Source organism: Rhipicephalus sanguineus, chromosome 10, assembly GCF_013339695.2.
Source record: "Rhipicephalus sanguineus isolate Rsan-2018 chromosome 10, BIME_Rsan_1.4, whole genome shotgun sequence".
Lineage (NCBI taxonomy): Eukaryota > Metazoa > Arthropoda > Arachnida > Ixodida > Ixodidae > Rhipicephalus > Rhipicephalus sanguineus.
The window spans coordinates 113,042,215-113,114,303 of record NC_051185.1 but is presented as its reverse complement, the minus strand read 5'-3'; the positions used below and the strand labels follow the sequence as shown (position 1 = coordinate 113,114,303).

At 47.2% G+C, this 72,089-nt stretch overlaps 1 protein-coding gene across 1 annotated transcript; it reads left to right on the top strand.

Annotated features, from left to right (window-relative positions):
- Nucleotides 1–15,699: 15,699 nt before the first annotated feature.
- LOC119406667 (glycoprotein-N-acetylgalactosamine 3-beta-galactosyltransferase 1-like) lies at nt 15,700–50,331 on the top strand (the record flags this gene model as incomplete). The annotated part of the gene is made up of 5 exons (XM_037673397.1): nt 15,700–15,964; nt 17,574–17,913; nt 34,054–34,408; nt 49,459–49,551; nt 50,293–50,331. Coding segments are annotated over exons 1-5 (1,092 nt in total), but the record flags the coding sequence as incomplete, so codon positions are not given.
- Between the last annotated feature and the right edge of the window lie 21,758 nt (nt 50,332–72,089).

The following is a 72,089-nucleotide window of genomic DNA, read 5'->3' as shown; positions in this document are numbered from 1 at the left end:
CAAGAAATCGAAAGCAAGAAATCGAAGAAGAAAAAGAAAGCAAGAAATCGAAGATAAATAAACACCGGAGAAAGAAATAGAGAGAGAGAGAAATAGGAGGTGAGGGTGAGGAGGCGGGGAACGCCACGAGCTTCGCTGCTACTTCAGTCTTTGGACCACTAGTGCAGAGCTGCCCTACTTTTAACAGCGAAGCTGTTCTTAGTCGAGGCTTTCATGTCCGGGGTTGTGGTAGCCGTGATCACGTGGCCTCGCAGTGTGGCGAGAGCGAGGTTCGGTAGGAAGGGGAGGGCTGCATGTGGTGCGTGAGGCGAGAGCTTGCTGCTAGAGGCAAGGGTGAAGCGGAGGTTGTCGAAGGGTGAACCTTCGAGAAACACGCCAAGATGAGGCGACGGTGAGGTGCAGTGGAGTGTAAAATAGCGTGTCAGTGTCATTGTTCAGGAATTTGCGCTTTCAAGATGGCGAACATTTCTCATTTTCCCGATGGAGAAGTCGCCCGACGTGAGCGTCAGCGAGAGCTGACGCGAGAACGGGCGTGTCGTCGCCGAGCCAACCGCGATGTTGCCAACGCGATGTTGCCAACGAAGGGATGACTTGAAAAACATGGAAGTATGATATAGGCCGACGAAGGACCGGCATATGATTCGCTGTTTCGACAGTGATCCGCGAAGTGGAGCTGGCTGGATTTTTTTTTTTCCTATTGTTTTCGGCAACCATGCTCGGACTTGGACAAAACGGACTTCTTTAAGCGTTGAGCGACAGTTGCCACTGCAAAGCGCGGATAACCTACATCTAAAAGACGCGTAACTTGTGCGTTAAATGTGGCACTAACATTGTGCTCACATGACTTGGTGAGGGAAGGCTTGAGGCATGACATGGCAATGCCGTTTTAGAGTGCAGATCTTAGGCACCCTTTCCTGCCTTGAGCTGCGTCGCTGTCGTTGGCTGGCATCGGCGTAACCGATAGAGCGAACAAGGACGAAAGAGAGCGAACGCGGAGCCTGTCGATATCACGAGCCACTGACCTCTAACCTTCCTCCGTCACGCACGCTGGCCCTTCGGTCGGAGCTCGTGCGCATGCAGGGCTGGCACGTGCTCTGCGGCTGGTTTCGCTTGTCGTAACGGGGCATGTCGGCGTTTAAGTGTAAGTGCTCCAGAGCCGCAGAACGGCGCTGTCGTCGCGCCGCAAACTTGAGCTTGGGTTCCCTATAGGCTTCCCAGGCAACGCTTAGCGGCGCTGCTGCTCTTGACAGGCAGCGCCATCTCTGGCAGAAAAAGAGAAACTGGGGTGTCAGCAGCGCGCGTTTTCCCTTCTCTCCACCGCGTTGCCGCTCGCTTCCGTGCACGTGCAGAGCTCTCGCGGTGCACTTGCGGCGCCTCACAATGTACCGCTTGCAGTGCGGCTTCAAAAGGATTTTCAAGCTTGACTGGCACTTCCGAAAAGCGAACTTGATAAAATGAGAAAGGCTCGTCAATCACGTTAACGGAGAAGAGCAGACGATCGACGACAACGACGCCCGACTCAAAGCGAAATGCATTTCCCAAGTCGCGATTACACTGTGTAGGACGTATACCTCGAGGTAAGTCTCATTCTGTCATGTTAAAGATGAATAATGGTCCACATGCACTCCGAAATGAAGCCGTACACGCTATCGATGTTCTGCGGTGTGGACTACGAATCATATAATTGTTGTTTTGATATGGCATGCTGACAGTAACAGCCGTGTACTTTCGTGAACAAACGTTTGCGGCGTGCGAAAAAAACATTATACGGCCATGGCACTGCTTCCTGAGAAGGTTAGAGTCAAGTCCTCCGTGCCGCTGGAGAATCACCCGCCGATTAAAACGCGAGGCAGCTAGCTGAGCTTTAACCACTGTGAAGCAAGATGAACTGCTCGCCTCGTTTTTTCGGCTCTCGCGTCATGCTTGAAGTCTCTTTTTATGATATCGACTTGACAGGCGTATAAAACCTGCTGCGTGAACGCGGCTAGAAAATCGCACAGTCAGAAGGTGGTTACTTCAAGGTTGCTATTGCAAAGCATGTATTAAGTGCCAGTTATATTTAGCGGCTTAAATATATATCACCCTAATAAAGTGACAAAAACAAAGGAAACCTGCAGAACGATGTCAAAGCTTGCTGAAAATGCACAGACGTCCGTTCCGGCGTGATAAAGCAGCCTTCCCGACGCGTGGAATGCAGGCGCCGAACTTCTGACAATGTGCCGAGTTCAGTTGAATTCAACCAACCGCGCAACGCTAACGGTATAACGCGAATGTGAACGTTCAACAACGACGGGTAGGCCTCACGAACACGGATAATCAAAAAAACACAAAGTTGCTTCACCTGCAACCGTAACTGGACTTTAACAATGCGAGAAGACAGCGAGTAATCATTACTGTAGTCGCTGCGTGCGTGCGCCGCGTTACTTACCGATTCAGGTAGTCGGAACGAACGAAGGCGATGAACTCAGACAGCCAAAATAGAAGGCGAGACAGCGCTGTCAGCTATTCACGCTTGCCGCCTTTATTTCTTGTGCGACACGCCCGGGAACCGATACAGTTTAACACGTGAATCGTGTGCCTTGGTGTTGTCTGCACTGTTGTGGCTGGCCACTAAACCGCAATACTTCCGACCACGCTTGCGCTTCCGCGGGGTCGCTTCTGCCATCGCGGAAATGCGCAGCTTCGCACAGCAAGCCTCTCGGTTCAACGTACCCAGCTGACGGCCCCCCAATTACCCGCACCGAGAGAAGAACGCGTGCGCACGTGCGCTACCGCTACCGTGAAAGGGGCTGAGTCGGCCGCGCCTAAAGCCCGAACCGCACGTACGCTCCCAAACGCGCACGGGGCGCGCGTCAGCGCGCGCAGCCCGGGCCTCTCCGGCGAGTTATGGCGGTTTCCACCCACACACTACGCGCGAAGGCGCACGCGAAGCGCGCGCTTCCTCATACGTGCAAGACATCGTTTCGTACAAAATTACTGATAGTTCATCAGAATACTTACAAAACCTCCTTCTGTTACCTTTTTTTATTGTTAGATGCATGCAAAAGTAAATAAGAACTAAAATTTTTCATATGATGTGTGTCATCATCCGTCGGTCAAGCCGGTGCTGGTAACAGCCATGCCACAGTTGGGCTCTGTTATGCAGGTTCTTTTTCTGTTTACGATAGCTCTCTATGCCGTGAGCGTCGGAGAGCTTTATTGAGGACAAAGCCGTTGGTTTATCGAACAACACACAAAACTTTTAATAAACCACTAGAGCAAAAAAACAATCTAAAGCCAAACACTCAACAAAAGGTTCACTGCACGCGGTAACACACTCTTAATAACAAACAAAAGGCATGTTCAAAGACAAACTGTACAGTCTACTTCTGACGCGGCTGAGCAGAGAAGCGTGGAATAAAACCAGTTCAGTCTCACCAAATCGCCGAGGCTTGACGGATGGAGTTGACGCGGGCTGGCTGGTGACGAAGAGGTAACGGTGGCTGCTGGCCGACGCACTGAGATGCCAGGGCAACCTGGCCAGGCAATTCGATGCACAGCTCGGGTCCGTAGCCCAACTGCTGCTGCTACGTTGCCTGCCGGCACTGGAGTCCGAAGGCCTTGGGGTGGAGTCCGCGTACCATGGCTATGGTGTCCTCGCTCGGGAACACGACGGCAGGAGGCTCCGGCCGGTTGAAGTCCTGGAGGCTCGGGTCCGAAACCCGACGGCCTGTCTTCAGCGCCCGGTCCGGTTCCAACCTTCCGCTTGTCTGGTTCCCTTCGAACTCCCCACGGAACCCTCTGAGGCGAGGCTTTTTCTGCCCTCGGGCACACTTGTCCACTCCTCATTGGAGACTGCTGGACCTCGGTGTTAGCAAGTAATTGGCCCCTGACCTGATCCGTGTTGGTTTCTGATTGGGCCACTTGTACGTCGAATCCTTGCGCCTCGCGCCCTCGGGAAGGTTTTCATCGTCGTCGTCTTCCTTTCGGCACTGTGCTCATCTACGCGCTCGCACGCCTTGTCGTCTTTCTCTTTATGATGCACACTTTTCAAAGGCGCACAATTCAAACGCGCACTCCACTCATCACAGGCTCCAAGCGCTTCCAAGCGCGCGCCGTCTCAAGGTCGATATCAGTCGCCGCAAACACTCGCGTACCGCGCGCGTTTTGCCGCGCTTGCTTCGTCTGCGCATGCGCGGCCTCCGGAGCGCGTACAGCCAACGTACAGCGCGCGCTCGGCCAGCGTACGTGTGGTTCGGGCTTAAGGTTCAGAGCTTTCCGACAGAGCCGCAGCGCGGCTGGCGCGGCGCTGTCGTCGCGCCGCAAACTTGAGCTTGGGTTCCCTATATATAGCGCTTGCTCTTGGCGTGCCGTGCCGCCGCTCAGGCGGCGGTACACCCTCGGCGCGTGCTCTAGTTTGATGGAGACCACTAGAGGGCCGCGCCTATGTATAGCGCTCGCTCTTGGCGCGCTTCCTTTCTCTTTCGCCGGATATCACTCAGTGTGCTTCGATACTGCTACTCAGCTTCCACCGTGAACATCGAGGAAGCCAAGGTAGCGGCGCCGAGGGCTCGCAATGTGGCTGCAGCGCGGGAAGTGTGGTGTAAAAATACAATCACACCACACTTCCCGTGTCACGTTCTTGTATGATGATCGAGCGGATGTACCGAGGTTTCACGGTTTACCGAATTTAACCTCTGGAGCAAGCTCCTTCATCATCATTCACTTCGTGGATATGGCGGCAATTTTTTGTGCCTTCTTTCTTTTCCGCCGTTGTATGCCTTTGCAGTTGTTAGTCGGCGTTTGCAGTGTCCTGATTTCTCTGTTGTGTCCGTGTTTGCACGCCCAGTCTTTTAGCATGAATACGTACCACCAAACTAGCTCAGCTCTCTGTTATTCTAAACTTGAAACTTGTTTCGCATGTGAATGTTCGAGATGTGCCTGTTTTTCTTGCGATTTGTTAGGCATAGTGTATCCCAACCGACATAAAATAACACAACCCTGTTTTGTTCGCTGGAGGCGTTCGAATTGGCATTTCAGGTGTCCTTCCACGAATTCTCGGATGGCGTTGTGAACCACAAGTCGTAGAAAGAGACGTCTTTTTCCTCGCGGCACGGTTCAAGTGCCTGCCGAGAAGCGAAGCCTTGCTAGCGAATGAGAAAGCGATGGGAACGGGGCCCAGTTATGCTATCGCGTCCTACTTTTGAAGGCGAAGGTCAAGCGTCCTATAAAGTGTCTTCTTGCTTTCTTTATTTTTTTTTTGCTGGCCGTGGGAATGGACTCGACTCTTATGGTGAATTCCATTGGCGGATTTGGAGTGGCCGACGAACTCTACGCCGTAGCACTCCACTCCGTGGAGAGCATCCGAAGGAAATCTGCCAATGGAACACAAGCGCCCTCGCCAGAGCAAACGGTAGGGGGCGCTAGCGCACATCTGCTTCGCAAGAGCCCAGCATTCCTCGCGGTTCGCCCAGTTTTCGCCTTCACGGGCGCCAGCGGAGAGAACGGGCGCGGTCGGACAGCGCATTTCATCGCACACGCGGTACGCCACGCTCTGCGCACGCGCAGGGAGCTTGCGACTTCCGGTCCAATCCGCCGCTTTTCGCGGAGTAGAGAGAGCTGCTCCATGGAGCCGATCTGACGCCGGAGCTGCTCCAGATCTGCCAATGACACATGCAGGGAGCACTCTCAATCTGCCAATGGAACAGACTTGCTCCGAATGGAGCAGAAAAACTGCTACCGGAAGTGCTCCGAATCTGCCAATGGAATTCACCATTATAAACCTGATGCTTCCGAGGGCACTCCTGTGCCCGAACCTTCTCGGAGTGCCAAAGAGTGGCGCCACCTTGCCGGCTTGTTTTCCACCGAGGATCAGTGGCAGACCGCCAACCTGGAGGCCGTTATATGCATAGGCGTGCGCACAAGGGGGGCAGAGGAAGGGGGTGGGGGCGCTCCTAGCCCTCAGAAGGGATGCGCCTATTATGATCCCCACTCTGTCGGACCCGTCACGCCATTTTTGATGCGTAGGGTTATGGCTGCGCATGCTTTATGACAATAATGGCGTCCTAGGACCCTTGATGGTGAATTCAACAATGAAAAGTTTACTTCCTATTATTATTCCCGGAAAGGCGGGGCCTTTGGCAGGCTGTTGTGAGAAGCACGCCATCACTTCATTTTCATTTTTGCATACAGGGATCTTGTTTTGTTTTTTTCGGACTCGACAAATGGGGGCGAGGGGGCGGGGGTGTTGGCGCTTCGGTGAGACTTGAAATACCGAATTGAATATCGAGTATGTAATAATTATCGTAATGGTCTTCCTATAGTGTCAAAACAAGAAGCCCCAGCAGCTTTGACTAAGCTTTTTTTTTTTAATTACACCATCTCCCGCTAAAGGGGACCATGAGGCGATGCGAAGCGGCGTTTCGGCATGTCGAGCCCGCATTTCAGAGGGTGAGTGGAGAGGGACAGAGGGAGAGAGGGGTATGGGAGAGGGGGAGAGGAGATGTGCGGAGAGGGTTTTGCATGCGCAGTAAGGGTGGTCACACCGCTCACCACCGGTTTTAACTCCGCCATAAGATGCTTCGCATCTAATAAATAATAACGGTGCATGTCATTCGGCTGCAGCGCACAATGAAAATACTTTGGCAATGAACTTACTACAGATTGTCATGAAGAAAAATTAAGTACTTGACCGGTTCCAGAGGTGAGCACTCCACACGTGCTGTAACGACACGTCTGACAGTGTCAGGTCGTCTTCCTCGTAGTCGTGCGCTGCGCACAGGGGGGTAAGGGCAGTCGGTCGCCCCCTTTAATCAGCTGAGGGAGGGAGGGAGGGGTCGCCAAATCGGCGCCATACTGTACCACTACTGAGTGGCACCTGTCCCATCATTGTTCAGTGTGAATGGTTATGACCATGGAGGTTTTTGACGGCAATGGCTGCCGAGGACCACTCTTGTTGGATTCCGAGAACTCCTTGTATACCTCCCACCTTTATACCCGCTGTAAGCCGAGGTCCAAAGGCGGGACATTGTGAAAACGAAGTCGGGACCTCATTTTTATTTTTGCATTCATTGTGAAGATGTTTTTGCTGTGGGCCTCCACCAACGAGGGGTAGGTGGGCGCGGCGGTGGGAAGCCTGCACCCGCCTATCTTCTCCCTTATGCAATGTGATTATATATGCTCGCACAGAGCTTTTTCCTTTTCCAAGCTTGTACGCGTTGTTCAGGTGACGTACATGATGGCTATTTTATTGTCTCTTTTCATAAGACCCGAAAGTACAACATATGCGGCAGAAGAGAGCTGCGAAATAAAGCTTAATCAAAAAGGAACCGTTGTCGTCACATGGGCGTCGGGAGACAAGGCCGATACGGAGCACGATCGTATTGCAAACGTAATTCGTGTTTTTCGCCGACTGCAGTAAAACACGTCGCCTCTTTCCGGGAACGCAGCAACTATGGAATTTTCGTCGAGTTTTATTCATTTCAATTTATTTCATAGCTACTACACTAGAGGTAAAAACAAAAAATAACGTCTCCTATGCTCTCTTGGCTTAATGGTTTGCAGCATTCACCAGTCTGTGCAATGAACGCTAGTATGCAGTAACCGCGAAGTTCAACGTAGCCTAGCCGGTATGTGTTAGGTATCTTTATCATAGGAATTAAGAAAGTCTAGCATTCGTAACTCGTTACTTGACCGGCATATTCGATTTTGTCCAAATCTTGACCCTGTCCAAACTGCACATTTGACCGTTGACGAATATCCGAGGAAATTCGAATATGCATTCTTCGAATCGGATCTGACTCGAATAAGTAAAATGTTTGATTCATATTCGACGGAAGTTTCGCACGCCGCTGATAAAAATTGAAAGCAGCAAATCTACAGTGGAAGCTCGTTAGAGTCAACCTTCATAGACGTGAGAGTCATTCGTATGTGGTCCGTGCGAATAGAAAATGTTCTCATATCCCTCTTCTAGTAAGGAATGTTTTAGGGTATTTTAGAAATGGAAGACCTCTCTATGTCTCGTCTGCAAAGAAAGCAAAACTGCAAGTTGATTCAGCACTACAGGGTGATCTAAGCACGACGACGCGAGCAAGTCAGCTCATTCATTCTGTGGCCGGAGATCTATACAAAGCAAACTTCTGGAATCATATTCGAGGCAAACGCTGAAACATTTTGCATGAGATTTGACTGTTTGTAGGCGTTAAATGTGCGCAAACGGACAAAACAGCTGTGGTGGCGGGAAAATTGCCGATGTTTCTGATTATTTGTTTGTTTTTTCAAGGCAATCGGATCGCCAGAAATTCTGCGAGAAATACAATGTAGCGTCGCGGCAGACGCGGCAAAAAAAGGGGGAGCTACGAGGTAGAATGCCGTGCTCTTTGTATACCGGGACGCGTCAGCCGTAACCGCTTCTGTCTCTTGCCTTCGCCCGCGTCCCAATAAAGCAGCGAAGACGGCACGATCTCGTCAGCTGCCGTCACGTCTCACTACTCAACAGCAGTGCTTCGATCAGGCCTACGGAGAGCAACTGACCAGTTTGCTCTGCGCTTGAAACGGAAACACCTTGGCAGAGCATCTAACCGATAGGCTTAGCTTTGACAAAAATAGATGAATACACAGAGATATATTTTGGTCAAGTTAACGTCAGAGGAAGCGTAGTGTGAGCCAGTGTGTAGTTTGCAAGATATTATGCTTGAAAAAAAAAACACAATGTGAAATGTTTAAAAAAACAAGAGGTCAATACGTTACAAGTGAGTAAAATATGCAGGGAAAAACTCTGAATTAACGAGATCAGCAAATTTTAAAAAGTTCAAGAGCGTTATCGAGCCTTGTTCAAGGCTCAATGTTCAAGAGCCTTAACTAAATAATGAAGGAAACGTAATGGGCTCCCTGTTTAACAAATGAAACCTAAAAACTACACACATGAAGAATGCGAGAAACACAGCTTTTTTCACTAAGAAGTCGAGGTTCTAGGTGCCTTTCTTCACCAACGTCATGTTCATTTTTGTAGATGTCTGAGTCGGCATGTTAGAATAATAAATATGGTCATACCCCTCTGAGGTTCACGTTGGCTGTTTAAACATGGCGGCACTAACATGGGGTTCAAGTCCAAACGCAAGCGCATGGTTAGATTACGTTGGCTCAGGTGGAGAAAATTTAGTACCCCATAATGAGATGGTGATTTCCTACGAAAGGCGGCAAAAGACATCTTCCGAAAAGTAATTATGATGCCAACACGTCGTGTCTTTGCAGGCACAGCAACCAAGCATAGCTCACGTGGTATGGGGATGGACGGGCAGTCCATTCCTTCAGCCAGCGTCCAAGCGACGACAAGCAGCACCCAAAATAGGGCAGCTCCACACATGGCTTTCTTGGGCACGACACTGGCCTCAGCGAAGCCCGCTTAGTCGGTTGCATTCTTATGAGGTAAGGGAACAAGCGGTAATTGCCGCGGCTGATCAAACATTCCTCATAGCGACCCGACCCAATAATCATACGAAGGGCTGCTGCTACTCCGTAATCACTAACATTGCAGCCGAAGCGACTATTGGTGTAGGTCGTATTGTCATCACTTGTGGACGAAGAAAAGAAAAATAATTTCCCCTGTGGTCTGATAATTTGCGACTAATCGTAATTCTATAGTTTGTCGAAGGAGCTACTAAAAATGTTGTAATTTCTAATTCAATGTGGCAATGAGCAATAAATTTAATCGTCCTTATTTATTTACACGAAAGGCTATACCCGAAAACAAACATTGCAGGAACGCACATACAGGAGTACCCCATCAGCGTCATCGGACTATGTTCAAAGCAGAAGGAGGGCCTCTGCCCATGGTGCAGAACCTACCGCTTCCTGCCTGATTGAATTTCATGGATGTATTTTTAGTGCATTGAGAATATTGAAATTTTCGAATACGAGCCAGAAGATGAATAAGGTAGAAAACGGCCTTCGAACTTCGAATCGAATATCGTATATGGCATCATATTCATCGTCATAATCATCATCGCCTGCAGGACGAAGGCCTCTCCCAGGGATCTCCAACCCACCTTGCCATGAGCAACTTCATGCCTGTCAATTTCTTAATTTCTCGCTCCGCCGCATTCTATCGTCTCCTATACCTTGGGTGCATCTTTAAAAAGTTGCAAAATTGAGAAGTAGCAATAGTTTTCGTTGCTCTTCTGAAACAAATGAAACAAATTGTGAGTCACTAGGTTGCAGCACGTTGACAATACTAATGGTAGTGCAATCCCTAAAAATTATACACAACACTCCTGAAGTGCTGTAACAACACGCATGAGAGTGATAAAGACTCTGTCTCGTATGAAATGTGATACCTGCACATTCCCATTTTTTTTTATTTCCAAGATCTAAATATTCATTAGGTAACATACTTGATGATTATATTATTGTATCTGTTCATAAAATGCGAAAGCAGAACACTTACGTATGAAAGACCCGCACAATATTCTTGGTAAAATATAAACCACCCCGGTCGCCTCGCTGCGCTGAATAGGGTTTAACCAAGCGCGATGGTCGCGCGCACATCATGCATATTCCTCAGTGAATAAAGTGAAACATAGTCATTTCCAGGCAACGCAGCATAAATGTGGACTGAGTGGCATTACTATAAAAGTAACCCCGGAGTACAAAGTATCCTAACGGCTACATATTGGCGATGTTTTACTTGAAAAATAAGAATACATAGCAATCGTAAATCGCCAATTCTTCGAACATTCAAATTTGTCCGAATATTCGCTTCCGCACCCGCATATTCGACCTTGACCGGATAATAGGGAATATCTGATTATGTGTTTTTTTTAATCATAAATCCCTCGATTTAGAAAATCATTTTATTCGTGTTCAATTTTTTTAATATTTCCACACCTCTATTGCTTTTATTTCATCACTCCAGCTAATTTCCTGCCGTCATCGCTCAGAGTGCTGTCCTTCGGTACCGATTCTCTATGTTACTGCCGTCCAGCTGAGGCTGACGAATGTGGACCTGGTGCGTCTACGGTGTCTGGTAGATATGGCACACCACAAAACCGGAATAATATATGGCTGAGTATTAAGCTCGTGCGTGTTAGCAATATTTTAAATAACTTATGTATCGCCCTAAGACGACTCGAAGGCGAAAGCCGTCTTCTTCTTCTTCTTCTTCTTCTCAGTCCATGTATTAATCCTCCCCGCACCCGACCGAAAGCTTCCTGCATCTTACCTGGTTTTGCAATGCCTCCATGATCGGCACACCTTTGAGTGAGCGACAATGTCATATGATGAGACGTCATTTGACGACACGTGATGTCACATGAGGTGATGTCATAGTGACGCAATGACGATGTCATACGGTGACGTCATCACGTGATGATGATTTTTTGCGTCCCTTGTATTGGCGCCAACGCCGCCGCCGACGCGCGACGCCAACGGTCAATTTTCGCGTTTGATGAGGCATCTAAGGCTTTCGTCTTAATAGAAGATTAACTCGTCTGCATGCAGGCGGATCTTCTGCTGGTCGGTTTCCCGTGACCTTAAGCACGTTGTCTTAAAAAAGAGGAATTATAGTTCTTCTAAGTCAGACCCTTGAGGTAATATAAACGTCACTTAAATATCTGATGGCTCTAAGTGCTTAAGTCAGACGTATTTGAATAATACGGTCTATAGCGCAGCGCTGTATGTGGCATGGCTCACGGGCCGCAGGCATGTGACCTGGTCTTTCGCGAAGCGCGCGCCTTCTTGTTCGCCTGTTGGCGCGGTGCTCTGAAAAGATGACAATGTCTTCCACATAATATGAAAGGGGGAGGTTAATTGCCTGCATATTTCGCAAGGCTAGACCTGCCTGCCCCCAACAGCATTTTGCTCCTCCTCCCAAGAGTCTTGATGGATGCACATTGGGACAAGTTAAGTTTTCGAAGGAAAAGACTCGCATCTATATTCTCAAGAACAGTATTTGCATATTTAGTTAGCCATCGTACATGAACGAGTTCGGCTGCAGTGGGTATCAGCTAATGTATTTGAAGGCATCGTAATAATTAATTACTTACTGTCATATCATTTGCTCCGCAAGTGAATCTTAATGGTTTCAATTGCCAATTTTACGTCATTTTGAGAAAGCTCATTACCGGGGAGTTGAAGCTCTGATATATTTTCGTGAATGCATGCCTGTTCTTCGCTTCAGTCCCCTAGTGTGCGTATGCCCTAGTTGTAGTACTCATCATCGCCTTCATTAGAATGAAACGAGGAAGAAGCAGAAGAGTGAATTGCGAGCTCAGACACCTGTACTGCCCTTGGACCACTTCGCTTCACGAAGACAAAAAAGGCGGCTGGCAGTCCATAGATCCTTGCATCCCGACTAGGGCAACCTCACGTAAGTGCTTATACACTCATGCAGCGGTCATACGAAGCGCACGCGCTGTATTTCGCACGCCTCCATATTTGTGCGAAATGTGTCCATCGTGAGAGCGTGTTTTTATTACTGAGTTCTCTTGCGAATTAGGGCATTGAACTGGTAAGCAAACCAGGAGGGTTTGTCGATTATAAATGGCACTAAACGACGCCAGGAAATAGTATTCCCGAGGCGCCTCATGTGCTTCTGTTCCTACCGTTTCTTCTTTTGTCCTAGCGCCACTTGCGCGACGTAGCTGTGAGCACATCACCATTTTCTAGATGACACGATTCACATGCGCATGCATTCAAGGGCTGTTCTGCATACGACTATTTTGGTGTCATTCTAAACCGGCCAAACATCGACATCCTTACAAGGCGTACTGAAGCAGGATATCTTGCTTGTGGCGAACTAATGCAGGACCCAAGTGGCCTCATAGCTGATGCCGAGGGCATAGTTGTCTTGTCCGGCTCTTGTATCCCATTCTCTTCACATAACGTAAACAGCACCTTACAGACACAAAATAATGTCAGAATATACACGATTTTATTTTCGATTCATGGGCGCCGCCATCTTGGACTGATAAGCGATTGTTCTCCCTGTTTTCTATGTCGCAATATGAAATGATCATGTTCATGAAACGTTGAATGTACCAGCCCAAGCGTTTTCGTGCGTGCTAGTTCACCGAAGCACTGTTTGTTTATTTGATACGGATACAAAACTGCAACGTTATCAGTCCAAGATGGCGGCGCTTGAGCGTGTCCGGAAAATGGTGTATAGCAACACCCAGCAGGTTTTCATCAGATGAACATGTCATCTCTCGGTCGTGCTGTGGTAGTGGCCGGACGCTGAAAACAGCGAAGGCGTGACTGTTTAAAGCACGCTCTGATTTACATATCTTGTGAAATAGGGATAGGCTAGCAATGCGACGGTGACAGGAGAGATGGGACAGATTTGTTTCTGTCTTTAATGAAGATATGCATATATTGTACGAGTATGATGTGTGCATGAACCTATTGGCGCGATTCCGCACCATCTCTAGTGCACCTGTAAGAAAAGTTTGATTAGGGTCCCAGATTGCGGACGTGTATTCAAGATTCGGACGTTTTAGGGACTCGTACGCAATGAGTTTCATAGGAGGAGGGGACTTTCGTAGATGACGTCTGAGGAAGTCTATGGTTTTGATACTGTATAACATGATGTTGGACACATGCGGAAGTTTGTTGAGATCTTGAGCGATAGTAACGCCGAGGCACTTAAAAGCATTACCGTTCTCAATGTGGGGGTCAGTAATCTTGCACGGCAAGAGGAGAGGATAATTAGAACGGGTGAACGACATTGCTTTGCATTTACTGGGAACTCAGCGCGCGAACATGGCGGCTTTAGAAGGCCTTACATTGCTGAACAGGGACAATATGGGCTCAACCTGCGTGCGGAGCTGCAGTGCGCTGACGTATGCCACCAACACTTCGACATGACTTGCTGCTTATCACCTCATCGTTCACACAGAACTTAAATTGCAGCGAAAGCAACGTTTAGCGCCGGAAATCTCACTCATCGACTGTTCAGGCCGCCTTCGCGGCTGCCTGCCTTTCAATTCCAGCATGCGTTCTGCGCCTTTGCGTGTGCATGAAAAACACAATGCGGCCACTACTTGTGCCAAGCCAATTGGGCGGATCTACAAATAAATACCATTCACTAGCAAGTAACCTGCACACTTATCGAGCAGCTTGTTTTGCATAAATGACTCGAGTGTCGATAGATATGTGCCCAGCGATTAAATTACATTTATTAATTTTGAAATATCGCCTGGAGTTCGCCTTTAATTTTATTGGACCTCGCACGAATCAACTAGAAATAACAAAATAATAACTACATCAGAAGATGATGTCATACTTCGAAATTGTAGAAGCGATTAACGAATACAAACAACGGGGATGTCATTTTAGATACAGAATCACGTTTGAGTTTGGTAGTGTCTCGGGAGGTAGTTTAAGATTAATGTAAAATAAAATTGGCCCACATACTGGTCCTTCATAAACACCGTAGCTTACACTGAACTGAAGGAAACGATGGCGTAGAAGAAACTTTCTGATTTCGTGATGAGAGATAGCCAGTACATAATTCCTACCATTAAAAACAATTCGTGCCGTCATGGTTACGTAATTAACATCCTAGTTTTAGCGTAAGGCCGATCTAGTGATTCGTCGCGTAGCATCACTGCAAGTACCGGCTTCCAGCCGCACCGACCGCTTAGCCTGACTGTTTTCTTAATCTACTGATGCACTCCCAAATTGTTCGTGCGGCAGAAACATGGCCAATTTGCGATGTACGCGATGGTGTAGCAACAGTCGGAACAAGGGGGTGTTGCTCCCACTGACCATCGCTTTCAACTACCGGGGGTGATACTGAATGAGAAGCACATGAATGGGACAGAGTAGTGGCCACGTGGACCACTAGTCCCTCCCCACTCGCTCCGTCACGTTCGTTAAGCGGCCATGGTGCGCCAGGGAGGCCGAGCGCTAGCGACGAGACGACGACGACGCTGCCGGTCGTTTAGCCGGTACCAGCAGGAGCTTGCGAGGAGAGACGCTTACCACGTGCCAGCTAGGGGGTTATAAAATATTTAGTGACAACTTTGCCGAAACTTACGACAAAATTGTAATGCCTGAGGAAAAGGGCGACGGCTTCGCTGCACGTCGGTTTCACGGAGTGCAACTAGGTGGAATATTTTTGTTGCTTCTAATATCGGTTTCTCTTCGCAAGCGCATACACGATCACATTTATGCAGTGTGCAATGAATCATCTCCAGTTGAGAGCCAGTGCTCTCAACGTGCTTGCTTCTCTGTCACCGGCATTGTATCTTGCGATCTACAAGTCAGTTGAACGTTAAGAAACAGCGAATGTTTTTCCCCACCGAGGGAAGCCTTTGCATGCCTGTCTGTGCGCGCTTGTTATCACGATCGGCAATTTAATTACGAAAGCAAGGTGCATTCCAATTTGCGTTTCCGGAAAAGAACTAAGGGACCCTTCATTCGTTTCGTTTTAGTGCTTCGGTTGCCGGGTTAAACTGCCACTTTGTTTCATTGTCGTATTTGCGCGTGCCCTTATATGTTTCTAGCGCCTTTCTGGTAAATAAGCTCCATTTTCTCCGAATACTCTGCTTAACCGCCGTGGCCATCCTGTACGCTTTCATGTGCCCTGCGTTGTTATTTGATTTAGTTCGTCCCGTACTGTTTGAAAGATCGATCCTTTGCTTTTAGTGGCGTCGACTTGGCTTCAAAAACCAGAAGCGCTACTGCTGCGAGCGTGTCATCTCTGGGCCGACGAAATCCTTCATGGCGTGGAAAGGTTTACCCGACGGGCAGCGCAGTCGCTCTCTCCGGCGTCGCAGCGCCCACGACGGGGTGTGCAGAAGAGCAGCGATCTTCCTCGCTGGCCTCTCCCTGGGACTTGCGCTGACCTCTTGGCTGCCAGAGACTAGATTCCTGGACGGCGCTTCTGGGCAGCGTCCACAGCTGATCCGCCAGCGTCGCACGCTGTCCTTTGGCGTTCCACGCACCCCAATCCTGTACGACCTGAACAGCTCGGATCATGGCGTGGGTACGTGCGACGATAGCGATGGTATCGGGATCGAGCACTTCTGCGATTCAGAAAGGTGGTTTGGTGGGCGAGTTGATATTGCGTCCTGAACGAGGCAGAGCTATATGTAACACAGACGAAGACAAAGAAATACACAGGATCAGCTGTTTCCCTATGTTTCTTCGCCTTCGTCTGTTTTATTTCGCGATGGCTCCTTTAAGCTTGAAGCTACACGCCTGTGCCCTTTGGTTCATAAAATATGTGTGAAGTCATCGGATGTCCAAATTAATGGTAATATAAGAAAAGTATCCTGCGAAGACATCACCGGCTTCCCGATCTGCAAATCTGCACAGTAATGAGCCAGAAATGATGGCAAGGATATTAGCACCTACGGAATCGAAAATAAAATATTGAAGAGCAGCCACCTTTTTGTGCACGCTGATGAGTAAAGCAGCTGTTGATACACCATCATCGGACGCTTATTACCATGATTAGGAAGTCACTGCCTTTCTAATAGCGTGAGCTGCCTTAGACGACGTACTTCTTCGGCCGTCGCTCAGCTTGGAATATTAGTCATGTATGAAGGTAAGAGGCAACGAGAAAGCTCTTGGGTTAACGGGTACAGAGGTGCAGGGAGTAAGGGACCGCAAACGTGGCTCAGTAAACTCACTCGTCAGTCCGCTCACTGTGGCTCTCTCATACCCTGGCGTTGCTCTGTCAAAATAATCTACACGTTATTTTGACAGAGGAACGCCAGGGCTTGAAACCGCTTAGTAAAAATACCATGTACAGTAGTCATATCGGGAAAAGAGTCGCATTACAGATGTAGTATTGCGTAGCAGAAGCGTGGAATAGCACCAGCCGTCACACCATGGAAACTGCGTAACGAGTGGGTGAATTCTAGCTGCCAACCCATTACAAAGGATTGAGCTACAATTGATCATCTTCAGCAGCCACATCATCAACGAGTTGTGTAGCTACGTTGGTGAGCATATAGCCGTACAAACCCGCAGTGACCGCTTCGCCAGCGTTATTGCAGTAGCCGCCCTAACAAGGCTTTCAATGAGCAATGTCAAGCGCACAGATGTTTGTACCATCCAATGATGGTTTAGTGTAAAGCAAAAAGTGAGGCATACCAAGCGAATGCAATGCGGACGGTGATGCGTAAGCAAATAGGCACTGCGAACCAGGCCTGACAACGCCATCGCGTGGCCCTCCCAAAAGCGAAGCTTAAGCTCCCTCCAAGCTTTTGTGCCAGTTTATGCCAGCATGGTTAAACCTAAACACAGCACCTTGTATTGTGCTATCAAATGTTGGAACATGCTCTTCCGTGACGTGGAATGTTTATTTCATACTTGAAACAAGTGCAGCCAACATAAATTTAGATGCTCGTGATCATATTGTAGCTGAACATGTGTCGAGCGGTAATACAAAAATATAGAAGCATATGAAATGGATAGGAAAAGAGATGTTTGTTTTTTTGTAACGAAGCATCGAGTCTCATTGACAGCTGCTGATATCGTTATTAAGTTCCACACGCATTGCGCAATCTTTCTGTTTCTAGCCCACTCCTGCGATATCCATTTTTAGGATTACATATGCACCTGTAAATCACAGTGAAATCACGCAGCGCCTTCCAGCAACTGGGTGTCGCGTGAGCTCTTGCGCCGACGTGTCCGTCTGCTGTGCTGGGTGCTGACAAACCCGAACAACGCGGTAACCAAGGCGCGCCACGTGGCCGCCACCTGGGGTCGCCGCTGCAGCCGGCTGTTGTTCATGAGCACAAGCCGCAGCCACGAGGATCAACTACAGCCGTCGGTGGTGCTCAACTTGAGCGTGGCCGAGCGCCGCAATGCACTCTGGGCAAAGACCAAGGCGTCGCTCGTCGAGCTGTACAATAACTACATCAACGACTACGACTGGTTCTTTAAGGCCGATGACGACACGTACGTCATCATCGAGAACCTAAGGTGAGCAAATGATGCTAGTCATGCAGAACTGTCAAATAACGTGGCTTTGCAAGATAGGGCTGCCAGTTCAAAAAGGCAGAAAATGGACAAGAAATTCGGGAAACTAGCCGAAATATAGCCAGCTTGAGCTAACGGCAGTAAAAGTAGCCTAATGTAGCCACGCTTGTATGAAAACAACCGCGAAGTTTTTATTTCAATGACTAAATGCAAAAGACTTTTGATGGCAATGTAAATATGTACGGTAACGCCTCTTCAAAAAAGCCGGCAGATCCCACGCATTGTGGGAATCGATGTAATGCGAAGCAGCCCGCAATGAGCTGCATACATCGTCTTGTATGCCATTGAGAAATATGCGTGTCATGGTTTTCATGTTAACTCCTATCATTTATGTTCGTCACACAGTAACGTCGCGCAATACCAACTTCGGGGTCGATCAAGCTAGAGAAACGGCCGCCAGCGCCCCATGAGCGTGGCGCGCAAGTCATGCTGTACATGACATACGTGTCATGACTTTCATGTTAACTCGTGTTATTTATGTTCCTCACACGGTCACGCCGCAAGATACCAATTTTGGTGTATATCAAGCTAGCGAAACGGCCGCCAGCACCCCATGAGCGTGGCACGTAAGTCATGCTGTACATGACATGCGTGTCATGATTGTCATGATAACTCGTGTTTTTATGTTCATCACACAGTCACGTCACGCAAAACCAATTCCCAGGTAGATCAACCTAGCCAAACGGCAGCCAGCGCCCCATGATCGTTGCACGTAAGATCGTTGCACGTAAGTCATGCTGTGCATGACATGCGTGTCATGATTGTCATGATAACTCGTGTTATTTATGTTCGTTACACGTTCACGTCGCAAGATACCAATTTTGGTGTATATAAAGCTAGCGAAACGGCCGCCAGCGCACCATGAGCGTGGCACGTAAGTCATGCTGTGCATGACATGCGTGTCATGATTTTCATGTTATCTCGTGTTATTTATGTTCGTTACACGTTCACGTCGCAAGATACCAATTTTGGTGTATATAAAGCTAGCGAAACGGCCGCCAGCGCCCCACGAGCGTGCCACGTAAGTCGTGCTGTACATGACATGCGTGTCATGATTTTCATGTTATCTCGTGTTATTTAAGTTCATTACACAGTCACGTCACAAGATACCAATTTTGGTGTATATCAAGCTAGCGAAACTGCCGCCAGCGCCCCACGAGCGTGCCACGTAAGTCATGCTGTACATGACATGCGTGTCATGATTTTCATGTTATCTCGTGTTATTTAAGTTCATTACACAGTCACGTCACAAGATACCAATTTTGGTGTATATCAAGCTAGCGAAACTGCCGCCAGCGCCCCATGAGCGTGCCACGTAAGTCATGCTGTACATGACATGCGCGTCATGATTTTCATGTTATCTCGTGTTATTTATGTTCGTTACACGTTCACGTCGCAAGATACCAATTTTGGTGTATATAAAGCTAGCGAAACGGCCGCCAGCGCACCATGAGCGTGGCACGTAAGTCATGCTGTGCATGACATGCGTGTCATGATTTTCATGTTATCTCGTGTTATTTATGTTCGTTACACGTTCACGTCGCAAGATACCTATTTTCGTGTATATAAAGCTAGCGAAACGGCCGCCAGCGCACCATGAGCGTGGCACGTAAGTCATGCTGTGCATGACATGCGTGTCATGATTTTCATGTTAACTCGTGTTATTTATGTTCGTCACACAGTCACGTCGCAAGATACCAATTTTGGTGTATATCAAACTAGCGAAACGGCCGCTAGCGCACCATGAGCGTAGCATGTAAATCATGCTGTACATGACATGCGTGTCATGATTTTCAGGTTATGACTTGTCACTTATGTTCGTCATACAGTCATGTTACGCCATACCAATTTTGGTGCACATTCGATGAACCAAGCGACCAGGAGAGCACAAAGTCGTAGGCGGCTAGATAGATAGATAGATAGATAGATAGATAGATAGATAGATAGATAGATAGATAGATAGATAGATAGATAGATAGATAGATAGATAGATAGATAGATAGATAGATACGCTCAAAGTCGCAGAAGTTCGCTAAGAAATGCTTCGCATTTAAAACATAATTGTTGAGATTAAAGCGTAAATTGTTGACTTGAGCAACCATTGCGTGCATGATGACGAAGTCCTTGCGATGCATATATGGCACGCTCCTCACGCGTATTGCATGACTTTTCATAAAGGGACTAATAGGTGGTCTGCAAAATACCAGCCCTGCCCAATAGCGTTTCCTCGAGTCCCAGCCACGTATCCAGGGGTATTTTCTGTTGTGTTATGTAGGCGCCAAATTCAAATTTGGGGCCACGAACACGCCTCGCTCGCCATGTCTTCAACGTCGCAAGATAATGATCATTTGCTTCAAATCTAGGGAGCCAAGAAAGTATCCAAAATTAGCCAAGTAGCCAAGGCGTTTTGTCTACCGTTACCGGCCTAAAAAGAAAAATAGCCAAATTGGCGCGAAGTAGCCAGACCTGGAAACCCTGGTAAGAGATGCGACGTCTTTATTTGACGCGATGGCATTGACAGGCAGAGCTGTAATGCATCGATGACCTGATTAATGCGCATATCGGTGTAGCGAGGAAAGTTATCCTCTTAATATCTCACAAGAACCACGAACAGTCGCTGTTTTTCACAATCGGCAATGCGCACGCACCAGGCATCTTTCGCCCATTTGTTCTCCGCGCGACGATGAATTCCTTTATTGTATGTGCGTCATGGGAAAGGAGCAGGTGGCGAGGGAGCGTATGTATCGCAGGGCAGCATTTGGGCTATCGCCATTTCTTCCTTTCTTTCTTCATTAAGTTCAACATCTGAAGGTGACACAGTCAGTCATTTAGGGCACAGGATAAGGCAAAGTAGGAAAAAATGATTCTTTTTTCTTTGCAATTTGGGAAGGGTGTCCCTTTGTGCATATTTTCCACATTCGTGCTTTCCTTAAAAACGATTTCTTTTTCTTTTGTGGCTGAAAACCAGTTTTTCCCAAAGCATGTAGTGAGTAAATACGCATCCCAGGACAAGCCCCTAGTACACGGTCCGTGCCTACGGTTCATTAAAAAAAATGGCTGATCCCCCCGTCATAGGAATGGGTGTAACCCGAAAGTGAAACGTGTCGTCATAGAAGTAGTTGATTGTTTATAGTGCATTGGTATATGAGAGCTTATACAATGTCTGTTGTTGTTTGGCAGACATAGCACCGCTTGATGTGGACGCACCCACGTTGATGCCTAGTGGCACGTCTTCGTACCGACGACTAACGCCCATGATCATGATTTAACCCTTGCGGTAGCTGAAGTTGTCAAGATATACCTGGACACCTTATACGGTGAATCCCGCGCAAAGATGGCATCAGCAAGCACATACTAAACACTGATACTCGATATCCACTCCTTCAAAGCGTCGTGAAACGCGAACAGAAACGCGACAAGCGTCGACGCGTCTTCCCTCTAGCCTGACCGTTAATTCTCACAGCGCGAGCGCGGAACGCGGTGCGACAGCCAGGCGAGCATCGGAGAGCTATTTTTCTATATGGATGGATGCTATGAGCGATGGATGGATGGATGGATGCTATGAGCGTCCCCTTTATAACGGGGCGGTGGCAACTGTGCCACCTGGCTCAACAAAAAAATCTCTTTCCTTTTTTCTTTTTTATTATATTGGCCTAATGCCTCTACTTCGATAAAATCTATCTTACTACAGGAAAAAAAACGTTAATTCTCAGCCCAGTTCTCTGCCCTTTACGGCAGAGTGTCCTTATTTTTTTCCCAAAATTTATTTTTGTCCTTTCTCTCTAATTTTCTGCCACCAATACTCTAACCGTCCCTTACTTATTTCAATCGCGGGTGTGTTCAGCTTTCCATTATTGTCCCTAAAACCCAAGGCTTCATGTAGGCTCGTGCCCAAACGTACACCTGGGGGGATGTCTCCACTTTCAATCAGAACATGCTCCGCCATTTCCTTATCTTCCCGCAGCATGTGCATCGTTCTTCTTCTTTACTGAATCTCGCTTTATAACCACCCGTTCTAAGGCAACCCGATCTCGCTTCAAACAGTAAAGCGCTTCCCCTTGAATTATCGTAAAATGCCTCCCTCCTTATTTCATTTTTTCCCTTTCGGTAGTTACTCAAAGCCGGTTTTTTATCCATAGCTGCCGTCCAGTAAATCCTCTCCGCCTCTCTAACGTTTCGCTTAACGCTCTTTGTTGACATATAGCTTACACTACCAGCCGTATATTTACTAGTGAGCCTCCTAGTTCTTTTTCTCCACTGTGTGTCCACGCTCTTCGTATACAGATAACGGAACACCTTCTCTGCCCATCTACTCTCCTTCATATTCCTTAAGCTTTCTTCGAACCTTATTTTGCTCTGAGCTTCCCTCGCCTCAAAGCCTGCCAATCCCATATCGCCCTTTACAGCCTCATTTGTCGTCTTCCCGTGAGCACCCAACGCGAGGCGTCCCACAGTCCTTTGATTTATATCCATTCCCGATTGCACCTTTGCCCTCATGCACACCCCTGAGTTCCCAAAAGTAAGCCCCGGAACCATTACACCTTTCCACAGACCTCGAAGCACTTCGTACCTATTGTATCCCCACAACGCTCTGTGCTTCATTATTGCGGCATTCCTCTTTCCTTTTGCTGCCGAGGCTTTTTACAGAGAAAGCTGTTATGAGATCATTTGACCGGCCGTTTTTGGCGCCGTAGTTGTCCACCGCCGCCGCCGCCGCCGCCGGTGTCCGTAACCAGTATCGCTCGAAATAAGAAAAAAAAACGAAATAGGAAAAAAATTCCAGGATGGAACGAGGCTCGAACCTGGGTCCTCTGCGTGGGAGCCCAGTATTCAACCTCTGAGCCATGCCGGTGCTTCAAACTGCTTTGCAAAAAGGTCCTATAGAGGCTTCATGTCGGGAAGGAACCACATTAGCATATGCAGTATAGCGTGGTAGAAGAGTAAAATAAGCACCAAGCGTCGCACAACGCGAATTCTGTAACCAGGCGTCACACAATGCGAATTGCGCAACGAGTAGGTTGTTGAATGCTTCCAACCCATTACAAAGGGCTCTGCCATAATTCTTCATCGTCATCAGGCACAGCATCAACAAAGTGCGCATAATGCCTTACATGCGTTTAGCAGGTACCAACGCTCTCCGTAGAATGACGAAAAATGGCACAGTGCATGCTGCCCTACTTCTCAAAAATTACATTGATTTATGGCGTAGTGGGTTCCTCGCAAGTGCACTTGTATTGGTTGCCAAGGAAGCCCATAAGCGCATGATCCACTTCCTCGGGGTCTCAGTAAAATTACAATGATTTATAGCGTAGTGGCTTCCTCGCAAGTGCACTTGTATTGGTTGCCAAAGAAGCCCATAAGCGCATGATCCATTTCCTCGGGCTCTCAGTAAAGTTCTTCGCCTCCCTCCGTCTCTCTCCCACGTCAACATATGTTATACAGCATGACGGGAGAGGGAAATAGCGACCGGGCGTCACCCAATGCAAATTACATAATTGGTGGGCCGTTTAAAAATTCCAACCCATTACAAAGGGCTGAGCCATAATTCTTCATCGTCATCAGTCGTCGCGTCAACAAAGTGCACGTAATGCCTTACAGACGTGTAGCTGGTGCCTCGCTTCTCCGCAGAATGACGAATAATGGCTTAGTAGGTGCTTCCCAACTTCACAAAAATTGTGATTTATAGCGTAGTGGGTACCTTTCTAGTGTACTTGTATTGTAGCCCCAAGAGAGCTTAACGGTCTCTAGAAACGCCGCTCTTCCAGCTTTCGCTGTGACTGTGCTGCGGTTTCAGCGCAGGCCTGGCGTTTTTTCCTGTACCTCCATGTACCTGTCACCCTCATTTATCCATACTCCGAGGTACTTGTATTCGCTCACCCTCGGTATTTCTTCGCCCTGTACTCACACCGCCTGATCACAAGGATCATTGAATACCATCAATTCACATTTTGTTACACTAAATCCTATTCCTAGAGCTTCCCCTTCCCTTCCGCATATATCCCCCAGCTGCTGTATATCCTCTCGACTGTCAGCAAATAAGACAATATCGTCAGCATAAAATAATCCTGGAAGCTTTTGCTCAATCATCAGGCCGCCCTGTTTGTGTGACAGAGGTTTGTGTGGCGAGGCAAGCCGCCACCTCGCGGTGTGTTAAAGCGTTGACGAAATCACACTTCTCCCATTGGAAACCCACCAAATTGGACGGCCGTAACAACGGCGCTTTGCTAGAGCTAATTGCGGAGGCAACGAAGTTTTTTGCTCTTTTTACCGATCCTTGTCGCACACGTCACCGCCGCTTTCTCAGGTAGCACACATGGTCTAGAAAACGTCAATTTTAGGGATAAATGGGATAAAACGGATTCTAAACCAATTTCGACGTTTTCAAAACGTCACAGAAAAGCCGTATTATCTATTTTTGGTTACGTCTAGGAAACGCACTTTTTAAGACCATTTTTTGTCTGCAACGTCTTGTAAAGAGATATTTGAATACTTTTGTTGTATTCTAAACCAATTTGGACGTTTTAAAAACGTCTTGTTTGTGACGTTAGCAGACGCACTTTATAAGACGTTTTCTCGCCGAGCAGCGGATCGCGCGCCATTTGGTCCATGCATACATGGGCCCGCATGAACTACCGCCAATTGAAATTTGACCTAGAGCATGCGCACGCCATCTCTAATTGCGATAAAGGAAGTAACGCGCAAAAGGGTAAAGGCGTGTGGTGTCGACATTGCATCAGCAATCATGAAGACTTCAAAGTTCGTTAACCAGTAAACCTTGCCTAATTACTGTAATTTACTCGCAGCGATAACCGTCTAACTTCCTCACGAAGGTCTTAGCGCTGACTCTATACATCCGCGCGACTGTTGCTTCTGCAATATCAATTAAGCTCGCCGATTTCGCATGGGCGGTCGCGCTCGCCGGCCATGTCCTCTTTTTCTATATTTCGGGCTTGTTTCGTGATTCATGGAAGCTATAAATGCAGCTGTGAAGAAACTATGATTCGCTGCTTGTTAAACTTGTGTATCCGATCAAGTATGTCTCTGTGGAGCGACTGTTACGCTGACTCACGGTTAGGCTAAAATCCCGTGAGATTCCCTGCGGAAAAACGCACTGATCAGCATGCGCGCGGTACGCTCTCGCAACTTCCTTTCTTCTATGCTCGAGGAACGAACGTGGATACGTTGATGTGTGATTAGTTTTCTTTGAATTTCTGGATTCTGTAAACAACGGGCATCTGTCATTTTCGAAGGTAAGTTAATTCTCATTCCTTTGCGCTCACTATTTGAGAACTACGACAAATGACAAAGCGTGTTCCATTTCATCACCGGTTGCACGTGCGACATGTTTCAGCAGTACGTGACCGCGGAATTTGTTCAGCATACATGATAAAGCTGTCGAAACGTAAATGCAGGTCAGGGTTTCTGTTCATGTTCGAACGAACATGAGCGGATACTAAAAAAGGGAAAATAGACAACCACCCACTTGTAGCACAAAGCCACAAGGAAATCCGTATGGATTTCCTTGTGGCTTTGTGCTACAAATGGGTGGTTGTCTATTTTCCCTTTCTTAATCCTTCCGCCACCTTGCGGGTTTCCGCAGAACGGATTTTCAGTATGAGCGGTAACTGTATATTTGTTAACCTAATTTCATTAAGAGGACTATGTTTCTTCTTGGCCACTTGATGAGCTAGTTTCAAGATAGACGCCAGCTTAAGCTACGTGTGCCGCGTAATAGGCAGTTTTAGAATAGGGTACGCAAAGACAGCGTATTCGTTGGGCGCGTATGCTATTTCCGCCACGTGAGGTGAGTACGCAAGACGATGGCGTACGACGCATGCGCAGTAGCCAGTTTTACAATAGCATACGCAAAAATAGTGTCTGTTGTGTACGTAGCGTATAACGCTTGCGCAGTGGCGACGAACGCTAACGCAAAGCTTTGCGAACCCAATTCTAAAACTGCATAGTTGGAAGTTACGGCATGTGTCATCTGTTTTATTGGGTCACTGAAGTTCGTGCATGAGATCATCTTTGCAGCAACAGCGTAATGGTTCATGGTTTCTTGCATGTAACGAGATGCTGGGCACGCTTTTCTGTTAGTTGCGAATTTCTGAGGGCATGAGAGTCAAAGACGCATTTTATGGGGAGGAGTTCGGCATTTTTTCTCAGTGCTGTGATTTCTCAGGGCTGCCTTGACTATCTCGATGCACTTTCGGACTTGTGATTTGTTTCCCATTCTCTGTTAACCTCCTCCTTTCTCGGTAAAGCCGGCAGCTCTTAGCAGAACCAAGAGGTTCTCTTGCGCGTCTCTTGTGCCTGGTTAAATATAGCAGGTTCGCTCTCTGTCCCCGTACGGTGTTATCGAGTTTTCAACTTTTCACACCGTCCTAATTCAGGTATTATAGCATATAATGAAATGATCTTTTCTCCTATTTATTGCAGGTGGTACTCACCCTAGATGTTTTGAAACAAAGACTGCACCAACTAAGGATGTCAAGAGATTCACATTTTTCTGTTTTCCTTGGGAACTTTAACAAAAACAAAAGGTCACAACTTATAAAGCAATTAACTTTTTTGAGCGTCTTTGATTGTCGGCAACTTCAAGATATCGCACTAGGGCTATTATGCGGCTATTATGCTGAAATATGTTTGACGTGGAACGCTGGCCCATGCTGCTAATGGCACAACTGTCATGCCCTTTGTAGTGTTCTTAGAAGACTTCCTGAAGTTCGTAGTGATTTCTATCAAGAACATGTCATGAAACCATGTGTTCAGAGTGCCTTCCCACACATTGCGATTTCGACGAACTGTGGTCCTAAGTAGCGCTACTGAACGATTGTTTTGAAACGAAGAGAGAGACACACCAGGTGCTTGATCCATGCCTCCTTTCCTGCTTACAATGCTGTGTTCGAGCAAGATGGCGAGTTGGGTTAGTTGGTTTGCGTTCATGTTTGGAAAATTAGGTTGAAGCGCACTGAAAAAAAAACGTGGACAGTAGAAGTGCACAGGATAGCGCTTACTCCTGTCCACTTCTACTGTCCACGTTTTTTTGCTGCGTTGCTGTGTTGGCTGTGGCTCGGTGCAGCGTCTTCTAACTCATTCACCTATCGGATTGGTATGGCAGATTCATCAATGTGCGTTAACCGCAACTGTGTAGATCATCGATCATCTCTTGTGTCGCTGTCCCCAATTTCAACATCACTGGACCCTCCAGTGCCAGTGTGCCTTCAGGAGACTTGATGGTCGGCCTTTTACTCAAGGAAAGATTTTGGGAGTCTGTCTTCACAGCACATCAGCCCAGAAAACCACACGAGCCCTCCTGCAGTACTTGAAGGCAGCAGAATTGAGCGACCGCCTGTGATACACTCTTCTGTGTGTGGGTGTTGTGAAATATGCCTCTTCCTCTCTAGTTTTACTCATCATTCCCCTCCCCATGAGTAGGGTAGCATACTGGACGCTAGTTAACCTCCCTGCCTATCCTCTGTTACTTCTCTATCTCTCCTTCTCACAAGAAAAAAGGTCAGCGGAAGATGAAGCGGTGAGGAAACGTTTCAACATGGAGGCCTTCATCAAGGCCCTGACGAAAACTAGTCCCCTTGTCGAGTCGTTGGCTTCAGCGACATTCCATTTTCGACATTTTCTCTTCACTTCATCCTTGGGTTTCATTCAGTAGAGATAATTGAGACGACGCATATTGCAAAATGGCTGTGCCAGATCCTAAGTTTTGTCATATTACATTGTTAGTTGTTTGACAACAATTTTGCTAATGATGAATCGTGCAACAACAGGTTGGGTTCTTGAAGGTTGGGCCCTATAAAGCTGCATTTTAACTACCGCGATATTTTGTGTTCTTTTCCCGCTTATGTATAATGTTATCTAGTTGCATGCTATATCTCATTTTGTGATTTTGACGTTGCTATGCTGTACAGGAATCGTTGCTTTTTTTCATAATAAATTACGACATGACCTCTTTTCTCTGAGAATCTACCGAGCGCTCACTCTGTAATAGTAATTACAGAATAAAGTAAAAGTAATTACTGTAAGAGAGACGCCTTCCTATAAACGTGCACTAATTGTGTGCACAAAAACAAAACAGCAAGAAGAAATGAGATCCTGCATGACGCCTTAAAAACGCCAAGATAACGTTTTTTTAAGACAATGCAATGGGGTATTTTAGGTATCCGGCAATCCCTTTTAGAAAAGGCATTTTTTGCGACGTTTTTAAAAAGTTTTCTAGTTGGTCTTAAAAACGGATTCTAGCCGGACGTTAGACGAGATATACGACGTTTTCTAGACCTTTAGTTTCTATTCAGTGACGTCTTCTAGACGGTTTTATTGTCTCAGATAAACGTTTATAAAACGTCAATTATCCGTTTTGTGCTACCTGGGTTATAAAGCGGACGCTCACATCATCCATCCATCCAAGAGCCTTTGAGAGGAAAGTGTGAAAGATAAAAGGCGCGTTGATGTAGCTTCCGTTATGTGTTCGGCGGTAGCTCAGTGGGCTCAACGCCTGCCAGCCATCGTCGCGGACCGAGAGGTCGTGGGTTTGGCTCCTGCCAACGGAACTTTTTCTTAGTTTCTTTTTCTTTGCCATTTGATGGCGTCATTTTGCTGGCGCATTTCCGTGACGGAAATACGTCCTGAACAGGGTTGCCAGGTTTGGCTACTTTGCGCCACTTTGGCTACATGTTTAGGCCAGTGGCGGCAGAAAAATAGTCTTGGCTACTTAGCTCCTTTTGACTTTTTTCTTGTTCCGGCCATTTCAGAAAAATTATCAATATCTGGTGGCGTTTGAGCCACTCGTACTCGAGTGTAGTGTCACGGGGTGGTGACGTGGACGAAGGGAGCAGTCGGCTTGTTCAGGACTAAACTTTTTATTTTGGCGAACCACGTGCCCTGGAGAAATGAAAAGGCAAGGTACAAGCAATTTACGCTGTACACTGATAGCGGCGAACAGGGCGTCGGCCGTCGGTAATCTCATCTGCGGTGAGGCGCGTCGGCATTTATGCATGAGACTTCGAACATTCCAGCCTTATCGCTGGCGACCGCGTTAGTTCAACAGACTCGGCTGTTCGCGTTTCCGCGCTCAAGCCTAACAGATAATCCTAAAATAATCTGGAACGCTCCCAGGCATTCTGGCGCGGTTAGCGCAAGGCAGTCAGTAACACGTGTAAGGGGGCGATAACGTAAAACACAGAAAACGAGAAGCACGTGTGGCAATACGGTGTCAAAGCATGGCAGTCAAAGCGTGCTTCCAACTCCGAAAATTGAATTTGGCACATTAATTACGCAGATACTGAACTTTAATGAAAAGGATGGCGTAGTGGCCTAAGCAGGCGTAAGAGTCAATGGTGGCGATCATAACGCAAATATGAAAAACAACACATTTGTAACTTGCAAGTCGAGCTGGCCTCTCGCACGCAAAAACAAAATCCTTTTGGATACATGCTGCTGGGACTCAGCGAGAACTGTTGCATGGGGCCTCATTTAGCAGACCAGCTATTGGTGAACGCAGCTTTAAGCCACAATTGGAAGTCAACAGGAATCGAAAGCGCTCAGTATCCATGGCGCTCTGCACTCCACATCAGAAATCAGGTATCCAACATTTTAAGTGAGCCCTGAAAAACCAGTACGCAAGGGGGCCAACGCGGCAACACAAGCGCTCGCTTACAACTGTTCTTAGTGAGCGCTTGTCTTGATGGCTTTGCCTTTTGTGTACTGGTTTTTTTAGTACTCTCTTTAGAATGTCGTACCAACTTGCGCACTAATAAATCCTTCTAGGATATCCGACGAACGGTTTATATTATTCCTTAGGTTTAGGTATGGACTGCGACTCTGGATTCGTCATCACAAACGAAATTATTCTGAAAGTGGCTAAAATTCATTCTTCAACGCGAGCAACTGTGATTTTCAGCGCACCCATGCCGTAGACTCATTTTTATTGTCGCATCCTCTTGCGACAATAAATCATGCTTGAAATGATTACTAAAGCCAACAATGTATGCTGGAATCTCATGAATTGTGATTTTCAAGTGCTCGTGCTGCACATATGTACATTTTCACCATAGAGAAAGAAAAAAAAAGTTAAGAGTGGACACTCCCATAGACCCCAGCGGCCCAATCGACCCTCGCGCACCTGGTGGTTGGTGAGAGCAAGTGGCCTGCGCTTCCTGTTTCGGTTTCACTGGCGCGAATTTTGAATTACTGTGCGTAACCGACGTTTGGCTATGGCGAAAGTTACTTATTTCTTCGCCCAAATGGCAAAGCTATTGTTTGTCGTTTTCAATTAGCGATTCCCTATTTTGTATAGTTCAATGGTTCGTGCGAATTGATGTCGTGACGTAATTTTTATTTCATTTAAGTTATAGTAGAAATAGATGCAGGAAATAATAATTCACTACGGCTTCATTTATCGCGCTTGTGTTTTTCTTTTGGAACAAGCGGTCAATCTATATATCAATCAAAGACACAGCGTATCCGCAATGTTTTTATTACAAAGCACGGTAGCGGCTGAACATATAAAAAGCACAAAATGAGAACAGCACCGCACAGAAATGCAAGGTAGACAACAAATGCATCTCGGCTTGCAAATAAATTGTAACAAATACAGAGAGAACACAGGCAACGCACACATCGTTAGAGTTGGCAGAAGCTGGTGAAGTATGACACACTGGAACGTAAGGATCTCTGGCAAAAACGCAGCGCACAAAGTTGAAGAAGGAAGAAGTAAAATACACATAACAATCAAGTCGCAAGTCACGACTGCGTTTCACCGAAATAATGCACTGAAAAAAAAAGAGCGTATAGAAACCACAGGAGACAATATACCAGAAAAGCCAGGATTTATTCGTGGTCCGAGGCTTCTGGAAACGCGCCCTGAAGCATGCGAGGACCAGCGAACGCTCCTGAATGTTTCGCACCGAGCTCAGCGCACAGACGCTCGCATCGGTGGCAGACGCAGCACGCGTCGCCTCGGCTTGACGCATACGTTGCACAATGTTCACGTCTAGCTGCCGCATAGAGCCGCAAACTGTTTTTTTAGCGAACCTCGCCGTCGTTACAACCTTCAGAAAAAGGTTATAACTGCGCGAATAAGACACCAGGTCAGAAACACGCACACACACGAAGAGCAACGTGAGTGTGTGTGCGGGCTTCTATGTTACTTACATGGCGTCTTATTCGCGCACTTGTAACCTTTTCCTGAATGAATGACCCAACTAGCCTAACAACATGTCATTGTACAAGCTTCTCTTGCAAACGTGCCTCACCTGTTGTCTCACACATGAAAACACCGACGCAGCCGACGTGGACGAAACCTTCTTGCTGTCATGCATGGGCTTGTCGCTTTGAGATGGTGTTTATGACAGTACGGCTGGTTGAGATGGTGACAGTTGAGATGGTGTTTATGACAGTATAAAAATAACCAAGTAAGGTGTGATGAGTAAATTGTTTTTATGTATAAAGAACCCGCCAACTTTGTGCGTATAATTATTATTTTGTAAAAACAATTCTGTTGGATTGATGACTTTTTCTTTTCTCGCGCTTGCGTCCTCTGGCGTTTGGTGAGAGCACTAGTTCGTTACGTAGTCGTGACGTACTTCCTGAAGCCAGATTTCGCGGAGTGTCCTCTCTTAACTTTTGTGTTTTCACCGAAAGGCTTTTGTAAATAAAAATGCGGAAGCTGTTTGCGCACATGCGTGGCCACTTTTGGCTGCTTTTACTACCCTCAGCTCAATGTAGCTACTTATTTCCAGTTTTTCCAGTTGTCTGGCTGTTTGTCTTTTCGACCTGGCAACCCTGGTCATGAAAGTCTTGGTGGACCCCGGCATAAAATACTTTAGTGTTAAACAAACTTCGTGCACGAAAGCCAAAATGCTTGTCTGGAGCCAGCTTGGTATAAGAAATTGTCGGGCAACTTCTAAGGCAGTCCGAAGACGCTGTGCGCCGTTTTATTCGCACTTGTTCTTCGGAGCGCGTCTGTTCGAACACTTTCAGCTCCTATTCATTACACCTTGTGCCTGTCGTGCCTGTCGATAAGTTGATATGCTGAGGGTAACGAAGGTCTTCAGCAAGAGTAAATTTCGCGGCAACTAATACAGTTCTCTTGTAAATGCGAATAAATGCCGGCGACGTGCTGAGGAGCTCTTCATCGTTGAACCTCTCACTCTTTTCAGCGTCCTTCGAGGTGAATCGCGTGCAGGGTGACAACGGGTATGCTCTAATGGACATGAATATTATTTTTGATGCAATTAGACCGAAATGCGCGTGGAAGCTGTGCGGTGCAAGTGTTGAGCTAATAGGAATTGCGTCGCAGAGTCCTTGCTGTCTTTGTTTAGGCTTTATAGTCTTAAGCAGTGGGACGTTGGATGTTGTTCTTTCGTTTAATGAAGGCAGTATCGCACGAGGCAAAATTCTGAAATAATTAGGATTGAAGCCTGGCCAACATACAGTCAATTTTTGGAAAACGTTGACCACAATAATCGACGATACATCGCGGATAGAGTTGCATGACAGCTCACAAAATAAGCAAGGCAAGCAAGACGACAGGCTCGAAAGTGAAAAATTGACTTTGGCAATGATTAACAAGTTTGTAGCTGCCAAATAAAATAGTTTAACGGTGTTTTAGCAAAGTATGTTCGCTTTTCAGCTGTTTTCTAACTTTAAACTCGATTCTCTCGAAACCATGTTTTTTATTACTTAAGTACCATTATTTCTTATGTATTCAGATATAACCAGTTGATTATTTTTCCTTGTATTTCGCATAAATACATACAACTACTGAGCCAGAATTGAAGTTATGCACTTTGATGCAAATTAACTCAAATTCGGGGTCCTCGTGGTAAAACATTTACCGAAATTCTAACATTAGTCAGACTTTAACAAATCTAGCACAGTTAAAATAGGGGAAAATTTGAAAAGAAAATGATATATGCATTATGTGGATATCCCTTTTAGTCACTGAGAAAGCGGTACCTCAAGGTGGCCAGAAATGCATGGGACGTATAGGGCTTACCCTGTGCCCTTAAGTACCTTTTTTCGACCTATACTGTAAATGTTTTTTATTCTTATTTCGACTGTTCGCCAGCTGTCGAGTCTATCCGCGTTGAATCCTGCCATTTCTGAAAGTAAACACTTAACTTCACTCCCCTAACCCTAGGTCGTGTTAAATCTACCGCTGCCCCTGACTTGTTTTCACGTTCATATTTACTTTTATTCCATTAGGAACTCCCGACCTTTCTCTATTACACTTGACAGCCCGCCTCCTGAAATTTCTTGCTGTGAGAGGGAAGCGTCTGGCCGAACACGCCGCTTCCCCTATCCAAGGCACTTTGAAGCTTCCACTGAACGCAGATTTGCTTAACCTTCATGTTTATGCCTAACACGAACTTCTCACATTTTTCGGAACACTGCAAAATTTTTATAGCGTATCTGTAAACTACGCACCTGTGCCGAACCTTCCGCGCCCGTCCACGAACAGAAAAAAAAAACACGTGATCCCCCACGAGCGAGCGATGTCGTCACGCAATGACGTCATCATGACTTCAGATTGTGGTGTCATGACGACGTCATCGGTGCACATCGTCCATCCCGGTGGCATATATACAGGGTGTCCCAGCTATCACGCAGCACAATTTTAAAAAAGAGGAACGGCGTTACGCGAAGCAAACCTACTGCACATTGTTCCTAGTACACTGGAGTAGCCACTGCTATTTTTTTCGTTAATGAGGTTTAATTAATTAGTCATAATTATATGTGTAACTCGACAAGTACTCATCTAATTGTCAAAATGTCAATGAGGCGTATGTAGGCATGTTCAAATGGCATTAAATGCGCTACTTTCAACAACGTGCACATTCCGCGCTCATTCTTTCCGCTTGATGAAGAAAGATTCATATGAATTGGGCCACAGAGCGAACTATCTTTATACTTTGTTGAAGGTTAATTAACGAGTGACGACATCAAAAAGTAAATCTAGGGATTTTTTTAGCAATGTAGGGTATTTTCGGTGGTCAATCTAGGGATAAAACGTTGACTTAGGCTGGCATCACTGTTGCCTATTTAGACGAAACTTCGCCGTTTCAGGTACTTCTTGTTGGACAAGGACCCATCACAGGCGCTCTACTTCGGCTATCCGTTCCGGACAATCGTACCCAAAGGATACATGAGTGGGGGCGCGGGCTATGTGCTCAGCCGCGAGGCGCTGCGGCGCCTTGTCGAGCAAGGCATGATGCAAGGCAAGTGCCGAGCCGACGGGGCGGGAAGCGAGGACGCAGAGCTGGGCCGCTGCCTTATGCACGTCGGAGTCCCGCCCGGTGACACTCGTGACGCCCTGGGTCGAGACCGGTTCTTCCCGCTGCACGTCGAACGCTATCTCTGGCAGGATACGCTTCCGTACCACTGGTGGATTTGGAAATACGCCAAGTACCCCGTGCGGCTGGTGCGTATGCAAACGACCTTATTCGAGGATAAGTAAACAGAGTAGAAACTCCGAGCGCGGAGAATACGATGGTGAACGAAATTGCCGCGATTCCTCAAGAACGTCTGCTGAGCTGCAGTTATAAGTGTTTGCTGCACATCAATTGATATTTATTGACATATATGTGCGATTCTAATTGCCACAGCTTTACATGGTCTACATCAGGGGTCTTAAACACGCGACCCACAGGCCGCATGAGACCCGCAGATGTTTGGCTAACGGCCCGACTGTGCTCCTTCTATATTTTATTTTATTTCCTGAATAAGTATGCTCATGAGCGACACAAAATTTAGTGGTCTCAAGCATTATTTTTGGAAGTACCCCACGTGTTCAGCATGTCTGGAAACATAGCCGCAAAACAAGAGCTCTGCATTGAGAATCAGCGTCCAGATTTTGCTCATTCTGGCGATCAGTATCGATATGTTGTTCGAATCCAGACACTAAGTTCCCTTCTGAAAGGACCCATACATGAGATATGGGAAAGGCCGGCCATCAAATGGCAACGTTAGCTGGCATTTTGTACAAACTACTGCCCCCCCCCCCCCCCCCACCCAATCCGGTCATACCTCTTTTCTGTCCATTGCTGGACTAAATTTTGTGACAGCGGCACCCTAGCTGAGGTGAATTTGAGACCCCTGGTCTACATAAAAAAGAAGGTAGTAAAACGTTTTGACCTCATTTTCTCAATACTTTTTATACTACTTTGGATGAACACATGAACATATTCCGGAACACTGCCGCCTCGCTGCACGCGGCCAGTAGGAAAATTCGGAGAGCGAAGAGTGAGGGAACATGACGAACCAAGTTTATACGTCGCTTTCCTTTCAAAAAGAGCAAGAAAGGGAGAGGGTTGCACCCCTCCCCCCCCCCCCCCTTCACGCGCACGATCGACGCCAGCGTGCGCGAAGGCGTGATTGCGATGGCAGCGCCGCTCCTCGGCCGGGCGTTGCGGCCTCGGAACTTTTGACCAGCCCTATACAGGGTCGTCCACATCTGAGGTGAACACCTCATGAGTATTCGATACCTCATAGAAGCTCATGTTTAACATACAATTCTGAAAATAATTATTGTGTTTATCGACACGATGATTAGACGTCATGTAACAGATATTTCACTCGTGAAATAAAATAAACGTTCTGGGTTTACCGGCTTGAATACCAATGAGATGTTCACCTTACATGTGGTCGACCTTGTACATACCCAGGAAGTCCGCCGCGGTGGTATAGCGGTTACGGTGCTCGGCTGCTGACCCGCAGGTCGCGGGTTCGATCCCGGCCGCGGCGGTAGCATTTCGATGGAGGCGAAATGGTAGAGGCCCGTGTACTTAGATTTAGGTGCACGTTAAAGAACACCAGATGGTCGAAATTTCCGGAGCCCTCTACTACGGCGTCTCTCATAATCATATCGTGGTTTTGGGACGTTAAACCCCAGATATTATTAATTACATACCCAGGAATTTGGGACATCGCTTTTAGTTCTCCGTTTTTCACACCACATGGCGTACAGACCTTCAACTTTCACAATTGGCGCGATGAGGCATGCCGCGCGGCGGACAAAACGAAAGCAAAACGATATCGACTATCGCCACAGAGAGCGAACCGCAATCGCCGACTGATAAGCGCAAAGCGTACGAGGAGTGGTCGGCTGGCTTCCCGGTTGTGAATCAACAGTTATTTTGCAATGGATGTGTGTATACAAGTCGCTTGGATGCGCTTGAAAAACACTAAATCTCGAAATGGCGTGCTGCCCTTGCTCTCGCCTTTTAATCGCGCGCAATAGACGCCAAGCTTTCGTTTCGTACTTTTCAGACAGCACGATAGTCTCACAAATACACCTATCCTATACATATAGCTGCAGGGGCAAAAATATTGGTAATATCTTCGCGAATTCTTGCCTTAAAGGACCTCTGAAAGCGAAAGTTTTGTTTGTGACATTTTTACTGTAATTTGTAACTTTCTGTCTGGTAATTCCGAAATTGAATCGTAAGTGCTCTAACACATCGCATAATAAATGCCAGCGTCGTTATGAGAACAATTTTGCTTCAGTTCGAAGCGCCCGCCTAAATACCATAAGAAACTAGCACCTCACTACGGGGGAGCCTCTAAGATCACGTGCACTCAAGGTTTGGTGTCGTTAAAAGCGCAGTTTCCAAATCGGAGCCCCGCGCGCGGTAAAGAATGAAACGATGCGGGTGCTTCGGCATTGTTAAGCCTGTGACCCTCCCCCCACCCCCCACCCCTCCGCCCAGAAGAATAAAATTGCAGTGGCTTAGCTCAGCTATGCCAGGATAACGTAGCGTTAGCAAGGGTTCGGCTAATTATTCTTAGCTTTCTTGATTGTGTAGGATTAGCTTGATTGTCATGCTTACTACTGCCCCAATGACACACACACGGTATACGTGTTATGTGGCACATGTATATTTATTTTGCCAGGCAACTACATCGGGATCCGATGAGTTAAGCTTGTCCGCTCTTCTACGCCGTTGAGCAGCATTTGCGCTCTCCTTCTCCGTGGCTATACCACACTGGCAAACGCCAGTCAGAGGCGCTATCAAGCGGCTCCAGCGCAGTGTCAGACGGCGACTGCACAGCGAAGGCGAATAGCTGCGCGCGCGCCGGCGCCAATACGTCTGCCAAGGTTACGACGTCACTCCTCTGGAAAGCGCAGACCGACGGCGGCGGAGTGCGCTGGAGTTGCCGGCTCCGGTGCATGACATCACTTATCCTCGCGAAAGCGCAGCACGGCTCTTGAGGATCCACGCGAAACTGACTCGGCTAGGCCAGTGTAGCTAACGCTACAAAAATAGTTGAGAGCAGCCGGAAAACAAAGAGAGAGGAGTGGCGAACAATAAATAGTCCTAGACGAGTGCCAGTCGGGGTATTGTGCGCGCCCCTCGAGAGAGAGAGAGAGAGAAGAAAACGGGAGAGAGGAAAGACAGGGATGTTAACCAGTTTGGCATAATGTTCTCTGACGTCTACAACGCTCGCTTTGCTCGTGGAACGTCACAAGGGGCCTCGGTCTACGTCATACCAGTGCGATGTCGCGAGGTGCTGCCATGTGAGATGAGCACTCACGCTTACTTTAAAACCAAATTAAAATATCTTAAAGCTAACGTCCGACACTCATAATCGGTCAGAAGTGCCCCCGTATACAGGACAATCAACAAAATATCTTGAGGTTTCAATTTTGGTGTCAGGGACCCTTTAAGAAATGAATCAACTTTTACAGCACGTTATCGGCGTTTATTGTTTAAAATACTTCATATCTACTCGAGAAAGACGTTTAGAAACATGTCAGTATTCTACGAAACCATGGAACCAGTTATTTTTGTACGAAAAGTTTGGTGCAGATAGCAAAAAAACGAAACAAGAACCGTAACTAAGTCACCTGCATTTCATCACATGCCATTAGAGGTGTGTGCCGCCGCCGCCGCCTGATTTTGGTCGCGCCGCCCGCGCCGCCCGCGCCGCCGCCGAAGTCCCAAGAGAGATCACGCCGCCGCCGCCGCGCAATAATTGCGGCGCGCCGCCGTTGGTCTTTTCTTTTATTTCGAATGGGGAATCTGGAAATAAAATACAGATCTTCGCTGGAGGAGCTCTTCTCGATGTGTCCATGTAATCAACTGTCCATTTCAGCGGCCGCTGAATAGCGGGAGCTCGGCGAGAAGCGCGCTCCCTGTTTCCGGTTCTTGTTCTGCAGCGCCATCATGACATCAGGAAGCTTTCAGACACCCTCGACACAAATGATAGGGACGGAATGCCCTTCAATGCAACAAACGCAGCCCTCAGAAATCCGATTTTCGGTGCACGAAGGCTATGCTCCCTTTTTTCACCTCTCCTGCTTGGTCTACCGACTGCAGTATGTACTAAATAAAAAATAAAACATGTCTTTTGATAGTGTTAGCCATCGATTTAGGTTTAATGCGGCCGCTCGTCTAACGCAGCTGTAAGGTCGGTACGCATTCCCTGCATCGTTCTCAAACATCTGGGACACATTCATATGCAAATTCAGACTTGAAATGTTCCTGTTTATGTGCATTTCTTCCACTCTCTTCTTACGCTAGGAATGTTCTGGCGGGCTCGGTGCGGCGACGTGGTCAAGAGCGAGGTGACATCACGGCTCACCGCTTTTTCGAATCACTGAATGCGCTCTGCCGAAATGGACTGTGGACACCTCCTTTGGATGAACGCATCGAGAATAGCTCCCCAGAAGTTGTAGTACCTTTTTCTTCTCCAGAAATATCACGAGTATTGCCTGACCTTAACGCTGCCGCGTCCTCCAGACTTAAAGGGCGACGACCCAACTCGCTGCATAGCATATTCTTGGAGTCTTGGACCTAGTACACTGTGCATAAATAAATAAAAATATAAGTTTATATATATATATATATATATATATATATATATATATATATATATATATATATATATATATATATATATATATATATATCTCGGTGCGTTAGTACACTTTTTCGTTTCATTCTTACTCGAGTAAATTGATAAATAAATACAGAAGTAAAGAGAACGGCAATCTTAGAATATAGCTGAGCTAGTTGGTAGGCATTCATGTTAAGAAGACATGACATGGAAACACGGACATAAGAGAAAAGTGAGAGAGTGAACAACTATTCCTCACGTTGACCACTACTCGCACTTGATTAATAGTGTTGCGTGGTTTTACCTACGCTAAGAGGGCATAGTGGGATATACCCTGAAAAGGCTGCTGAAAAAGAGGTGAAGTAGTCGACGTTGTGTTGTGAGCTGTGCTGTGGCTTGATACTGACTCAGTATTGTATTTTCCCCGTAACATTTTTGGTGGAGGTGCGGGGTACTTTTTTTGACGACGGAGCTCCGCAGTGGACGCCTCCTTAAGTCTGCAACCATGGCTCCGGGTGAAGACACGCCTTCGCCAGCTACGTCGGCAACATCTCCGACAACAACCCAGTACGTCGCTTTAACGCAACCCCGTGACCCCGGCACCTTTACCGGGGAGAACAACATCGATGTGGACAAGTGGCTCAGCATGTACGAGTGCATCAGCAAGCAATATGGCTGGGATCCAACCGTTATGCTGGCAAATGTCATCTTCTACCTCGACAAAACTCCTCGCGTCTGGTTTGAGACCCACGATCACGAAGTCACAAGCTGGGACATGTTTAAACAACAGCTCCGTGACCTTTTCGGCAACCCATTTGGTCAACAGCTTGCTGCACGCAAAGAATTGGCCGTACGTACTCAAACGTCAACCGAGCCCTACATGACCTATATTCAAGAAGTGTTAGCCTTGTGTCAAAAGGTTGACCACAACATGTCCGAGGCTGACAAGATTTCACGCATTTTGAAGGGTATCGCAGACGATGCGTTCAATCTGCTCGTTTTTACCAACGTCACGACCATCGACGCCGTAATTAAGGAGTGTCGCCGCCTGGAACAAGCGAAGAGTTGGCGCATTCCGCACCAGTTCCATCGTCTCCCCAACACCGCTGCAACATCGTCTTGCGAAGGAACCCCTTTTCAGCCGTCCACAACTGATGATGTGACACGCATCGTCCGACACGAACTCGAGGCTGTGTGCCCGGCTGCCCATAAAACGACGTTGTCCGAGACATCGGCCCCGGCTGTCGCCCTGATCCAGGCCGTTGTCGGCCAGGAATTCGCCAATCTGGGTCTGTGTTCCACTGTATGTGCCATGAACAATATTGACACCTCCGTAGCCTCTGAGACAACACGCCGCCGTCAGTACCCTGTTCGTTCCAGGAACCCTTCTGAATGGCGAACAGCAGATGATAAGACGATCTGCTTCCGCTGTGGTCGTGCAGGCCACGTTGCTCGTTACTGTCGCAGTCAGTGGCCCTCTGCTCCTCCTAGCCAGTATCCCGCTTACAACGGCCCCTTCCGCACAATGAATCGCCGTTATCCGAACCGCACTGAGTCTTCAGCATTCGCCGCCCCTGAGGACTATGGTCGCACCTTCCCATCGTCGCCGCCTCCAAGCCGTTCCTCTCGCTCACCAACGCGCCGCCGCTCGCCCTCGCCGTCATTTAGCCGCCGCATGTCTCCGGAAAACTAGGCTGCGCAGCTTCTGGAGGTGAAGCTGCCCTGTCGACGTTAACCAAAAATCCTCTGTTGCCCTTACGTCTACACCAGAACACACTTGAAGTACATGTTGATGGCACTCGCAAACCGCCCGCAAACCACATTTAATAACACGAAAACCAGAACACACAACAATAACAAAGACAGAAGAACACCCTACAGAAATAACGGACTCTCCGACAGAGGCCAAGTCACTAAGAACGACTAAACTACGTGCTTAGTTCCTAATCCCTCAGTCTGTAGCATTCAGCTTGTCGCGGAGAGAAGAGAAGACACGATGCCGATCTGACCAAGGTCTGTGGTGAAGATGCCACGGAGTGAAGTATGGAGCTGATGCACTCGCCGTTGCCGTCGAAGCTGAGCCGTTCGATGACCCGCTGTATGGGCAGCCTCGTTGAGGAGGAGACGATGTCGACCCACCGGCTCCGAGAAGGGTTCAGGCCGGACAGCCTCGTTCGAGCTCGAGCCCGAAGCCCGACTGCTCAAACCTGTCCACGGGCACAGGAACGTCGGACCAGGAGCAGCACACGAGCGACGCCCCGCCAAGAACAGCAGCAGGTAGCCATGGTTGCCCTCAGGTCACCGGTCGAGAGGGTTAGAGGTCTTGGCTCGGGTCCGAAACCCGACGGCCGAAACGCGTGACCCGTCTTCCTCGCTGCCTCCCAGCTACTGCTTCTTCCTCTTCGCTCTTCTCTCTCTCCGCGTGCTTCCGAACGATCGCTGTGTCTCTCTCTCTTTGGCATTTCGCTTCTTTATTCTTTTGGCTCTTCTAGGCCCGTGCAAGTTCCTTTTTCGTTGTCTTCGATTTGGTTCCACGGCGCGCACTTCAAACTCCGCGCAATTCACCAGGCGCGCACTTTGAACTCCGCGCACTTCACCACAGCTTTCGCCTTGGATGCCGCTGTTCGTACACAGCGGACGCCACCGACAACCAATTGTGGCAGCCGTCAAATTTTTAATATGATCGCCGCTGACCTTCCGCCTGAACACGTTGAAGCCCTCAAGCGCGTTCTCGGGTCCTACCAGGACATTTTTGATTTCGGTGACCGACCTCTAGGGCAGACGTCCGTTGTCCAGCATCGCATACACACAGGTGATGCCAACCCTGTTCACCGCCGCCCCTACAGAGTTTCAGCGTCTGAGCGGAGCGTCATCCAACAGGAAGTAAATAAGATGCTAGCGAAGGACATTATAGAGCCGTCCTCCAGTTCCTGGGCGTCTCCGGTAGTGTTAGTTAAAAAGAAGGACGGATCGTGGCGCTTTTGTGTGGACTATCGCCATCTCAACAACATCACAAGGAAAGACGCCTACCCTCTACCTCGAATTGACGGCACCCTTGATTGTCTGCATGGTGCCGTGTATTCTCTTCCATCGACCTCCGTTCCGAATATTGGCAGATCGCTGTGGATCCCGTTGGACCGAGAGAAGACGGCCTTTGTAACACCCGACGGCCTTTACCAGTTCGAGGTCATGCCTTTCGGCCTATGTAATGCCCCAGCCACACTCGAACGAATGATGGATTCTCTGCTTCACGGATTCAAGTGGTCTACGTGTCTATGTTATTTAGACGACGTAATTGTGTTTTCGCCCACGTTCGAAACGCACCTTGAGAGACTCTCAGCAATTCTTGAAGTGTTCCGTCTCGTCGGACTTCAGCTTAATTCGTCCAAGTGCCGGTTCGGCCGTCGCCGCATTACGATCCTTGGGCATATTGTTGATGCCGCCGGCGTACAGCCTGATCCGGAAAAGATTCGAGCCGTGAAGGACTTCCCTGTGCCGACAACCGCCAAAAATGTTCGCAGCTTTGTGGGACTCTTCTCCTACTTTCGGCGGTTTGTCAAAGACTTCGCCGAAATTGCTAGACCTCTCACGGACCTGCTCAAACAAGACACGCCCTTTAACTGGGGTCCCTCGCAAGCACCAGCTTTCTCCAAGCTCGTCACACTGCTCACATCTTCCCCTGTTCTGGCCCACTTCGACCCTGCCGCGCCAACCGAAGTCTACATTGACGCCAGTGGTTACGGAATCGGCGCTGTGTTGGCCCAGCGACAACGTGGGCAGAATCACGTGATAGCTTATGCTAGCAGGCTGCTGTCCACTTCGGAGCGCAATTATTCAATCATGGAGCACGAATGCCTCGCTCTGGTATGGGCAGTTGCGAAATTTCGCCCTTATTTATACGGCCGACAGTTTACAGTGCTCACCGACCATCATGCCCTTTGTTGGCTCGCCTCTTTGAAAGATCCCACAGGTCGTCTCGCTCGCTGGGCACTCCGTTTGCAGGAGTATACCTACACGGTCGTGTACAAGAGTGGAAAACTGCACCAAGATGCGGATTGCCTATCACGCTACCCTGTGGCTGACCGGCCCTCTATGAGCACTGCCTCGATCGACTGCGTATTTTCCCTCTCCCAGCTGCTTCGCCTCGGCGACGAGCAGCGTCGGGATCCGCATATCAGTCAAATAATGCAACGGCTGCGATCCTCCCCGCACGACGCCTCTGTACGCATGTTTGCCTTCAAAGGTGACACCTTATATCGGCGTAATTTGTCACCCGCCGGACCCGCTCTACTGCCGGTCGTACCAAAGCACCTGCGTTCCACAGTCCTCCACGAGCTTCATGACGCCCCAACCGCTGGTCACCTTGGTGTTTCTCGCAGTATGACCGTGTGCGCCGCCGCTTCTACTGGCCTGGCCTTGCACGCTCTGTGCGGCGTTATGTCAACGCCTGCGAAGTTTGTCAGCGCCGCAAGAAGCCGTCGGGACTTCCTGCTGGGTATCTTCAGCCTATCGACATCTCACCGGAGCCCTTCTTCCGAGTCGGTTTGGACCTTCTCGGTCCCTTTCCAACATCCACTTCAGGGAACCATTGGGTTGCCGTTGCTACCGATTACGCGACCCGCTACGCAATCACGCGAGCCCTTCCAACCAGCTGCGCTACAGACGTCGCTGATTTTTTACTTCGGGATCTTATTAGATGCGAAGTATCTTAAGGCGGAGCTCAATCCGGTGGTGGTGGTGTGCGGCCTGACCACCCTTACTGCGCATGCGCATACCCTCTCTACACACCTCCTCTCCACTCAACCTCTGCCCTTCCCTTCCCCTCTCCACTTTCCCTCTCCGCACACCTCCTCTCCACTCACCTTACCCCCTTCCCCCCTCCACACCTCCTATCCACTCACCCTATCCCCTTCCCTCTCCACACCTCCTATCCACTTCCCCTCTCCACTTTCCCTCTCTCCTCCCCCTTTCCACTCTTCCTCTGAAACGCGGGCTAATATGCCGAAATACTCTCCTGCGCAACGCCGCGATGAGCTCGAGCGCATGCGCATCCCCTCCCCTTCTCTCTCCTCTCCTACGCTGCCCCCCTCTCGCCCGCCTGTGGACCGCGTTCCCCGCTCGCCCTGTGAGAATTAACGGCCAGGCTAGATGGAAGATACGACGCGCGTAGCGTCCCTCTTCGCGTTCCACGACGCGAGCTCGGTAGCATGCCCAACGAACGCCAACGGAACGCGATCGTGCAAGTGCTCCGGCTTCCATCACCTCATGGTCCCCTTTAGCGGGAGATGGTGTAATTTTTTAGTGCACGGTGCCCCACGACAACTGTTGACAGACCGAGGACGTACTTTCCTTTCTCAAGTGATTGACGATATCCTGCGTTCCTGTTCCACCCAGCATAAGCTCACGACCTCTTACCATCCCCCAGACAAACGGGCTGACAGAGCGCTTAAACCGGACCCTGACAGACATGCTCTCGAAATACGTGTCGACCGACCATCGTGACTGGGACCTTGCACTGCCCTACGTGACGTTCGCGTACAATTCCTCCCGGCACGACACCGCTGGATACTCACCGTTTTACCTTTTGTTCGGACGCGAACCAACGTTGCCATTGGATACCTTTCTTCCGGCTGCTGCAGAGTGGACCACGGAATACGCACGCGACGCTATTGCTCGCGCTGACCACGCCCGTCAGCTTGCCCGCAACAGATTGACGGCTTCTCAAGAAACACAGAAGCACCGTTACGACGAGCGGCATCGTGACGAACGTTTTCCAACGGGTTCCCTAGTTCTTCTCTGGTCCCCAACGCGACGTGCCGGCCTCTCTAAGAAGCTACTTTCTCGATACACGAGGCCATACCGCGTGCTTCGACAAGTGACAGACGTTACATACGAAATTGTCCCGGCTAATCATACAAACTCTTCTGCTCTGTTATCCCGCGACGTCGTCCACGTATCCAGGCTCAAGCGTTACCACCCACCTTCTGCTGTGGCCCCATAGACGCGCCGGGTCGGCGCTTTTGCCACAGGGGGTTGTGTTGCGTGGTTTTACCTACGCTAAGACGGCATAGTGGGATATACCCTGAAAAGGCTGCTGAAAAAGAGGTGAAGAAGTCGACGTTGTGTTGTGAGCTGTGCTGTGGCTTGATACTGACTCAGTATTGTATTTTCCCCGTAGCAATAGGTATGTCCTCTTACGTGGGAATGCGCACACAAATATTTGTGTCTACCTCCTGTTCCGCTGTGTGATTTTTCAGTTGTTAGCGGCGTTTCTGGTGTCTTGACTACTCTCCTGTGTCCGTGTTTGCACGCCCTGTTTTTATAAAGGGCCCCAAACAGCCTCTGAAAATACAACAAAAAACAAAAACAACGAGCGCGTTATTCTCTCTTGGCGTTTCTTGCCTTTTGGTGCACTTCGTGATACCAGAACAGTGATTCACGTGACATCATCAGGGTACATACTCTCGACTGGTCCACATACGAGAAATAAAAGTTGTGAATTGTCTCCCATACTGCTTTGCTATGCAGCCGCCCACCAGCTCTTGCTTCTCTCGCACAACTATAGTGCGCTAATAACTGATTTCGCTAAATTTGGTGCGTTTACGACCGCGCATCCAGAGATAACAGACTGTAGCCGACAAGCGCGAAATCATGACAGGTTCAACGCTTAGCGCTGACATTGTACGCGTGCTTTATGAAGAAATAAGTGGCGAGAAGATGTCCCCTGTAAGAAAGGTATTGAAGGAGATAACGAAACCAATAAAAAAGGTGCCGGATTATATGATTCTTGCAACGGACGCACTCATTACAGCGGAGACGATGCAGCTTTCCAGAAAAAAGGCGAGCCCGCTTTGATGATTTTTTGTATATTTTTTTATTGCTTAGCAATTGTATGGACACTCAGGACAAATTTTCATCGTTGCTGTCATGTTCCGTATAAACTCTAAATCGATAACATCGCTCCACGCATTGTATGTTCTACCCGCGAGTAAAATCTCGCGAGCGTTGGCAAGGATCATGGCTAAAGCAGAGATGAAACAAGCTGGCCATCTGTGTCACACAGAATAACATCAACCCGCGTGCGAGGCCTGCCGTTGATTGCTCCTCAAGCAGAAGGAAACGCCCCGTCCGTCATTTGCTGGGCGAAGGAGCAGTAAAGAATGTCTGGGGAGAGGGACTGCGTAACTCGAGCAGCAACTGTGAACTATGACTATAAGGGCGCGGTCGAGAGCGCTGGCACGCGCGCTATTTCGGCAGACACCTCCCAGCGAACGGCTCGTATACCTTCTACGCGCTGTGATCTCACTGCTTCGCGCTCGGACCACTGATACGACAAACTGACCGAAAACCGCTTCTCTCCCGGGAGCGGCCGTATGAGTTAAGAGAGATCGGAGCAAAAAGAGTTAGCTGCTAGCCCTCGTTCATGTAACATTGCGGCGAGTACTTATCGCATTCACTGCTTCGCACCCCCCCCCCCCCCCCCCCGCCGCGCCGCCACCGGTACGATGAACCCCGCGCCGTTCACGCGCCGCCGCCGGAGGTGGAAACACCGGCGCGCCGCCGCCGGTGATTTTGGGTCCGGCGCACATGTCTACATGCCATCTCGAGGAGAACTGCCAGATTAGGATGCGACAAGGCGATAAAAAAATGTGAGGCGCAGCCGGCTTCTAACTTAGGAGCCCGCAATCGTCTTATCAGCGATTTTGGTCTCTCGTCGTTCAACGCGCTCGGCTATCGCTTCGGCGTGCTACAAGGGACAAAAATCAGGTTTATATATCTACTACTATAAATTTAGCGACCTCCTTGTGAAAGCTGCGATTTTGGAACATTTTTTTTGTCATTGCTAGAGCTTCTGCTGCTGCAACCAGCAGAAAGCAGGGTCATTGAATTTGATAAATCCCCGGGAATATGCCAATCGATGCAATAGTTTCATCGCAAATTGCTTTTTAGTGGCCAGAAAAGCCAACAAAATTTGAACGTTTCCATAACTCCCATACTTCAAAATTCGCCCACAATTTGGAACGGGTTTTCGGCCGTAAGTAATGGTACTGCTTCCGTGAGATGTAGGGATAAGCGCATGGGACTTGTTCCGTCGGGAATATTTTTTGAAGATCGCTTCTATGCTTAGCTATTCGCGAAAAACGCCGCTCTCGCATAGAAAATGCGCATGTTTGCAGAGGCGGCTGCTAGAGGCGCTGTTCGGATATGTCCCCAATTCCTGGACATGTCTGGCATATGTGTTTCGGTAGCGTGCTTTCAAAGCATTGCGCGATGACTTGCCCTTTTACTTACGCTTGTGCTAGTTTCCTCAACTGGGCTGTAGAGACTTGGTTTGCATCGTTTAGTTACATATAGCGCCAACAAGTTTCGTGAATGACAAATCAGAGCACTTCGGAAAATCAGCCGCTGTAACTACACCTCGCGAAGCAGGTATGCTGTATAAATGTTTGGGCACTGCAGAAGCACCACCGGCTCGTAAGCAACAGCTGTTATGCGGACGCTTGAGCACCATTGGCGCTGCCGTTGTGGTGCTGTCGTGGCATCCATGGTCCCTGTGCATTCGCGCGTGGTGATGTAGGTGGTCTTTAGAGGCGTAGAGTAAGGTTCTCTGCTCGGCTACTAGACGAAACTTACGGATTTCAGGTGTCTGTCAACACTGACCTGTAGAGCACCACTGGTGGCACGTAGATATGTCACCTTTAGATGCACAAAATGAGACGACCGAGCAGCCTCTGACGTAACCAGAACATAGTTTATTTATTTATTTATTTATTTATTTATTTATTTATTTATTTATTTATTTATTTATTTATTTATTTATTTATTTATTTATTTAAATACTCTCAATGCCATTTGCGGCGTTACAGAGAGGAGTGGTTACAAGTTATAGATGGCAGTCTTGAATGATCAGGGTTGCCGGCGATGGAGGCAGGAAGGTGGTTCCATTCGGATGAAGTCTTCGGCGCGTAAGAGTACAAGTACATGTTGGTTTGGCAGAATGGCACATGGACTTTGAAGTTATGGTCGATGCGAGATGAAACGTAACAAGGTGGCGAGAACAATGTGCGTTTTATTTCAGTATTCATGAAAAACATTTTGTGGAAGAGACATAGGCGGGTCTGCTTCCTCCTGTTAGAAAGGGTAGGAAGGTCTAGAGAAGTTTTAATTAATGAGATACTAGCAGTACGAGAGTAATTAGCGACACTGAAACGAGCTGAGCGATTTTGGATGGCTTCTAGTACATTAACAAGTAAACAAGAATGAGAATCCCAGATGAGGTGTGCTCGAGTTTAGATCTGACTAGTGTTTTATAAAGAAGAAGCTTTAATGAAACAGGTGCTAATGAAAAGTTACGGCGCGAGAAGCCGAGAGTGCGGTTAGCATTGTTAATCACATAACTGATATGACTATAGCATGTTAAATTGCTATCTACGTGAACACCTAGATATTTGTAAGTATTGACAGATGACAACTGAAAATTAGTAATTGAATAAACAGGGCTAGTACAGTCAGTACTTCCTCGAGAGATCCTCATTACTTTACATCTGTTAATATTCAGTTTCATAGACCAGAGTGAGCACCAAGATGTAATGTTGTCAAGATCAGATTGAAGTAGTGATGAATCATGAGGGTTAGTTATTATGCGGTAGATGACACAACCGTCGGCAAATAACCTGATTGTTGATGTAATGCTGGATGGAAGGTCATAAATATAGATTACAAAGAGTAAGGGTCCAAGGACAGAGCCTTGCGGCACACCAGATGTTACGGAACAATTGCGTGAGTTATGATCGTCAGCTGTTACATGTTGGGTTCTGTTAGATAAGAAGCATCCAATCCATCGTAATATGTTTCATAAATAATCACACAATATCAGCATTTGGGGCTGTTGCTACTCAGAGCAGGACATCCTAACGATCCAGTATGTCCACACGATCAATTAAATGTATGTGCGATGTGGATGCACAAGGCGTCCCAGTTACTTCAGGCAATGACCTGCTAAGGTGAAAGTTGCCAAGATGAGAGCTTCGCTGAATTCTCGCTTAGGATAAGAAGGTGTCTTTTATTAAATTTTCCGCCTGTAGAACCATTTTTGAACCTACGCACTTCCACATTAATTTATAAATGCGGCGCATCGACAAACGAGAAATTCGAATTTGCTGTGAAGGCCGTGTCTGAGAGACCGCTGGCTCCGGGAGTACATGCGATGGTATGCATTTGAATACGCGCAAACGCACGGGTGAGGGAATTCAGACAATTTCAAGTTTTCTTTCAGTTGGGCCTGCTTTAGCCGAGTTTAACGTGAAGCTGAAGACTCATAGTTATTGTGCTTCGAACAGTCGCCTACAACACCCGAGTTATAACTGTATATTTTTTACTTCCAATGTAAATCGATGTGCAATAGTTTATTGACGAACTGTGTATCGTAGTATCCGCAACGCCGTGTTTATGTGCGTGAGAGAAAGCAAGAGCAGATTCTCGCAAAGCGCTTGCGGTGGCAGGTCTAGGTCGCAATTGCGCAGGGCGAGCCCAATTGACGTATATTTAGAGAATGAACGGTAACAGTGCAGACTCGCAATTAGTCTGCGTATGCTTAAGTAGTAGTAGTCACAGCGCTTGAACTGTGCGCAGGGCTGGAACTGCTGCAGCGACACGGCTGTGGCCATCCACTACACGAAGCCCGAAGGGATGTACCTGTTTGAATTCTTCGTGTACCACGTACGGGTGTTGGGCGGCCTCGATGAGCGGGTACACCCAAGGCATCCGCCTATTCCCGAGTTGACTCTGTGACTTGGCATCTGCGTCGACGAGGCCTCAACAAGTTATCTCCCTTATGTTGCCTTCGTCGCTGAAGGACAACCAATAGCTTTATGTTATACCGTGGTAGACGTGCTGCAGAATAAAAGCACTACCAACAGATTGGTTTCATAGAATCGGACTCTTTTGTCGATTAAAGGGACTGTCTACCATCCTTCATCGCTTTTCCGTTTTGTACCGCAATAGAAAGTGTACCGTCTGATGTGTCCAACCTTGCAGCGGTTTTTCTGGAAAGTGAGTAGAAATTTTTAAAACAGAATTTTTCGATCGGCGTTCGGTCTTCTTCCATTGGCGTGAAGCATGCTCACAACACTGGTTGGTGGACGCGATGACGGTTGTAGTGCCGGTAGAAATTAAAACCGAAAGCGCATGTGATTTCTGTAGGATTACTTTATTTTCGTTTAACACTATTGTAATAAATGTAACAGTCATTTTCAGCGCGCTAGCGGTTAAATGAAGCCTTATTATACGATTACAGAACACTTGCTTTGCTGTAACCGCAGTCTATGCGTTGATTTTAGCACTGCTGCCGCAATCCAAGCCAAGTCGATTCATCCAAAAGAGAGAATAAATGCACGCCTTCACAGCGCAGCACATGTGAGACATCCTAATAACAATACAGCGGCACAATACGACCAGCGAGTAGAGCCGCATGGCATAGGGCATAAGTTGAAGCAGACGAAATCGAAGACGGCGTAGGGGCGCCGCAAGCAGCGCCACCAGGGGCGTTTTTGGATGCGTGAGAAAAATAACAAAAAACTTACTCTCTGACGCAACCGACAGCTGCTTCAAGTGCGTAAAATACGATTTCAAGTTATACATGTTTGTTTTTAAGCAAAATGAGTCTACCTGCGAGGATTTGTTGTCCTACCAGTAGATTGACCACATCGCTGTTGGGTGACGCTAGCGGTCATTCTTTCACGATTTTCAACATCAAATTAAAAATATATTTCTTTTTTTATGGGGCAAAATCATGCTCGTTGCCGCCGATGTGTCGAACGATGTTCTCATTTCCACCACAATCAGAAAAAATTTTCCGAGCGGTAGACAGTCCCTTTAACTTACGCCGCGAAAGTCATGGAGAACTCCAATGCAAACGCGGTTTCACGAATATTTTTGACCCTAGAAGACCTTGGTGTCATGGTATGACAACGCCAGTCGCTGCCTGCTGCGCAGGAAACGCCGCACTTATTCTCCCCTGAATTGAATTAAATTGACGTGCATTTGTCCTCAATGCTTACAACGAAAGCAGAGACTAAAGGCATTATAGCCGGAGAAACTTCCTATGCTCCTAATTACCATACGAAAGCCGATGAACGCAATGATGCATAAGAGAATAATTTTTCGGGCATTTCAACTTAGACAACAAGTTTAAACATAGGCACCCCAAGATTGAGGGAAAACGTCATGAAGACAGTGCACTGATATAATCCCTATAGAAAGCAAAACCAACAGACCTCGGTGTACAAACTTAAAGGGGCCCTGCGACACTTTTGCGACTGCCTTATTTAGCACCGCAAATGCGTGTAGTTATGAATGCCGAGACGAACGCAAAAAGAATGATGCAAATTGGTGCACGAAAAGGGAAATTATTAGTCCTCAAACTTCAAAACTCAAGCAGACGACGACGAGAAACGTTTTTTTCGGATTTCACTCTCCCGCTGACGTCAACGACCGGTTCCAATCACCGCGCGCGTCTTATAAAGACATACCGGAAATGTCACCTCATGGTGGCCTTCACACAGCACATTGCGACCCCTCTTTTTGACGGTGTTGTTACCATGCTTACGACAAACCACGTGCGTCAGCTAGCAGACGCTCCCATGATTTGTCGTGTAGTGCACAAAATGAGTCTGGAAGACCTACCAGACCTCGAGCGCGAGCTCTTGCGACGAAGCGATTGCTTGCATGTTGTGCACGCCATTGCAAACTGAAAGTGCGTCGCTGAGCCCCGCGCAACGCGAGGATGGCTCCATGGGCCCAGACGAAACGCTAACGCCCAATGGCGTGGAAGGCGTCGGTCAGTAAGCGTTTAGATTTTTTTTTTTCGTTGACAGCATCGTGCCGAACTGAGCGTTGCGTGTTTCGCAGGTGCCGGAGTGGCCGGTATCGCTCGATGCCGCAAAAGACAAAACGCGGAAGAGTATCGTTTGATTACCATTCCACAGCGCACCTAGCGTCGTGTTCGTTGTTTTGAAAATATATCAGTTAGAAACAGGAATCATTTGTTTCTGAGAAAGCATAAAAAGGGGTTTTGTTCCTCTTAGGCCTCCGTAATATGGCCTAGCTACCACCATATGAATATTACACGTCACGTGTCGCGTCAAGCCAATCATAAACGAGTGGTCTTTGTCGTCACTGTCACATGACATCACGTCACTTCCTGTAACGGAAAAAGCCGATGTGTGTCGCCATAGTGCGAAATCAAGGTAGTTTATCCCGTGAAATAAAATTATAACCGCTTCGATTTCGGCGTTGCCACTTGCGCAACAATATCGGTGCATTCCACAGTACCAGAAGAACCGATGAAAAAGACGTGCTCAAATTGTGTCGCAGGGCCCCTTTAATATCATGGCGTGTCAGGACGGTCTCGAATATGTTGTTAGGATGTGATGAGAATCTATGATTCATGCAAGCGATTCACCAATGCTTTAGCGGTTTAGTTCACGAGGTGACGAGCTGTATGAGTGCAGGCCCAATTTCAATTCCTTGCCGCGCCATGCGGATTTCCTTTGGGGTGAAATGCAAGGAAGGTGTGTAGCTTACCTGCATGTTCAGAAGGGCGTGCCATATAATGACATGGCGTTTCGGCAGGTATAACCTCGGATTGTTAACAGCACTCGCGGATTCAGCTCGTCCACAATGTGTGTTTCCCACCAATGTACGTGTTACTTGACATCAATCGCGTCGCTCGCGCAATTTCATTACATAACTTTATTACGCTATAGAATTGCCCGCGCCGTCGCAGTGGCACAGTGACTATGATGATCGGCTGCTAACGGGAAGGTCGTGGGCTCGATCCCGGCCGCGGCGGTCGCGTTTTCGAAGGAGACGGGAATGCTGGGGCCAGTGTACTTAGATTTGTGTGCACGGTAAAGAACCACAGTTGGTCAAAATTTCGGAGCCCTCAGTCGCGGCGCGCCTCATATTCATATTGCACTGTGGTGGCGTTTTACGTGCCAGAACTACGTGGTTTTGGCACGTAAAACGCCATGCTCGGGGAACAGCTTTTTACAGTTAGGTTGAACCCTTCATAACATTTCCTCATAATGTCGTCATTGACATCACACTGTCGTCATTGGGACAGTGACATTGACCCGCTAGTTTGCAAGTAATAAGAAACATGGCTGATCCCTCCGTCATAGGAATCGGTACAACACGAAAGTGAAACGTGTCTTAGCAGAAGTAGTGCTTATTGTGTAGTAGTATATGAGAGTTTGTACAACGTTTATTCGTGTTTGGCAGCTATAGCACCATTTGACGTGGATGCACCCATGTTGTCGCCTAGTGGCATGTCTCCATCGCGACGACTAACGCCCATGATCATGATTAAACCGTTGTGGTAGCTGAAGTTGTGAACATATATCTGGACACGGCGAATCGTAATTCCCGCGTAAAGATGACATCAACAGGCTCATAATCAACACTGGTACCCGATAGGCACTTTTTCAAAACGTCATCAATTAAGGAGAGAAACGTGACGGTGTGCGCTTTCTAGTAATAGGTAACCGACGCTTGTGCTCATGCATACACTACCACACTAAGCTTCAGCAACACAGGAGGCAGAGGTTCGTAGCTTGAGCCGCAAACGCGTGCGTCCCGCTGGCTTCTGTCGCGCTCCACCAAGGCACGACATTCGCCCGTCGAAATCGTGTCCATTCTGCAACGCGTTGCACTGCTCCGATGAGACGGCACACGCTAACGCAGAGCGAAAGGCGAAGAACGTAACTGCGTCTAGGGTGTCTCCGCGACGCCAGCGCTGCCAGTGTCCCTAGCTGGTATGAAGACGCTTTAACCATAGCCTCCGAGATGGCGAGCGCGCGGCCACGCGTTTGCCATCTCGGAGGCCATGCTTTAACCATGACCTTCGACAGCGCGCGCAATCTCGTAGTAAGCGCTAGTAAGTGTCGATCGTGACGCATTACTTCTTTTCAGCTCTCATAGACGGCGGCATCGCCCCGCCTACATACACCGCCAACAGAGAGCACCGTGCGATGTAAAGATATAAGGCGCGTTCGTGAAGTGTCCAGCATCTGCCAAGGTAGCTTAGTCATGATGAAATAGTAACAGCGCGAAATTCTACACGGGGACACACAAGAGAAGCAACACAGACAAGCGCTGACTTTCAACTGAACTTTTATTGAACACGACACGAAATGAAAATATATACAGAAAATTAAAAAGTATTAAAGGGACCCTGAAAGGGTTTTGACGATTTTGTACGAACAAATTGAGCCGGTAGAGCAAGTCCTAAGAATCATTTACAGACCGATTTGGGCTCTGTGCGTGAACTGTGTAATTTATTACAAGGCTTTAAAGCTGCGAATCGCCACCGATCACAGCGGCTCAGCCAAACGCGTTTTCTAAAACCCCTAGATTTTTCCCTGCTCTTTCTTAAGTACCGACAACCATTGAAGCGCCGGCGACGAATCTCATTGGCTAACGCTCGTTTTCGGTAGCCATGTTCTTCCTAACTCTTTTCCAGCACCTGGTGAAACGCGTTTCCCATTCACTAATGACAGGAGGTTGACGGGAGGAGAAAGGCACGTCGCGGTAGCATATTGTCCGCTGAAAGATGCGTGGCTAATGTACTTAGACGCACATGGCTTTGTAAATCTTCCAAGTTAGGAAGAAAATGGCGTCGGACGCCAGCTGCGCGTGAGAGAGGGCCGTGAAAGGAGGCAGTTGTCGGTACTTAAGTAAAAAGGAAAAATCTAGGGACTTTAGCGTTTTCAAACCGCCCACTTCCAGTGCGCGTCGTATTGGAAGCGCGACGTCACGCAGGCGGCTGATCTGATTGGATATGTCCAGTACACGTCACTGAACCTCCTGTGGGCAGCGAGCGTCGTCTGCCTGTGTTACAACGTACTCCGTGTTGACGTGAGCTGTGCGACAGTGTTTATCTCGAGGTTTCTTTTCTTGGACATAATTAATTGCCCTAGCCATGTTGTGTACCACATTGTAAAGCTGTGACATCGTTCAATGTTCGTGAGGCATCTGGCGAGCGGAATCCCTTCAGCTCGTCGCTGCAATGAGCGTCGCGCTCTCGCTATCCGTTCAACGCCACGATCCACGTTTTTGTGGCTGTAACTTCACCCCTGAAGACACAACCACATTGCCCGAGTTTACGCTTATCGGTGATCGTTCTCTAATTATTTTTGTTTGTCCGCATGCTTTTGCAGATTGTCGCCGTACAGGAGAATAAAATAAGATGTGCTGGTAGTGTGGCGGCACCTGTCGGTGCAGATATCAACCACTCCGCGAGCTTCGTCTTTGTTGGGCCTCCGAGATTGCGCGCAACCCGTCGGCAAACAATATCTGAGGCCATGGCTGGGCGAAGCTCAAACCGGCGAGTGCGCTCATGAGAGCGCTGCGATCGCCGGCGATGTCAGGGTGTCTGTGAGTTGAGGTTGCAAGGCAGTGGTGAGGAGGAGGGTATAGATATAAATTCCGTAGCGGCCTTGGTACACAGTGCGTCGCTTAATTTCTGGTGCGAATCATTTGGGGATGCTCCTGCCTAAACGCTGACAAAACTTCAAAAAACCGTTTCAGGGTCCCTTTAAAGCATGACAGAATATCAAGGGATGATCACACGTGCTCTTCCAAAAAGGATAATTCTTTCGTCGACAAACAAACAGATGCCGTGCTGATGCATGAACTCCTTCCCAAAAAAAGAAGGAATCGCCAGGCCTGCTCGGAACACGAATCCCAGTCACAGCGAAAGCTGGAAGAGTGGCCTTTCTAGAGCCCTTTGTAGACTCTCTAGGGGCAACCAATGCAAGTACGCTTGCAAGGTACCCAATACACAAGGGGAGAAATTCGGCCTTGTTGGTAAGACATGAAGCGATATTTAGCGCAAAGTAACACGAGGACGGGAAGGTTGTCTCCTCCCTTCTGGCCCTCTTAGTACTTTGCACTAAATATTGCTTCGTACTGAATACGCTATCAATCATCATAATTTTGGTGGAGTAGCGAATCGCCCACTATGCCATTATTCGTCATTCTGCGGAGAAGCGTGGTACCCGCCACACATCTGTAAGGCATTATGTGCACTTCGTAGATGCTGCGGCTGATGACGATGAATAATTAGGGCTGAGCCCTTTGTAATGTGTTCGAAGCATTCAACAACCCGCTCGTTACGCAGTTCGTATTCTGTGACGCCTGGTTGTTATTTTGCTCTTCTACCACGCTATATTACATATGTCAACACGATTCCTTCCCCCCATGACACCTGTGTGGTGTCTTTCTGCGGGGACTTTCAAGAGCCGGCGTGGCTCTGAGGTAGAATACTCGGCTGCCACGCAGAGTGCCCGCGTTCAAATGTTATCTGCTCCTGGAGTAGAGTATTTTTTCTCATTTCGCTTTTTTTCGTTTTTGTTTTCTTGTTTCGCTCGATAGAGGTTACAGACACCGGCGGCGGCGGCGCTGTCTGTAAGACCTTTCGTTGTAATAGACACGAAACAGGTGTCCTGTGAGGCAAAGAATGGCGTTAACATATATGATATAGCGTGGTGGAAGAGTAAAATAACAACCAAGCGTCACACAGTGCGAATTACGTCCTTTTTATTAACGCGATAGCGTTAGAGAGCTCGTGTCGCAGAAATTCCGGTGTCGGCGTCGGCACCGTTGGTTGTGAGCGAAAAATCATCTGTGAGCGAAAAATCGAGAAAGTAGCAAATAAAATAAACGATAAAATCTTCGGTCCCAATGAGGATCGAACCCGGGCCGTTCGCGTGGCAAGCAGGTGTCTTACCACAAAGCCACGATGTCACTTGCAGCTGCTTCGGAAAAAAACACTACATAAATGTCATGTAGTGAAAGGAGTCTCAACGCATTTTGTTGAGCAGGTGTCACGACGAAAACGAGCCCATACGGCGATTTGTAGGCACAATCGCGAGTCCATCAAACTACGTCGAAAAAGGCCGGGATAGTGCAGCCATCGCCGCTAAATACACACACGAACTTTCAAACAGCTCTAAAAATGGACAACTATGTCCATCTAGCGGAAAACATATCAAGCCAACGCAGCAAACGCTAGATAATGTGCTGCCATCTTTGAGGCATTGTGAGAAATATGTCTCGACTTTTCATGGCATCCGAGAGGGCGGGCGCGCGGCGTATATCTTGGAGGCCATGCGACTCTTGCTTGAGATCGAAAGCCTGTACAATTCGCGCGCGTGCGTGCGTGTGTGTGTGTAACAATACACATTAATAAGTATGCACTTAGTGGTTGAAGTGCGCACTGGGGGCCGGATTTCGCTATCGCGTTCAACTCTTAAAGGCGAAGCTTAAGGGTCCCCCAATTTTTTTGTCTGCTTCGGTGGCACGAATCACAGTTACACGCAATGCTTTACCTGTATTTTTAGTTTTGATTTCTTACTTTATTTTCAAATTTTGTTATATTTTGTGTTATTTATTTGTTTTATTGTTATTCTCAATTTCGGTGGCGATGGTTGCAGAGTAATTAAGCGGGCAAAGGAAGAAGAGCATCGCATGTCTCTAGACGCCGGAGCTAAGAGTTATCGTTGAGCGTTCGATACTAATTAAACAGATGAAAAATTATGCGTTTCCAAACAACATAACAGCGTGGCTTTCAGAGTTTTTAAGAGAAAGAGAATTTTATTGTTTTAAAGACGGTTGCTCATCTAAGAGGCAGAATCGTGGCGTACCACAGGGGGTGTCGCCCGTTTTGTTTAATATACTCTTAAGTTCCATTCCGCTCCATCAGGATATTCAATTGTATGTGTACGCAGGTGATATTGCTTTCTTCGCGGGAAACAATGATCTGCACTCGATATATGAGACATTACAAAATTATATAAATACGCTAAAACCAAGGCTTCAAAATATTCATATGACGTTGAACGCCAAGAAAAGCGCGCTTCTCGCGTTCTCTTTAAGGAGCCTGTCAGTATCTCGCTGATTTATCGTCAAGTGCTCATTATCCAGGTAGATTCTCTTAAATATTTGGGCATCATATGTAACGAAACATTAAATGGGAGAAGTCACATTGAAGAAGTCTACTATAATGAAACACGAGCAATGAGGTGGCTACGGAAGCACGGAAACCGTAAAAGGGGGTTGGGAAGGAATACGCTGATAATGATTTATAAACTGTGTGTGTGGCCTATCGTACAATTCGGGTGCGTTTTATTTTCTGGCAGCGCAACTTATAAAATAAGACCTCTGGTACTAATTGAAAAGAAAGCTATGCGTTTGTGCCTTGGACTTTCGAAGTTTGATGCAAACAATGTGTTGTATATAAATGTGCGACTACCATTTTTGATAAATAGATTCAAAATACTTACTGTTTCAAACATTCTTGAAGACATACAATCCGACTCAGAGACGATCATTTCACGTTTTGATTAAAGAGCCGAGCTTACTCTTCGAAACACAATGGTAGCGACTACACACACCACAGATTACATTTGTACAGACGCTGCTAGAACAACTGAATGTAAAAATTAAACACATTGGCTCAACAGGTATTCCCATTTCAACCCTTCACGTAGAACATAGATGATATTTCCCCTTTCTAATATGAAAGAAATGCCATTTCAGTCAGTCAGTTAGAAGATCATCTAGCTCACCTGAAAATAAGCAATATAATTGCGACTGATGTATCTGTATCAAAGGAAAAGGCTGAGGTTGGCATCTTCTCTCCTTCTCTTCACTTGTCATTTTCGGTTCGACTTCTAGATTATACTCCTATATTCATTGCAGAATTATTGGCAATTGTTCTAGCACTACGCAAACTTCCCTCAAGCGAATCAACAGCAGCGACAATTACAGATTCTCTCTCAGTATGTACTGCACTTTCGGCGGCAACAAAGTTAACACTAAATATAGGATGTTTTGTCATCTAATACCAAAAAACTTACAAAACGTTCAGTTTCTATGGGTACCAGGCCACCGTGAATTATATTTGAACAAAATGGCGGACTCAATAGAAACAATATCCATGAGTCGACCCCTCATCCCGATTTTATGAGGTACGGCTTACGCGACAGCTTTAAGGTTCAGAGATGCTTGTTTGCAAAGTAAAATAGGTAAATTCTCACTGGACAAATTTAAAGGGACTGTCTACCGCTCAGAATTTTTTTTATTGTGGTGAAAATGTGAAGATCGTTCGTCACATCGGCGGCAACGAGCATGCTTTTGCTCGATAAAAAAGGAATTGTATTTTTCATTTGTGTTGAAAATCGTGAAAGAATGACCGCTAGAGTCAATCAACAGCGATGTGGTCAATCTACTGGTAGGACAAGAAATCCTCGCAGGTAGACTCATTTTGCCTAAAAACAAACATGTATAACTTGAAATTATATTTTACGCACTTGAGGCAGCTTTCGGTTGCGTGAGGGACTAATTTTTTGCCTTTTTTTTCCTCACGCATCCAAAAAGACGCCCGGTGGCGCTGCTTGCGGCGCCGTCTTCGATTTCGTCTGCTTCAGCTCATGCGCTATATCATGCGGCCCTCCGCGATGGTCGTACTGTGCCGCTGTTTTGTTGTTAGGATATCTCACATGCGCTGCGCTGTGAAGACGTGCATTTATCGTATCTTTTTGATGACTCAACTTGGCTTGGATTGCGGCAGCTAAAATAAACGCATAGACTGCGATTACAGCAAAACAAATGTTCTGTAATCGTATAATGAGGCTTCATTTAACCGCTAGCGCGCTAAAAAAGACTGTTACATTTATTACATTCGTGTTCAGCGAAAATAAAGTTATCCTACAGAAATCACACGTGCTTTCGGTTTTAATTTTTACTGGCACTACAATCGTCATCGCGTCCACCAACCAGTGTTGTGTCACGCCAATGGAAGAAGACCGAACGCAGATCGAAAAATGCTGTTTTAAAATTTTCTGCTCACTTTCCAGAGAAACCGCTGCAAGGTTGGACACTTCAGATGGTACGCTTTCTATTGCGGTACAAAACAGAAAAGAGATGAGGCACGGCAGACAGTCCCTTTAAAGACTTCGCACATCTAAGACATCGCTGGAATAAACAGTGGTGTTTATCTCGCCAGTTAAAAGTTTCTTACACCAGATTATGCAGTATAGTTACAGAATTGAATTATTACTTACATAAAGCTAGACTCAAGGCGTCCCTGTTATGCATGTTTTGCAACGAAATCGAAACAATAGAGCATTTCTTTTTATTTTGTCGCCGATATCCTGATCAGAGAAAAAGGCACCTTGTTGCTCCACTTCAGAAGTTGGGATTAGCAATAAATTTGCAATAATTTTATCATTCGGTGGCACTTCATTAGGTTACAGCCACAGGGATCTCTGCTCTACTGCGTTAGATTACATAAACGAAACAAAAATATTACCGTGTTAGTCTATTTTTCTCTGTTCATATTCTCGGTTTGAAATCCGTCATTATTTCCGCCAAAAAGCTCACTTGATAGTCTGACCGCTTGCTCGTTAGGCATTTTCATTCGATGCTTTATTTTTAATCTATATTTTCAGCTTCAGTTAGATTCAAAGATTTTTGCTTTAAGCATCCTGCCCCCCGGTTCTTGGCCCATCCTCCTTTGTGGGTGAGCGCCATCAGGAAGAGGTCATCACCACCATTATCTGATCTCTCCCTGTGTCTGACCACTTGGGTGTTTCACGTTTTTTTTTCTGTTTTCTTGTTTTAGTTTGATGAGACGAAGGTTCCTTAGTAGAGTAGAGTAGATCCTTGCATCAGTGGCCCTTACCCACAATGGACGAAATAAATAAAACAAAACAACAATTAGAAATACTAAGAATCGATAGATGTGATAAAAAAACCTGGTAATTCTAAAAGAATATCCTTGATTTAGAAGTCATATTTCGTTTGTTGAAACATGGGCGAAAGAAATAAAACAAAAGAGCAATTGGAAATACTAAGAATCGATAAATGTGAGAATACCGATATAAATACGATGAGCAGAATTTGAACAAAAAAAATTCGGCAGATCCCACGTACCGTGGGAATCGGTGTTATGCGAAGCATGTGCAGGAAGGTGACTGTGTCACAATTTTTCACATTGAGCGAAACGTTACGAAATGACGCTAGAGAACTGTGCAAATGGTATACGCACACACATGTTTGGAAGAGGCGCACATGCGTGATATAACCAGTTGTTTACAGATACTTAACGATGCCAACAGCAACATAGGTGTTACCAACACCAGAAGCTGATATCTAGCGCTTATATTCTTCTATACTGGATAGCGCGAATTTTAATAGCACAATGAAGGAACACAGATGCACAGGACAGGCGCTAATCACAACTAAGCTTTATTCAGAAAAATCACAGCATATCCACGGAGTGAATGATGATGAGTGGGCGAAGCTGCGGGGGTTCATCGGTAAACCGTGAATCTTCCGTGAATTCTGCCAAGTACATCATCACCGACGTGAGATCGGGCGCGTTTATACTAAAGGTTCGATGAGTTATGACGACTTGCAGCTCACTTTAATTTTACATGTACGCTGTGAATTTTCATTGTTTAGAAAACCATTGCTTTAGAAAACATCTGGCGTCTTTCGTTAAGCAGCTGGCGTCTTTTCGTTTTGCTTTAGAAACATCTGGCGTTCTTTCGTTTTGCTTTTAGAAAACATCTGGCGCTTTTCATTGGTTTATTTCATCAATCAACGGCGTTTTGAACAAAATTTTTATTGTTTAATCACGCACAGGAGAAATCTCACCAAGCACTACCTTGGAGGTAAACAATGGCTGCTAATGGGAATGAGAGACAGAAGAAGTCGGCTTTTAGCTAACACTTACACTTCTACTTCTACTAACGTTTCCTACTGGAACATGCCAATGGCTGCTAATGGGGAATGAGAGACAGAAGAATTTGGCTTTTAGTTAACGCGCACGCTGCGAATTTTTTATTGTTCAACAGCGCACAGGATAAATCTCCCACCGGCACCACCTTGGAGGTCAAGATCTGGTACTAGCGTTACGACTGGTTACGCACTACTACGAGGGACGAATGGGTGCCGCCTTAAGGAGCTTCGCCCCTAAAAGTTTCCCTAGATATATACACAGCCGAGTGGCACGCGGAGGTGCACTGCCCGTACGTTACAGTCACAGTTGCAGTTAGATTTGCGTTACAGCTATGCTTATAATTATCCGTTATGACGGAGAACGCACGCACGTTTCACGAACCCGTGTGCATGTGTGGAAGGGGTTCTCGGGAGTCCTTGAATAAGGTCACCATCACCGTGATCAGTGAGCACCAGCAGCTGGACTGGACTTGTTATCGGATCCGTTCTTGATCGCGGCTACGAACGGTCTAAGTGTACTGAGTGAAGTGCGAGGTATAGTAGAGCTGGCGGAAACCGCGAATAGTTTTACGAAGAAATGATCTATGATGCCTCCTGTCCTCGATGTGACATCGAGGTCTTGTGATGCCCTGTCTACATCCAAGCCGTCTTTCATGCCGTCTAAGAACCAGGCGTAGTTCGGTTTTGATAAATCAATGCTGAAGTCACCGGTAATCGTAGGGGACATGGTCCTCTCGGCCGAGTTATTGTAGGAAGCATTCACCCTGGTTTTTGCGTAATCCACGTCGTCGACATTGCGGACCACGTGGACGAGTGGATGGTAGCCCAGCGTCTTCCAGGGGTGCTCTGTCCTCAGCTCCCTAACAAATTTCCTTGCGTCTGCCGCTGTGGTGTAGTGGTTACGGTGCTCGGCTGCTGACCCGAAGGTCGCGGGTTCGATCCTGACCGCGGCGGTCGCATTTCGTTGGAGGCGAAATGCTAGAGGCCCATGTACTGTGCGATGTCAGTGCACGTTAAAGAATACCGGATGGTCAAAATTTCCCGAGCCCTTCATTACTGCGTCTCTCATAATCATATCGTCGTTTTGGAAAGCAGTACCCCAACAATTACTATTATTACCACTTTCCTTCTGTGTCAGTGTGTATGTTCGCGGTTACTGCGTTGACTGAGACTATGTTATCAGCTGTGGCATATACCCGCATAACATGAACTCTGGTATGCGGGTATGTGCCACACGTGACTGAGAAAAAGGGTTTCATGACGTACGCGACAGGAATTTTGCCTTATTCATGTCATCATCAGTGAATCGTGTTCGTCATACACTCATCCTATGCTATGCAAATTTTGGTATATTACAACCTATGGATACGACCGGGAGAGCGCCCAGACGTAGGCGGCTGGATAGATAGATAGATACGTAGATAGAAACGCCCAAAGTGCCTGAGGTTCGCTAAGAAATGCTTCGCATTTAAAAATCACGCCATATCCACGAAGTGAATGGTTGGCTCGGAGATAATCGGGTAAACCGTGAATGCTCCATACATTTCCTCTACTGTCATATAAAGACGTCACACGTTTTTATAGTAGCGATTGTGGTCAGGTTGTTGTCGAACCACAAGCGGTCGCAGACCTTGCAGCTGTGGCCCAACGTGTGGTCGAGGAAATCGAGAAAAAGTGCTTTCGCCTGCGTTAATATCATCATCAAGACGCTCGAAGAAGAAGAGGAAGAAGACTTTTCTTTCGCGCGAGCTGCGCCTGTAGCGGTCGCCTATGGAACTAAGGTTACGCTTACGACGCGGGACAATGCCCCACCTGAAGGACCTGGCGAGCCAGCTCCTAATAAAGCACTTTGGAAGATACAGTCAGCAGTAACGATTCGTTCTATAGCCTAAATCTCTTTGCACCGTTAATTAACTCCTGCAAGGCATCGGCAATCTTCCCTTCGCTGTGTCCGTCGCTTACACAATTGGCAAATGAGATTGTGCGTGGATTTTTGTTTTGTTTTTGCCTCGTCTTTTTCTTCTTTACAAATCCTTTTCGTGGAATTGATATTATACGTATTTCGACTTTCAGACCTTTAACATGTCTTGACTCATCCTCTTGCATAATTCTATCGGTTCATTTTGTAGCTTGCTGGTTTAATATTGTGTTTATTCGATATTTTATTGCAGTGTAGACTTGACGTATGCTTGAATATACCTCTTGCCACCCGATTCTTGCCCCGTTCCCCTACGCGCCAGAAAAAAGTGGATCCTCAACATCATTGCCATCGTCGCAGCACGCAGCGCGCGAGGAGCAAGCGCGAGCCCACACGGTGCGTCACAAGAAGAAGATCCGGTTGCAAGAACGGACGTGTTGTTCTCGGTGGCGCCAGCAGAAGTTCCTCGCCTTAGTAGTCGACTGAACCGCACGGCGTCTTGCCGCCCCTCAGCGGATCCACTGCGTCGCCTTAGTAATGTCTTCGAACGAGGAGGAGACACAAGAGGTACGCGACTCTTGTTCAGGACTATGTACCTAACGTGCATAATGGCGTTTCGCAGTGAACAGTGAAAGGCTGTTTAGTGGCAGCATATAGTTAACATTGTGATTTCGCCATGGTGAAATTTCAGATATTTCTAAGGCATTTTGCGGAGTTAAACGCAAGCTGTTTGCTGTTGTCGTAGCTAGGTCTTAGGTCTTGATTACGATGCCCTAATTGTAAGTTTAATTTGGTGGCGCTATTCTCAATGAGCTCGAGTCACTGAGGCACGTTCAGGGCTGGCCTTAGACCATCAATAGCCGGGAGCAAGGCCCAGCCGTGGAGCTACCACCTTTCTATACACCCATAAAGACTGCGTGTACATCGTCGCTAAACTTGGTAATACTGGAACAAAATGAGCTTCTTTGATCTAACAGCCTTCGAAAAACAGGCACACAACGTCGTGTCAGACGCTGTGTTTAATTAAATGACAAGGCTAAATAAAAATTATAGAAGCGTGCGGTAGTGCACCTGAAAGCCACTTTGTTGATCGGATAGCAAATCAACAATCCCATCATATCGCGTACATCGAACAGCCCGTCCCTCTGCGCCCATGTTCACTTCTAAACGCTTGCATGGCCTTTTTCGTTGCTAAGCACCATACCAATATGTGTAGTTTTCTGGTATTTGCTGCGCACCCTAGATTAGTAATCTAGCACATAAACTTGGCATCGCAAGTACGTTTGGTATCTGTTCCGTTCACGGGTTCGTTGTGATATAATTCCGAGAATTTCTACCTCCCGAGTTTCTTCTCTGAAGACGGAGCACCCTTTTCTTCTGCTCCGCCAGTTCAGCCGTCGTGAGATGTGTAAATAGTACCGCCTCATTTGGCAGTGAAACAAATAGTAAATATTGTTTCTGCGGGCTTTATGCCTATGACTTGTGACCTGTGGCCACTGGGCAGTGGCCACAAGATGTCCCTAGAAAATCGCAGAAATTTTATTGCAATGTGAATGTTCTGGTCGGTTACCACATACTCCTGTAATCCTTTCTCTTCGTGCGATAGTTGACATCTGCTCTTATAAAAAAGTCGGGTTTCGAATTGAATGACGCCCAAGTGACTTCCTCCAATGGAGTTAGATTAGAAGGCGGGCACTTGAACAGGCTGTCATTTTGCTTGAACCGTGTACTGCTACCTACTTTCTATGAATCTAAGCTATCTTTTTATGAACAGCATAAATACATTTTTCAGTAGTCATTTTTGACTTGAAGCCACAGCTTCACTTGGTCATTGTGGCGAAAATTACGCATGTCGTAAATATGCCCAGGATGTTCATGCGTGTTTTGGGTGCGTTTACGTATTGCGTCCTCTTGAGCCGGAGGTGAACCGGTCAGTCCTGCTCTGCTCCCATCCAAGAACCACGCGAACACGCGTACTTGTATGTGAAGTATATCTATTGGCAAGCACGCTACAATTTGCCGTTGTTAATGCGAATCCCTTTTCGGGAACCTATACTAAGATTCACAAGAGTGGCTGCTTGGGCTTGTTGAAAATCCTTGTCAGTATACTACCAGCGCGAAGACAGCAGCACAAGAAAGAGGACGACACACTGCCCTCTTTCTTGTCCTGCTGTCTTCGCGCTGGTAGTATACTGTCTTTACTAAGAGCCTCGCGATATCTTGCCAGCTATTGCCGTGTCTGACAAGCTTTTCAGTTCACCATAAAAACTTCATAAGTCTCGAGTCGTCCTGTATCATAGGTCTTTCTGAAGAGCCTCCACGGGTGTACTTGGCTCTCACTGTTCCCCCCAAACGTACGTAGTAAAATGACCAGTTGCACCAAAACGCCCCAAGAGAAAAAATACACGTGATATAAATCATTATTTATTACTTAGGAATTGTCTGTACGCCCGCATTTTTGATACTTGTTGTTTGGTACATCAGCTTGATCGCTTCTTTGAATAAAATATTTTTGGATACGATGATCCCTTCTGAACCGCTTGGACAGAATTACCTGTCTCTTTGGGAAGTTGATTAGGACTTTGAAGGTTGCTGCAAGCACTAAAAGGCAAGCGGACAGCTCGTGAAGAACGGGAGTAATTACGATACCGTGAGCTAAGTGCCTCAAGGTGACAATCGAAAACGGACGCCGACAACGAAAGTTGATAAAAAAATTACCGGCCTGCAAGGAACGCGCAGCACAGTCACAGTGAAAGCTCGAAGAGCGGACTTTCTAGTGCCCGCTGTAAACTCTCTTGGAGCAACTAATGCAAGTACACTTGGCAAGGTGCTCACTACGCCAAAAATGACCAAAATTTTTGTTGGTGTGGAAGCACCCGCTATGCCATTCGTCATTCTGCGGAGAAGCGAGGTACCCGCTACACATCTGTAAGGCATCATGTGCACTTTGTTGATGCTGTGGCTGATAACGATGAATTATGGCCGAGTCCTTTGTAGTGGGTTGTAAGCAATAAACGACCCACTCATTACGCAATTCGCATTATGTGACGCCTCGCTATTTTACTTTCTACCACGCTATATTGAACACGCTAACCCCATTCTTTCCCCGACACGACGCCTGTATAGGGTCTTCCTACGAAGGCGTTTCGGGCACCGGCGTGGCTCTGAGGTAGAATAAGCGACTACCACGAAGAGGTGCCAGGTTTAAGTTCCGTCCGATCCTAGATTTCTTATTCTTATTTCGTTTTTTTTTTATTCCTCCCGATAACGATTAAGGACACCGGCGGCAGCGGTGGCGAACAACTAAGCCACCAAAATCGGCTGTTGTGATCTCATAACAGCTTTCGCTGTATAACCAAATATGGCCATCAAGCGTACTTACGAAAGCAAGCTCTCGAAGAATGTTTCTTGCATATCCAGGCAAGATATACGGTATACTCAACTCTGTGGACCTTAGTATTCCTGGAAGTATAGTCAGGGCTTTCCAAAGGTACCGTTGATACAACAGCACGTGACCGTTACAGCAAGTGACCGACCCAGCTCTGCAGCCTCCTCAAATAGCCGTCTTACAATTCTATTTTTGTTCGACATGCGACCCGACATCGATTGAATGTATCAAGGTAAAGCCAGAACTTTCTAACCATCTACCCACTGAACAATTTCCCCACAGAGGCATGGGGCATAGGCCACACTGCAGACGCACTCAGTTGTCTCGCGATGCCACGGTTTTCGCAATACTCAAAGCACAATTAGTGCAACTGCGTTAGGACTGCATTGTTGTATTATTCACTGTAAATTATAATAATTTTGTGTTTCTCCCAAGCTGACGCTGGATCCTGGACTTGCTGTGAATTGTTGCAGGTGGAGCACGACGCGCAGAGCTACCAGAGCCGCGCTCACAGGCTGGCCACCCTGTTTATCATGACAGCTGGTAGTGCCAACGCCAGCCAGTTTCCCATGATGTTCATCGTCTACGGAGGAGGTGAGCGTTTCACTAAGCTGTTACATCAGAGTATTGAAAATCCCATTTAATCTGTCGTTGAAATTTTGTAGGCTGAACAGTAAAGCGCATTGTAATCGCGTGTTTTTTGCAGCGACATGTAATTTTAGGCGGTGACATTCTGATGTTGTTCAAGAGAATCCGCTCTTATGAAGAAATAGACTGGGTTTAACGTACTCATAATGCGATGTCCGTATAACCTGCTGCGCATGCTGGTACCCGAAGTGGCCGCGTACGAGCACATCGCTGCTGTATTCTAGCATGGACTGCCGTATTTTATATAGTATTATTTCGCTGTAACAAATCAGCGTGTTAAGCATTATACTTGATGAAATTAGAATGTAGTGCGAACGCTTTGAACTCTAAGCTAATATATGTGAGCGGGATGAAATTATAATTGATTTTCATACTAGTTCAAGTTGACATCGCTAAAATGAAGGACGAAGTCGGGGCTGAAAACAATGGTAACGGATGTGCAGATAAATAAAACACAGGACCAATAAAGTTTTCGTTATAGATATTTACTACTATCGAAGTTACACAAACCCATTTTCCGGAAGGCGCTTTTGACATAAGAAAATACAGCGTCGAAGTGTAGATAGCTGGGCCAGTTGGTATGGATCCATGGAAGTAAACAGCGCAAAAATCAAGACGACGCACACAGGAAGAAAAGGCAAGAACAGGCGCTGTTTCTTGTCTTTTCTTCCTGTGTGCGTCGTCTTGATTTTTCCGCTGTTTACTTCCATGAATACAGCGTCCCTAGAAGTTAATTCAACTGATAGATGCTTATGTTCACTGGCATATATGAACCTTCCGGGCAACTAGGCGTATTATTTTAACTGTATGGAGGAGCTCACTTACGTGTAAATCCAATGCTGCTCTTAACTGGCCACACAACGTTCGGAATGAGTACGGAGCAGACTCGTCGCTTCTTATGTCCACGTCATTTTCTCCATGCGGATGGAGTGGCCCTTGTTCACGTTCCTTTGCATCTTCTCATGCAGTGCCGTTCCTGCTGGCATACCTGGCGTTTCTAGGCGCGGTGGCTTTTCCCGTCATGCGCCTGGAGAGCAACCTGGCGCAATTCGCCGGAGACGGAAACAGGGGCATCTTCAGCCCAGTCCCGCTCTTCATCGGTGAGTGCGCGTCTGCTAGCTTGCGCCTACAATGAAAGGCATCTGTTTGATCGGTTGAAATAAGTCGACTTATTACTAGAAACAAGGCGATTTTCTGGTCGAAACAAGGCAGCAAAGGGCATTTCGTCAATGCATGGGGCAGTATGCTTTCGTCCAGCATGCGTTCTTCACAAACGGCGTAGCTGTAACCTGCTGCCGTAAGTCATTACACTAGAAGTGGATTTACGCCATTGTCCGACCATGGCAGGTAGGTGAGGAGCAGAGGTCAGGTGGTTACATGTAAATGAGGAGGTTTAAGTAAGTTTGTACATCAGTCATAGCATTTCTTGACAGCATTGTAATGAACATACGATAAAAGTACTTTACAGAAAAGCGGCAAATGTCTAAAACATAATAGACAGTTCCATAGTTATGAAGACACCGTAAATGTTCAGAGTACAATGTAAGCATTGATGACTTAGCAACGTCACTCTTCTCTTGATCCTTAAACCTGCGAAAATGTCATTTTCCTCTAAGCAGATGGCTCAAGGCGCACATGCTCCCCCATCGTCTCGAGATCGCAACAACGAGCGCGCGTTCCTCCCATAAGTAGCATGTGCAAATGAGTACACAGTGCACTCAGCTGACGCAGCTGGTGCGCAGCTGACGCAGATATCCGAGTGAAGAAGCCACGGCAGAAACATCCGCCAGAAAATGCGGCACCCTTGACAAATGGCGCGCTCTCCTGCAAGGACACGTAAGGTCAATAGTAGCGCTTGTACTACGAAGCCGCCAATGCTCACTGCTTGACAAAAGCGCATGCTTCGTCGGATGAGTTCCACACACTGACGATGCGGGCGCACTGGTTGTAGGGCCACCCCCCACACCTTCCCAATGCTGATGCACACACCTGCCGGAATGCTGGATTAGGGCAGTGGAAATAGAGACCGATCAAGCACACTCCATTTAACGTAGATGCCCGTTCAGGCGAACAAACTATAGTGTCTAGATCCGAGCTAGTTTGTAACATGACATACTGAAAATGGTAAGTGCACTAGGACATTGATCTGTGCGAGTTGGTTCATATCAATGGGAAGTCACGGCGCAACTGAGACAATGGACAATTTTCTTGTCCATTGTCTCAGTTGCGCTGCACCTTCCCATTGAGGTGCACTAGGACACATGCAGATGGTTAAAGTTACAGCGCTCTGTGCGTCTTCAAATCGCGTTTTTTTATCTCTGTGAGGCATTGACACTTATTGCTACCTATATATGCTACTTATATGGCCTTTCACTCAAACCACACTATAATCACGATTGGTGGCTGATATCACGCAGAAGTCAAGACATGGGCTGTAATCTTTACCTAAATTATTAATTTAACACTCCTGGAGCGAGGGCAGCCTTTGGTGGCTATTTTGAGCCAAATTGGGTACATTACGATCCCGTGTGACCACGGAAATTCATACTGGCTCGATGGCTCGTCTGTTCCTTGCTGTGTGTCCTGTCTAGTTGCGCTACTTACGATGCTTTCTGTGGCTACGTTCTGGCTACCTTGAACTGCTGTTTGGGCGCATTTAGTAGCCAGTTTTCTTATTTGCAGGTAAAGTAACAAGGAAGTAAAGGCTTGCCATTGTTTCCAAGCTTCTCTGTGGTGTTGGCCGATGCGCGCGCATCTCCTCCCCCACCATGCTGGTGCGCATCGAGGCGCTTCGACGCGACGCGCGGCGAGTCTGCAAAGGCGGAGTCACGACGTTGCGTGCATGTTGGCAAATGCGTGACTAGCACGCCGCTCACCCAGCTGCCATCTATGCCGACATCAGGTTGCAATGCTGATGCAGAGCGCGTGCTCTCGTGTGACGTTGACAAAAACAAACAAAATGAAATAAATAAACAAACATCCAGGAGCGGATGCGATTTGAACCCGAGCCCTCTGCGTGGCAAGTAGAGTATTCTACCACGGAGCCACGCTGGTGCTTGAAACTCCTTTGCAGAAAGACCCAGTACAGGCGCCACGCCAGGCAAGGAATCGTGGAAGAAGAGTTAGATAACAACCAGGCGTCACACAACACTAATTGCGCAACGAGGGTGTGGTTTAAAGCTTACCCACTACAATGTGGTCAACCATAATTCATCATTAGCCACTTGAAGCTGTGAACAAAGTGCAAATAATGCCTTACATATGTGTAGCGGGTAGCTCACTTATCCGCAGAAAGACGAATAATGGCAGAGTGGGTGCTTCCCTACCTCACAAATTATGATTTATGGCGTAGTGGATATCTTGCATGTGCACTTGTATTAGTTTCGCCAAGCGAGTTTAGAACGGGCTCTAGAAAAGACGCTCTTCTAGCTTTCGATGTGACTGTGCTGCGCGCTCCGCGCAGGCCCGGCGTTTTTTCTGATATTTCGTTCCATAAACCATATTTTGCAGCAGTTCGACGCAGCAACTATGACGAATTGATTATTACAAGTTGAGTGCGTCTGCATGTAGTTTATGTGCAGTAGATAATAGTTCCTGCGAAAGCCAGAGTAATTTTGGAACATTCGAGCGCAAAAGTCGGGAGGAACACTAGTTTACAAACAGTAGTGTTCCTACTGACTACTTCGCTGCAATGTTCCAAAAGCAATCTGTCTCCGGCAAGAGCTCTATCTGCTGTGCATAAACTACATGCAGGCGCACTCAACTTGTAATAATCAACTCGTCATAGTTGCTGCGTCGAACTGCTGCAAAATATGGTTTATGGAACGAAATATCAGAAGAAGAATTTTTGTGAGTTTCGCACAAAGCACTGTCAGCCACCTATTCATCTCTTGAACACCGTTGAATCAGAAACCGTCATTTGTTATAAACATTTAGGTGTTCATGTAATCTAAGGTGGACGGTACATGCTGAAAACGCTAACGATGCCAACCGTATTATTGTATTCTAACGCTGCAACTTTTCCGCCTCTTTTACTTTAGCTAAACGGTCAGCTAATACTTTCAAAAACATGAATACGACCAAACTTTGAATAGGTTACTTCAGTGTCGGGTCTTCTGCATCTAAAAGACTTCTTCAGAATAATTCGGCTGGTTTTGTTCTTTCAAACCACGCTTGCACTGCTAGCGTAACGACAACGACTCCATTCCATCTCCATTCCATCTCTAAAAACGCATAGACATTTTTGCCGCTTCAACTGATTTCATAAGGTACACCACATAATAACATAACGCATCTGTTTATTTCGGAAATAACGTCTCATCGTATTAATTATAGCTGTAGGGTAGGCATACCATTTTGTAAAACAAAGGCACTTTCTGAATGTTTTGTACCCGCGCAGCCATTGAGTCGAGCCACATTCGTTGCAGTTGATATAGCATCAATTGGTGATTTATAATCAATATTTTAGCGGAGTAGTAACCACAAGTACTAGCCTGTCAG